Source organism: Metopolophium dirhodum, chromosome 7 (assembly GCF_019925205.1).
Source record: "Metopolophium dirhodum isolate CAU chromosome 7, ASM1992520v1, whole genome shotgun sequence".
Taxonomy (NCBI): Eukaryota; Metazoa; Arthropoda; class Insecta; order Hemiptera; family Aphididae; genus Metopolophium; species Metopolophium dirhodum.
The window spans coordinates 28,779,873-28,833,449 of NC_083566.1; the positions used below are offsets into that span (position 1 = coordinate 28,779,873).

Genomic DNA, 53,577 nt, shown 5'->3' on the forward strand with positions numbered 1-53,577 from the left:
GTGGAGCCTTGTTTTAAATTTTCAATCCTTATAGCTATAAAAGTTGAACATTTTATACATTTTTAACTACAAAATAATTTTTACGTTTTTTTACCCAACAAATAAAATTTTATTGATATTTATAGAAAAAAAAACTAAAAAAATTGAAAACTGACAATGTCCGTAAACAGCTCAAAAAGAGTCAAAATATTTGGAAAATGTTATGGTGTATAGAAAATGCTAATATAATCATTCAGTCAAAATTGCATGTACCTACGGTAATTTGTTTTAGAGTTGCACCAAAAACCAAAATCGATTTTCTCGAAAATAGATTTTGCAATTTCCCGTTTTCCCTTAATTTTTCTTTTGTTTTTCACGTTGCTTTTGAAAACTACCGGGAAATTTTTACTTTTGACCCCCTCTAAGTACCAACTAGATTCACTTTCCTATCAGAAAAGTTACTGTTGAAGAAAAACCAAGCACTCTTATTGTCCTAAAAGGTGATGACAGACACAAAAAAAAAAATAAAAAAAAAAACACACATCATTGTAAAATCAATACATTCATCGCATCGCTCTTAATCTAAAATAGAATTGCATAAGTAAAGGTTTATGTTAAATTGATGTCTGACGAACAAAATATTTTTATTAAAACTGAAAAAAGCAATTTATTTTATATACTATGAATATTTTTATTAATACACATTTGTATAAATATATGGGTATACTGTAATATAGAATAATATTATCATAGTGATTTGTTTAATTGTATAGATATTTATTTATGTATATTATATTATAAATGTATTATAGACGTCCATCGATGATGTTCGTTGTATAGTTCAATAAAAATAATGTTGGGGGACGGAGAGCGGACCGAGCGGACTAAGGCGTCAGTTGCGACGCGCACCGTCGCCGGTTCGAACCTCAGTCTCAGCCGGCACTTCTCTTCGGGCAGTCATGGTGTTTGGAGAGATAGGCCGCCATTCCTCCACCCGGGCATGGCAGATACCTATATACAAGGCTGGGCAAGTTAATGATTTTTTTTAACTCAATTAAGTTAAGTTAATATGCACCAATAACAAAAAGTTAAAAGTTAAAAGTTAGTTTAACTATAGGTTATCTCAGTTAAGTTAATACACACTTTTTGTTAACATTTTATTAAGTTAAAAAAAAGTTAATTTGTTTATTCAACGCTAGCGTACTTAATTTTTTTCCAACCCAAAAATAAATTATAGGATATAGTGTTAATACTTCATATAGTATTTCCATATAAGTTAGATTCGAATGATATACATTTTTAACTTTAAGCAATTTACGATACATATTTTTTGACATGAAAACGAAATAGACTGAAATAGTGAAATAATATTAAATTAAAAACAAAATAAATTAACTTAAGGTAAGTCTTAAGACTTCTTAAAATGAAAAATTAACTCGTTCATTTCACGTTAATTAAGAAAGAAATGTAGTATAAGTTAACAGTTAGTGAAAAGCCAAATATAACTAGTAAAGTTAAAATAAAATTAACTTTTTAACTTAACTTTAACTTTTTAACTCGTTAATGCCCAGCCTTGCTTATAGGTACCCATTTGAAAATTCTGCCAAACTGAAATACACGTGTTTACAAAACCTACAGTAAGTTAAAAACCCCCTTAGTTAAAAACCCCCTTAGTTAAAAACCACCCAATGGCCTAAGTTGCCGCCGGTTAATTAATAAAAAAAAATAAAAATAATGTTACTATTGTAACATAATGTTGAAATAAATATAATTAGACTGTTATTTAGCACAATACTGCTGTGCTAAGCAAAAACAGGGTATAGGTAACTCCATTTTTTGTAAAAATGATTTATTTGTTCCTCTAAGTAAAATGAATTGTTTTACACCGATTTTTTATGTAAAAATAGCGTATTTCCTATTAAAACCCATCTTAAAATGAAATTTTAAATAAAAAAATATGTGGTAAGTCCAATATATTTAAAGTTTTGTAAGCGAAAACAAGGTAAATCAAAATACTAAGCAAAAACTCGGTATATCACATGAAAAATAATGGAGTTACCGTATTTTGGCTATGTTCATACGTTGGAAAAAAGGGTATTAACGTGACGTAGGTATAGGCCAAGACAAGGTATGTCCAGAAAAGACTAAGCGATAATCCGGTAAGTTCATTATTATTATGGAGTTATAATTTTTTCGCTTAGTACTCCTATATTGATTGTATGGTAAGTCCGTTTTATCCTTAAAAAAACTCAAAAAAGTTGAAATAAAAATGTTCAACCAATTCTGGACGTAAAATTAGAGCACAACTTAAGTTTTGATCAATTTATTGTATAAACGCTATTTTTAGGCTTGATTTACTGTTAAAAACGTTATTTGCTGTTTCTCAACAATCATGTTGAGTGGAGATACACTTTTTTCGGTTAGAACGGCAGAATACTGGTTTATCAAACATGAAAATTACAAAGCACAAAAAATGGTACATGAAAAGGTGATTTTAAGCGCAATTATTGCTTAACTCCCGTCCGGGTAACTAAACGTTTTCGTAAAATATCCACCAAAATATAACTTTGTATCGACCTACGATTAACCTACGATTATAAACCGTTGTTTTTCCTGCAACCTACCCAACAACATACGTATTATGAATTATACTTTCTAGCTAAATAATTTCGTTCTATGACGGACCAATATCGAACAATCAATTGACCCGGGTACCGCTGCTTAATCTTTTACATTTAATGCTCGATTTATTTGTTTACCAAGGAATCATATTGTATATCGTTCAGAGTGCAATACGAACTTTCGGCCAGTGAGACAAAAACGTTTCAGTTGCATACTTGCATCACCCAGGTGTTTTATATATTATATTAGCTGTGAGACAATTGTTTTAAATATTTTTGAAATAACATTTTACAAGTTCTTCATACATTAACAGATATGGCTTGGAATAATTGTCTTCGTGGAGAAAACCAACTATGATGTTACAAATATATCGACCGCCGAGGTCCGTGGTTGTCGGTAAACGGTCACTTGTATGTATGGTGTATAATATATCTAATATAATATGTCTATGTACGGTCCATTGTTTATAATGCATAACGCAAACACTTTGTACGGTCGCGGTCGGGTAAAAAGGTAAATTGTAGAACGCGGACACTTTGTACTATTATGTACATAGAGTATATAATATATTATAATATTAACAAGTCTGAAGTCATGACTAGACTATATGTTATTAAATTACAATATTATTTGGTAAATCTAAGTATCTTATACATTAAAAATAATAGGGAATCGTATGGGTTATTAGTTATTACTTATTACCTATCGTTAATAGTTTTTATTTGTCATTTTGGCATATTTATTTATCTTGTACACATTTTTAATTTACTTTTTAACATAATTTTTGATAATATAATACAATTATAATTTATAATCATATTTGATTATATGATAATTTAGATAATTTCAAGATTTTTAGGTCATCAAGTGCCGGGCCCTAAATTAATTTATAAATATTATAATATTATAGCACCACGAAATATTTGTCTGTTATCTAACCAGTTAGTTAAAAAACATTGATTATTTTACATTATTTATCATTATTTTTACTATCATAAAATTAGTGTAGAAACGTAATTTTTGCGAATTTTAGACTGGTCAGTACTCTACAGCAAATTTAGATTTTTTTAGATGGACTACTTCATATTTAGAAGGGCTTAGCCAAATATTACGATTATAGTTCTTATAAATTAATAATTATAATAGTAATTACCTAATTACCATGATATCAAATATATATGTATAGATATATCAGCTTATAAGTTAAAACTCTTTGTAATAGATTTTATGTTGTAGGTTTGTAGCTTTGGCTCTTTCGTAGGTTTTAAATCAAATTTTGATTAGTTATAATTCATATCAGTATTTTCGTTGATGTAATAAAGTCACCCAGTAACCTGCGATTAGTGTGAGTGTGTGTGTGTATACTATACATTTATAGTTTATACGTATTATATTGGTATAATAATCGAAAATAAGTGGTAAGTAAACTGCTCTCAAATCTTGTATACATATGTGATATAATATGAATGACAAAGTCGTTGTCCTCGCTCTTCTCTTCGTCATCATTATCTCTAAAAAACCTGTGATTCTGTCCGGGAGGTGGTTATTCGTGTAGAAGTTATTACTTATTACATGCTCATGTCTATACGGCTATAATACTGCAAGCTATACCGCACGTGATGTATATGGCTATTGGTATATATAATATAAGTGACACTAAGTATAATTATTTTTAAGTATTATTTACCGCATGCTACATATGTTTAATTATTTAATTATTGTACATTTATTTGTACATCTATAAATTAAAATATACGTTTCTGCCCCAGTGGCGTCATTTCAAGGCAGTATAGTCCACCGACTATAAAAAAATTCGGCCCGGGTAAAATATTTGACCGGCCATTTACATTTGTCCTGGATATATTTAGTGATTTTTTAAATTTTAAATTTAATTATAAATTATAATAAATAACAGTCCGCTGTCCACTTCCAACTGGTATTTACGAGATCATAATAGATAGATGGGTAGATTCTCCCTACTAATTTAAAAAGTAGCCCGACGGTCCAGTTATATTGTGACTTGTGGAATCAGACTATAGGGATTTGTTTGACCTTCATATTAGGTATTACGAATTCATTTTTTTTTTAAACGTTTAACTATTAGGAGGAGCATATAGATACCCCCTGACAATTATTAATCACAGGCGAAAAAGTTCGATTAACGCCGGTTTAAATTCCCTCCTCCCTTTTGAAAACATCGGAAAAACACAACCATATTGTGCTTAGTTATGACTTATGTATTGTTATCCTATATACCTAGCGGCTAGCAGTTATATGCTATTGATCTTGTAGCAATAGCTCCCGACTTATATAGTTTATAATTTAAATATAGTACTACAGTAGCCAGGTAAATAGATATAGTTTATTTAATATAATATCTTATCAATGGTAATAGGTATATTACATAGCAGTCGCAGTGGCGTATACAATGGGGAACGTGGGGGTCAGATCCCCTCCCATTAGCTTTGGATTGGATAATCTTCCATATTGTGTTTGAAGTGAATTCTGAATCAATTCAAATTAAATTCATTGTTCCTTAGTGTTAAATATTTTACTGCCGAAGTAAAAAGTTTTGAAAGGGTGGGGGATTTTACAATTTTCCCCTCCCATTTAGCTATGTCGTTTTCTATTTTTGATTACCTCCCCCCCTTTTAGAAATCATGTCTACTCCACTATACCTACTACAATTACTATAGACTATAGTGTGTACTAAATACTAATTATAAGCATTACCTACAATTACGCGGTTATGCCTTAAGAGTAAAGACCTATCTATGTAAACATACAAATTACAAATATAATAATATAATAAATGGTCGAAAATAATGAATAACGTTGGTAAAAACAAACAAAAATCCATTCATTTCGGTGCCGCGCCGGTGATACGCTATAATGCTATATTACTATATTAAAAGTACTATTATAATACTGATACGCATTTTGATTACAGTCAACGAGATGGCGCTGTCGCGGTCACCACCGCCGTGGTCCATCTTATTCTATGACCGCGACTGAGCGCGTCTCTGATATTATACACAGAACGGTTGTCGGCCACCATCACCGTCCGCCGATCGCCCCGTCCCCGCAGTCTCGCGTAGTCAGTCGCAGTATTAGGGTCTCGTTGGAGCTTTTGTTGTCGTTTTCCGTTCTGTCGCCGGTTTTCCTCGGTTTTCGTTTCGACCTGGCTTGTTATATGCGTTTTTCGCGCACCCCCTCGACGCACAGCCAATCGATAAAACGCAGTTTTGTGTCCCCGACGATGTGAAACGACCTCAAGACGGAACTCTGTGAGGTCCAACAAAGAAAAAATTCGTTTCGGTATGTACAAAAAAAAAAAAGATTTACTATAATATATCTTATCTGACATCCACTGATTGTGCCTGTGTGACGTGGTAATGTCGGGTCGTTAGCAAGTTGTTTTTGTTAATTTTTTCGATTCAAGTAGTTACTGGACGGGGTTCAAATAATATTTTATGTAGTATAAGTACATGGAATTTTTTAACACCATTGGACGCTTTTTTTTTAAAAAAAAAGATATTAACTTTACCAAGCATTTACTTTTTTTTTTAACTCAAAAATGTTGGCAATTTTAACGATTTTATATTGTTGTTGAAACACAAGCATTACCTATCAACTTTTGATTTTTCACATTCATGTTTTTATAATATTTTTGAAAGATTTAGATAAATGGTTAGGAATAAAAAGTTATTACTTTAATAGGTATTATCGTATTGATTATCATACGAGCATCAATACGATAATACCTGTTAAAGTAATAACTTTTTATTTCTAACCATTTATTTAAACTAGGTACAGAACAGAAGTAAAGTATTGAGGTATCCCAAAAAGTTTGTCTGGTATTTCTGTGTTCATATGAGGTACTATTTGTTTGTTTATTGACATTTATACTACCTAATATACTACCATTTTAAAATTGGTATATTATAAAATGTATACTATAGCCAGTATAGGTTTCCAAATTGACTGTTTTTGCCAACAATTAATGGTTGTTTAAAATAAAGTGAATAGGTATAAGACATTATAAGTGTTGATTGTTAAAAGAATCATACTATATAATATATCTATATAGTTTATGTTTGAAATGGTTTTTTTTTGTTATCAAATAATTGAATTGCAATGCTCTGTACTCAACGCTATGTCTGTAGTCCATCTAAAGTCTTGTAGAGTGATGAAGGACTAGATGGCATTATAATGTGCATTATTACACATTATTAGTGAGGTCTAATCATATTATTGTCCATCAATGTTATTAGGATTAGTTGAACAGTTGTCTCCATATCATGACTATATACTCTGTTAATCATGATCGCCGATCGGTATCAAACATTTTGTTGTAAATACTCTAAGAACTTCATGTCTTTTAACAATATCTTATGTATTATTATAATATATTCATCTAAAAAGTATATACATAACTTTGAATGCCTAAAATGTCCCAAATATAATAAAATGTATTACCTAATGCTAATATAAATTTAATAAAAATATGTGTTGACCGTGGTTGTTTTATTTATAGTTTATTCCATGCCTGTATCATCACAAAAAACTCAATTATTCAAATATCTTTTTGTATTTTAACTGAGTTAACTGTCTTACCTACCTATTCAAAAATTATTCCATTCAAAAATCAACCATAATGTTTCAATGAGGAGTGTTTGATACAAATTCTTAATTTCTTATGTTCTTCTATTTAATTATCTGTTTCATTCTATTTAGTAGGTGTACAGTGTAATGTGTATTATAGCTAAGATGAATATTATGAAAATATTATAAGAAATAATAAACATTAATATTAGGTACTTATACATCTGATAGGTGGGGGGTGTCTACTGTCTAGGTACCTCTGATTGTAGCTGATATGATTTTACCCATGTTGATAATGTCAAATTGTTAACTTTATTTTTATTAATTTATTATATTAAGTAGAAATTTATAATAATATACTTTGTTCCATCTAAGAGTAAATCACTCGGCTGACCAAAACATGTTTTTTCCGCGCATTCCCACCACAATCCAAGCATTAGTGAGAGTTTTAACACATGCACCCGACGACCAAAGACGGCCAGCGATGACTGTCCGCCAATCGCAGAACGCATAGCCATCGCATGGGGGGTCAGGCACTGTTCAGCGGCTCAGTCTGCATGCGCGAAAGCGGTTCACTCTTAGATCGAACAGAGTATAGTACTTGGTACCTTATAACTTTACCTAGCTGATACAAATCCGGACAAACGCCCCTTTCCCCCCTCTATTTCGGTAAACTATTTGAAATCATTACATACTGTAATAATAACAGTTCTAAAATTATAGTTGCATAATAAATTACACTAAATAATACCTAACTTTTTTATAACTAACTGTAATACAATTTTTAAAAATAAGTAATTTATAGTTTTTACATTTTTATTAATATGAAACTAGGCAAGTAGGTATGCAAGACATTTTTTAGAAACTTGATATATTTTTTTTTCCTTGTGTAAATGAGTAAATATTTAAGGTTATATATATATTGCTATATTGCTTAATAAAATAATTATATTATTATCATTATGAATTAAATTATCTAAGTACTTAAACAAATATGTATTTATACATTTTTTATAGATTATATAGGAAGGTCTAGATACCTAATTGAATTATAATAGTAATTACTTGGTTACTTGGTCAAGTACCAAGTGTTATGGATTTATTCAATGTGTAATTTATTGTTATAAGTATGTATTCAATGATTTAAATTGCTATAATCATTGATTTGTTCAACTATAGTAGCTATTGACTATTATGTATACAAATTAATTTTAATAATTATAATAGTAGGTATATTCTTTTAAGTGTAATTTATGTAATATAAATTACTTGTGTACTTGTGTAGCTGTGTAGTTACTTATTAATTACTAATATCAGACACGAAAAGAAGAAAATTACTAACAAATATTTATGTGCATGTGTAGGTAACTAAGAACTTTTAATGTTTAAATACTGGATTAGTGGAATAAAAAGTAGGTAGGTACTTAAAATAATATTAAGACTGTAAAACAAATTGAGATTTATTAAGTTCAATAAAATATATTGGTAAATAACTAATAAATAAATGTTACATTAGCATCTCTATTATAAGTACATTTATATTTTATAATGTATGCAGTATGCACTATCTGTATGATATTGGTTTGGTAATTTACTAATAGGTCTACAGATTTGTTTAAACTGTTAAAATATATTTTGCAAACATAATGTAATACCTATTTTTTAATTTTTTTTTGTTAGAGGAAATTTTATTTGTTAGTCAATGTTTTATAAAAAGATAATGATAAATTAGATTCATTGTAAAATATTTTGTTAATATTATATTTTATGCTCTTATGATTATATGATAATATACAATTATGTTGGGTTGCATAAACATTCACTAAACATTAAATGAACTAATAGTGAGATAGTTTTGGAGCTAATGTCCCTTAAATAGGTATGATTGGTGGTCCATTAAATTTCTGTAACTCATTAAGTTAATTCATTTTTATCCGACGAGGCATTAATATTGAATTCACATACCCAGTATAACTTATAATAAATGTATTTTAGTCATTTTTAAGGAATTTAATAATTTTAAAAGGTTAGTAATTACTTGGTTTATTTTTCTTTTAAGTTTTGAGATATTAAAACTATAGATGGGGGGTAGGGGAAATAAACATCGATTAAATACAAATAAATTTCATACTAACTATTCTCATTTTCCGCCAAGATTCGACCCAGTTTTGGTTTTGTAGATGGATAAAAACAAGTCCCGACTATTTTTTTTTATATAATTTATGTCTCCATGTACTAATGTTTGCGGCATTCCCAGTATTATCCATTAGAACTGGTTAACGTTATTAACAATCGTTTTTATTGAAACATAATGCACAATGATTGGTTTGCCTTAGCTATGTGTTTGACCGGTTCAAATGATATGGCCTTGACCTCCTAGGTCATGGAGCTAAGACAAGTAGTTTTTGTGGCATGACCGATTTTGTTTTTACATTTTCATTACTTTTAATCGTACACACAATATACGTCTTCCTATACTAGGTATAAATAGCAACCTTGATAGAATGTGTTCCTGATATTAGATATATTGTGACAATTATTACGTATTAATATGTATGTGGTATTTAAAATAAAAATTTATTTTTGAAAAATCTGTGTATAAATGTAGAATGTTGATTTTTTTTGTAAAAAATCATATTAACATAGGTACTTACCCGAGTTACGAAAATTATTTATTGTAAATTATATGTTATTTATATTATAACTAGGTATACCTGTTAGGTATATTAGATATAATATAATTTTGGTTTTGTGTTATTATGGAAGATCTTATCTAATATTGTATTCCAGAAATCAGATATTCAGTTTTTATTTTTTTAACGTTTTACCAACATTTAATACTGGCTATTAAAAGGACGCTACATGGAATTGGTTGTCTCCGTCTTACAAGTGAATAACATAGAAAATGTACGCTCAGTAGATCACGTTTAACTCAGTTAGTTTAAAAATTAGATTGAATCGACCTATTATGAAACAAGATGGTAATAACATTATCTGTGTTTGTATGTAAGTTTTTACAATTATTCAGTTTCTTAGTGAGTTATGAGCATTTTTAATTTACGCTATATTATATACGCATAACTTACTAAAAAATTGAACTATCGTAAAAAAACCATCATACAAACACAGATAATGTACTTATCATCAAGTTTCATACTGGTCGATTCACTCTAATTTTTAAGCTTACTGAGCTAAACGCGCTCTCCTGAGCGTAAATTTTCTATGTTACGCACTTCTAAGACGAAGGCAACAAATGGCCGTGTAGCGTCCCTTTAAGTGTTAGTCACATTTATTTCAGTACCTAAATAGTTATCACGATTCCTGCCTCATGGTTGGATTTTGTTGATGTTATATAATCTATTGATTATATAACATAGCTTGACATTTCAGTTGTATCGTAGTCTTAAGTCTTAATAATATTATATTCGTTAATATATTCAAACACTTTAATGATTTATTATATTCATGAGGAACATGAGAATTTTTTATAAATGTATGTCTTATTTTAATCGTTATAGTATATTATCTAGCACCTAAACCAACCATTCGCTGTGAACTAGTTGTTCGTAAAAATATGTTCTTGTTTTGATACCAGAACGCATAGGTGGACCGTGAATACCACCGGAGGAGGTTTCTGGGTGCTTCTTCCCCAGGGCCCCAGGAATGTCAATACCCCCACACTCAAACGTAATTCGTGGACCATGTAAATAATAATTGTGGTGCGATCCACATTGTCTTGGATAATTCAGCCCCCCTAAAAAAAAAAATTCAATCAAATGTTTGCGCTTATAATATGAGTGAGTAAAGCGAGATGAACAGAAAAATACGAGGCAAAATATACCTGAGCTCTGTATCCTATTTAGCCTTTAAAATATTATAATAACTAATATTGCACTAGTGTGTTCTAAACTTGTAAAAAAAGTGTTGCATCTTAATATGAAAAATAAGTATTAATTTATTATATACCTAACATTATAAATTATGGGTACTGTGTACATAATAATTTGTTTTTAGTTATGCCCAATATCTATATTCTTAAATTACTTATTATTAATTTAAATTTAACTTACATGTACGTGTTTATTAAATTTATTTTAACTAAAATATTTAAACAATTACTAATTAGGTATTTACCTACTTCTTAGTTTTTAGTATTCCTATTAGAATAATAATTTTAGTTATTTAATTTAAATTTGATAAAAGTACATTACTAGTTTGTAATTGGTATTTTGTAGGCTTATACCATATTATTATAATTATGTAAATATTAGTAAATTTAATGTTAGCATAGACATGCAAATTTTAATACATCATACATAATAATTCAGTACCTATAGCTAATTCAATTTTAAGCCCGTTTATAAGTCATAAATTAAATTTGTTCTAGACTTTGAAGAATAATATACGTTTAATATAGGTACTAATATATTCGTCCAATATTAATTATTATTCCATTCAAGTATGTTTGTTCCTAAATTCCTAATACCTATATGTTTTCTAAATATACAGGTATATAAAATCTGAAATAGCTCTTGGTCAATGATCATTTTATGGTGAAAAATAATGAAACTAAACCTAAATCTGTGTCTCGAAACTTTAAAATTAAACTCATATCTGAGAATATAAAACTGTTTTGTTGTCGACTATAATATTATATATGATATGCTGTTAACAGTTCTGGCACCCACCTATGTCATTATAATATTTTATCACGTCTTAACGTTTGGTAATTTATAGAACTCAAATAAATTTTAATGTAGATGAGACGTTATTTTTACGTCTTATTTTTATTACATAACATTTAATGAATGTTAAAATATCAACGTTAAACCACGTGTACAAAATAATTTAAATAAATAATAAATAATAAATATTTAGCAACAATGGAATAATGTTTTGTCGTTTTGACTATATAGTTTATAGTTAAATTGGTTAGGTTAGTTACAATTTAATCTTTTAATGAAAATACAAATTCTTAATCATTTGTTCGAAATACAATTATTAGATATAAAAAATATTATAGTAATTATCATTATAAAAAATAAATACAATACAAAAGCGTAGGTAGGTAATAACTTCATAATTTTGGATTAATATTCTAATTTGTGATAAGCAATTTTTAAGAAATTATTTGTTCTTATTTTGTATAATATAATATTGCCTATGTATCTAATTAATAGGTTAGGTTAGTTATTTTAAGGTCGTTTTAATGTTTAGTATCAATGGACATTTTAATTAATTTTAAATAATAATTATATTGGATGCTATAATAATGCATTTAAATTAATTTTTCAATACCAGGCATGTACAATAACATGCCATGGGAGGGGTACGTATTATCATATCATTTTTAATTGTTATAATATTTTCATGGGTCTCATTAATTTTGATCTCTAGTTAAAGGTCTAAAGTTATATTTAATTAATGGTAATGTATTAAACTCAATGTTTAATATTGGTAATTAAACACTTGAATTTTAGTTCGGCTTTCTTATAAAATTATTAGTTATTACTTATCAGCTTATAACCGTTTTCCGTTATACGGTGGTGCAATTAATATTAAAATGTATATGAATGAGTGATGACCGGAGGGGTAGTTGAAGTGTCCGTGGTTTTATTGGGACAATGTTCGTAATGTAGATGACATAACATAAACATGATGTTACAATTTGAAATAGAGTGGGTAGATTTTATAACTGTTGGCCTCTAGCATCTCAAATCCCACATAATTGTATAATTTATCATTTTTCTTGTCTCGATCCTTTAATAATGCATTTTATTAAAATAAACCAGCACTCGTTGGTGTCCTATTTAGTATTTACTATCAATATAGGTACAATATTTTGAAACATTTATAAACACGTTAATAAAATGTTATTTTTTTATATTATTATATTGATAAATTAAGTATTCAATACCAACCGTTTTTTTGACGAAAACATATCTATTTTTTGTCAATCGTAACGATAAAACTAGTAATGTGATTAGTAATCTTAAAACATATTTATATTAGTTAAGTTTACTTGAAATCGACCTTACTTTTTCAAATGTCGAATTTTATCCTCCACTAAATCTTAAGTTTAATTGAAAAAAAGGATAAGACGTAGCCTCTGCTGTACCTACCTATGGATCGTTTCGAGTTTACCTCGTCATTGAGTTGGCTACTGTAACGGATGTGTTAAATTTGTATTCAATAATAAATCATTTCATAGGATTTAAAGCAGTAAATTCTATTTAAATTATTCTAATTTTACATCTGACATGTATAAATATCTCAGAAAAGCCATAATATTTTGAAAATGTAATCATGCGTGTAAACTTTTGTTCAAAGTATACACAGCTATTCTTTCTCAAATTATAACAAAAAAACAAAATAGATTTTTTCAAATCTGGCGTTGTTAAATATTCCCTTTTTTACTACTGCTACTAAAGGGATGGGGGTGAGACGGTGACAGACAAAAACCGCACATTATTGTAAAATCAATACATTCATCGATCTGCTTAATACTTAAAAAAGTTTGTATAGTTGTAAGGTTTTTTTAAAAAAAAAGTAAAAAATAGGATGAATTCAAGACCACGAGTAAACGTCATAACGAATTAAATTATATTTTTAGAAGCTGCTTGTCGCTTACAAAGCTAGGTAGTACATTTCAGTGCTAACAAATTGACAATTGACAAAATGTACAAGCTTTACTGCTTTTTGTTAAGATATTTATTGGTGACTATGCAGATTGGTAAAGCATACAACAGCCGCTATTTTTACGACTCTACAACGTGCACTTGGGGCACTGGAAAGAATCAGAGAAACCTAGACCTGGGGGTGGGTAGTACCTTGGGCCCCACTATTTTTGGAATGCCTATCATTAACTATGGAAATTGAGCAGTCCCAATTTCCGGGCCCAATTTTCTCTTTTAGTCAAGCCTGCACATACTTTTAATCACTTACGACGCACACATTCACACGACAGTATACGTCACCCACTTAAAATATTCCCTATATGAATTCACTAAAGATGGTATCGAATCACCTTAAAATAATTATCTATACATTAACACACACTAATGGGAATTTATTAACTTACTTCCACTTCTTGGTTAAATAATATATTGTCATATTCTAATCTTATAAGTTATAATATAACACTACGAAAGTACGAAGGGTACACAGAACACTAGTGTCATAGAAATGAGTCACTATGCAGTAAACAAATTAAACTAGATAATTTTTTTTCAAATAGGTGTACACATTATTTATTGTTTAGTAGGCATTCGTTAGTTTAGTTGGTGATTCATTTATTATTAATTATTCATATTAACATAAAATGTTATAAGAAGCAATACATTTTATTTTATTTTTAATTGTCTTGAAGCAGCAGTATGTTTGAATATTTTTCATAAAATTAATCAACGTGCTCTTATTATGTTGATAATAAGACCTATGACCAATGAGTATAAGGTAAAATAATTTGATTATTTAAAGCTATAAGACACCTTATCGGATAAAACTACAGTTAAGTCATAATAGCATTTATCACGCATTCGAATAGAACATTATTTAATGCTTTAGCGTGGGGCATTTTTTCATAGCCATATTCTATACAACGTATTCGAAATGTTTAGTCGTTCGTAAGGTATTTTATTTTTACTTTTTATTATGCCTGTTGGTTTTCTACACCTACTAATTGTTAATAGTTTGTTTAATAAAAAATAACTTAAATTTTTCACGGTTTGACGGAATAATTCCACTGAATATTTTTGTCATCGGTGAATTCGATGGAATGTTCAATAATTTAAATATTTTCTCGTAATTTAGTTTGCATTATATTTTTTTACTGAAAACTGATTGTGATGCAGTGTTGTGATGGTTTTCAGCTGCTTCGTCGGCCGTGCTATGTCATACGCGTTAGCCCCGTAATACCACGTGTTCAATAAACATATTTTATTGCATACACATGTGCAGGACTTATTGGAATTTTGGCCCTCTCCACAGAAGAAACGTAGTGGAAACTTAATATATAGTAGGTAGTCGAATCTTCTAAATACTTCAAGTGTACATCAGTTTACTATAAATCATTGAATATAATATATTATACCTACGTAGATAGCGTTGTGTATCACGCATTCACGCGGCATATTGTTATATTATATCAGCTGCTACGCTAACCGAAAATATCGTCACGTAGTCACATTATGTCCGTAGTAAATTTAATTCGACATTGTTACCAAATGACAAGTACTGTTGTTGTTGTTGTGTGTGTTTTCGAACGTACAGGGTATGCCAAATTGCCAAACAAATATTCGAATATACAAGAAACTTCCTTTTTGCCAAGCCTATTTATGTTTTTTTCTCCTACGCATGTACACTTTTTATTTCATCGCTAGATATAAAAAAAGACAACAAAAACATATTGTGTATATTTTCGTTAATACAAAGGAAAAAATACGATCAGCAATATATATTTAAAAAAACCCCATCAATATTTTCAATATATACTATATTTGTAAAGTAGACATATCCGCTGAGGTCTAAGGCCCGTTTCACATGGACGCGTATCATACGCGACGTATCGTACGCGCGCGTTTTCATTTTACATTGATTAAGTTCATACGCGCCAAACCGGCGAGGGAAACGCGCCATCGTCGGAGTGACGCGTATGAATTTGACCAATGTAAATTAAAACGCGCGCGTACGATACGTCGCGTATGATACGCGTCCATGTGAAACGGGCCTAAGTGGTGTAAATATGTAATTTACTCTAAAATAATAGTCTATAATGGAATATCATTTTGTTTTATTTAATGATATAGGTTTGGTTAAAAACATTTTTCATGTAAAATATTTGGAATTCGTATCACTAATCAATGTTTTCACTCGGGTGCCCATACACGTACTACGTACCCATGGCGTTATAAATAACCGTTCCCGTATAAACTGCGAGTAGTTCAAGAACTGACGAAAAAAAAATCGGGTATTGATTTTTATTTTATTGTATTAGAAACAAATATAAATGTTGGACAAATATAAATTACATTCTGTTTACTACCCTTAGATTTTGGCAATAGCTTGTGTAAGAGAAAGTAAAACATAAATTATGCTTTTATATTATATTGTGGATTGCGTTGTAATCACATCAACATAAAAAAGACAATAGGCATGTTATAAAAGAAGAGAGAGACGGACTGAGAAAAATGTATCCAGGTAGAGTAGAAATAGTCGTGAGTAAAAAACCGGTTCATTTTGCCGGGTCATACTTGTGTCAAGGGTACAGACACAGAAATTATAGTGTTATTGTACCATATCCTGTTCCGTTTTTTTCGATTTATCATTATACTTACTTTCTTTTTTATTTTCTTACAAGAATTTTTGTTTAATTGTATTTTCATGTCCCATCCGATTCCTCGATATTTTAAGTACCTATGTAATATGTATAAATGTGATTAATTAATCTATTAATTCTTCTAGATTCAATTTGTGTTGTTTATATGCTAATGCTTTGCGATTTATCCACCAATCATTATGTTTCATACAAGCACTACGCGTTGTATACTGTTAGGTCACACGTCGTCATAAATGGTTTGCCCTTTGGCCTAAATTAGATATACTTATGGAAATGTAAAGTATTAACGTATTATATTAGAAAAAAAATAGTTCACGATTTGAAATTTTGCTTCACTGGGCCATGTGGTTATTGGACCACATCCTACACAAGTACACGAATTCAGTGATAAAACAATAGGGCATGATAATAATAATAATAATTAATAGGTTTTATTTATCTTTATAAATAATTGAATAACGTTGTTTATTAATTATTAGATAGATAATAATATTGTTTATTAATATTTTAATTTGCATTTCATGTACCGTAGCATATTATTAATATTTAGGTAATTATATATAAGTACGTTTTATTTTCAGAATTCAAATGCACCACAAATACTTATATTATATTATTTAATGTTATTAGAATCGTTTAAGGTTGAGCTGATCTTACTGTGTAGAATAAACGTATTTATTATCTTCACTTTCAAAACAGTTAATTATGTTTATGTTGTCAATGAATACATGTAATAGTGTGCACTATACACTATACAATGGCGGGTTGATAAAATGGAATGCATATAATAATATGTAATAGTATTCCTATACAAATTATATTTCTTTAAAAATATATAATAATATATACTATAAAGATTGGTTACAGGTGGTTGTGTATAATTTTATAACTAAGCTGATATTTTCCAATTTTTTACCTTTAATATTGATGTTTATTTTAATTTAATTTTATTACTTTTGTTGACATGACGACATTTTATAGTGAATACTCTAAACTCTAAAGTAATATCATTGACATTTTATAAAATTTATCTTATATGAATTGAATCGTTTAGTTTATATTTGTACTTTATACTGCTTCTAATTAGTAGTTAATTCGCGTCTGTAAATTGAGATTTCGTTTTGATTGTTTTTGTTGGTTAGAGTCGAGGTTAGAGTCGAATAACACAGGATCATTAAATTGTAAGTGATACTCAGGATATAATTTATTATGTCTTTACACGAATCTGCGTACTATGAGCGGTGACTTCACTATATAGTTCACTATTTCCATACCATGATTTTCTGTTTTTTTCTAACACACGCGCGACATAGGATTTAAGACGGATCCTTTGCCAAACATATCAATTGATCTAATGAAGTGATAAGAATTCTGAAAACAGATTTGAATTCGTCATCAAGTCTACTTAAAATTAACTCACAATTTTGAATTTTTTGATTTTAGCTTCTCCAAAAATTGAAATACAAAAATGTTTAAATACCTACTCTTTTTTAATATGATGTTTTCTGGAATATGGGGGATAATATCAAAAATGTGGCAAAGTCGATTTCAAGTAGACTTGACGACGAATTCAAATCTGTTTTCAGAATTCTTATCGCTTCAATAGATCAATTGGAATGTTTGGCAAAAAACACGTCTAAAATACTATGTCGCGCGTGTGTTAGACAAAAACAGAAAATCACGGTATCGAATCCCCTTAAGAACATTATGGAATAATTATTTTTGTTATTGTCGTAAGTTTTATTAAATTGCTGTAATTTCTTATCATTTTTGTACGGTACAATGTATCTTTTGATTTTAACGGAAAATAAAAGGAGTCGGAGTTTTGGTAGATGATAATAATATATCACATAGTATAAGATCATTAATGGCAAATTGACCTATGTTTATTATTTATATCAAGTACAAGTATATCCAAATTTTAAAACTATAATATTTTCATTCTATTTTAATTTTTAATTTTATACTATATCACAATAAATTGTTTTCTTCGTGTGTGTCGGATGCCGGATAAACAAATATTATCGAAGTATTATAGAATTAAATTACACGTTATACATTACACCGAGACTACGACTAGGTAAATATTGCCATGACTCATTCTCCACAATATTTATTGTTATTTACAGAGTTATTTATGTATCATAATTTTTAAGTATAGGTCACTAAATTAATTGTTATTCAAAGAAGCTGAACAAAAACATTCGTAATACAAAATAATATAGGTAACAACTAACAAGCCTATTATATCAGAGTACATAATAACGTTATTTAAATTATTTGACCATAAACATAAGATTTTTTATTATGTCAAGGGTATGTCTGTAGGTAATGAATTATTTAATGGTATATTAAAAAAATAATTACTATCAATTATACCCATGGTAGTCTTATAGAACATACCTACATATCTGTGACATCACATAATATATATTATTTTCCCAGTTAACTATGCAATGAACATATAGTTTAGAATTAAATAAAAGTTAACGTTTTCCCACAGAAAAGTTTAGGGAAATTATTGTTTTTAATTGGTGTAGGCACTAAACAAAACACAAAACAATACTTTTAATATGGTACTGTAGTTTCTGATTTTCCTTGTACACATTATACACGCGTTTTTCGTGTCTTTCTCCAAAACAATATTACACCTGTATATTATGAAATTTGATTCATTTTAATTTATGCCTTATACTCGATTTTCCATATTTTTTATTGTATTGAAAAAGTTGTCTGTTAAAGTGTTAATTAATATAAACACGAATTTTATGATGAGGTAACTTTCCTAAAATACTGAATGTGCTGAAGGTCACATATTTTTTTTCCTCCATTTTCTTTTATATATAACATTTTGAAAGTGGTTTCATCTCGCATACTTAAAACGTCCACAAAGCTTAGGCCATCGTTTTTTTAAACTTGTACCTACTTAAATCAGGAGTTCTCAGCATTTAATATACCGATCTCGATATCCTCGTCACGCGTTTGCCCAGCAAAAAAGCACGTACTCCGAAAATATATACTATACTATATTATAATATATATTATACTGAATCTCTCTCCGATTCTCAAATACTTTATTATTGTATATTATCTTGATGTGCTTGCGGGAATTACTGCCGCCGCTAGTGCCTGCAGGTCTTGTAGTGCGTGACTCATCTGCCGCAAAGCGCTTTTACTACGTCTTCGCGTTTCCTGTTTAGCGCCCACGCGATTAGTCCGCATCGGACGACCAGTTCCTCCTCTCAGATATACGCCGTGTCTTATACCATTGTCTCTTATGTAGGTACTAGGTACGTTTATCGTTAATATGCATGTGACGACTACGTTGACAAAACAAAACAGTCATTAATCAGACCGAAAGACTAAAAAAACACCTTATTTTCGTCTCCGCTCTCCAGACACGCGTATGGACGTACCTATGGTATTCTTAATAATTCTTATATTATATTATTATTATTATAGGTACTTTCACTTGTCCGGGCGCGCACTTCTTATTTTAAAACGCTGGATGGTAATAATAGCAATCGTCGGTTGTCGTATACTCGTATGTATAATAATATAATATAAGACTATGCATAACGTAACGCATAATTAAATATAAGTTATAACGTGTGTTTGTTTATTATGCATTCAACGCGCGCCGCGTATATTATTTCATTAGTTCATAGGTACCTACGGAATAATTTTCGATCATCGGGCCCTCTGGTGAGGCTCTCGTTGTTATCTAACTCGTTTAAATAATAATAATAAAAATAATGTATACGTAGGTACTCTATATACTACACAGAGATAACATAATATAATAATGTATACATTATAGTCCTAGACTTGGCATAACCCGTTCGCCGCCGCCATCACACGACGAGTTTGTCCCGTTACAGAGCTGCTGGCCCCCGCGCATATATGATGTATATGTACATTATCGTTGCGAATAGCGCGTAATATTATTATACATATATGGTATACGTATATAATAATAATATAATATAACTAATATATACGCGCGGTGTACGCGGCCTCCGCCTCCTGCTCGCGTTAGTCGAAGAGCTCTATCCTCCTCGAGAATATATATAGTTCCTGCCATTGTGCTCTTGGTCGTGAGGTTCAACAACCAGGTACCAATAAATGTATACGGGTGTATACCGTATGTTTTATATATGGTACCTAGGCACCTAGCCATACCTATGCGTATGATAATAATAATGATGTGATGTTCGTGCAGTGGTATTGTGTGCCGTCGGGAGGTTCGCGCCGTCGTCGTATGTATTCAAAAATATTATATTATGTGGTCCGTTCTGTTTCTTCGGATGTTTTAATTAGGCGTATATTTTAGTACGCTTCTTAGAAGTATATAAAAACATACGTCAACGTCTGAATTTCTGACGCACTATAAAATTACTTATTAGTTATTAGTATATAAACAGGGTGATTATTTTATCTCTAATAAAGCAATAACACTAAGGACATAATTTATAGGGACATTTTTTGTTTCAAACGTTTAATGAGGGAGGTCCTTGTGTCGTATATTTTAATATTATAGTCATTATCGTTGACATTATAATACATTATCTATTAGTTGAATTGTTAATATGTTTCAACTCTAACGACACAGTGTAAGTGTGTAACATACTATTTTACATACTTTCATACTATTTAGTATTTGTATGTATGATTATCGGTGTCCTTAAAGTGTATGAAAGTAATTTTAAATATCTCAAACATCCCAACATTTTTAGTCTATGATAAAAAATTCACCCTGTATAGTTATTAAATCACAAAGTGCGTTCGTCATTTATATGTATAGAGGTCCTCTAGTTGGTCATCACTGGCCGGTATATAGGTATAGTATAATACGTGAACGAATGTCGTCATTCATTATTATTATTATTCAAGTTAAATATTATCATCTTGTGTTTCAATGTGAATTCAGTTCTCGATAACATGTCCATGACTATATATTCCGTGTACAACCGTGTAGCTCTTATATTATTTTAATATTATATACTTAACTTATTATGATCATACAATAATAATAATAATTGTGGCGTAGTGGTTGCATTCAGTCACGAAACGGGTTCTGAGTGCAAGCACCAGCTGGTCTCAGTAGTTCCCGGATGGGTGACCAGCCGGGTTTTTAGTGACAAATTCTCGCCACACATGTGTTCCAATCCAACCATATACCCCCCCCCCCCCCTATAAACAACTAATGGACATAGTAGCTGGGTTAAAAGATCATAAATAAAAAAAAAATGATGATAATAATAATTTGCGGTAATCGGAGGAGTGCAGTGTTTGTTTTTACTAATACAATAATAAATAATTATATATTTTTACAGGAACTTTGTGTCGACACTGCTGCTGTTACGGCTCGCGGGAGGACCTCCAATAGCACTCTGTACAACCATGTCGGCGGGATACCGATCGGGAAACATGCCTGGTGAAGTCTTGTTTCAGTGGTTCTCTTGCTGTGTAAACCAACGTACCCAACAAGTAATTACGTTTTACATATTAGGCTGATCAAAAATTAAGTAGGTGCTAACATGAGAGTTTATGAAGATTGAAGAATATATAATATTATAATAATTATGTTTTAAAATTATTATTTTCTATATTATATGTACTGAACAGTGTTCTATAGCTATTTTTAAAGAAAACCATTACTGTTTTAGTGGTTTTAGTTAGATGCAGTTCTCATCAACGTTAAATTATTAATTGTATTCATTACTTCTTATTACTTATTAATATAGGTATAACTATATACGATACCAATAGATAGTATTATAGAATATATTATCCTATACTTTTTTTCAAAATATCTAACCGAAAAAAATACTCACCAAATTATTGTTAGACATACAATATAATTTGTATTTATAATTTCAGAATTCATATACACGCTATTATGGGAACAAACTAACAACTATAAATTTTACAGTAATAAAGAAATTTCTCTTCACGGCATTTTACTGAAATGTAATTAAAATTCTTCCATTAAAAAATAAAAATCACGATAAAAGGTTATGCAAATATATGTGTTATACAAAAAATTCATCCAATATCCTTCGTAATACCGAATATAAAAGAAAATTTTAAAACTAATATCACTGTTATAATATATTAAATATAGTGTTGTTAATAAACCGGTTTCCCCGCTCGTTTATTGAATGTTCTTTACGTAATTTATTTGTGTACCTTATTTCTACTAAGCAAGTTGTTTAAAATGTTAAAACTTATAAGTTATACATTTATAATACATGCAATTTTATATTTATATCTAATTAAAAACGGTTAGCTTAAACATATTTGTTAATTTATTAGAATATAATATGTTACCTAACTTTCATTTTATTTAATTTCAATCGTTTGGTCAATTCAATAATTATTATTGATAAATATAATTTAATGCATAATGTGCCGCGTACACGTGTGTCGGCTGATGTACAAAACGAATGAGTAGGTTAGGTTAGTATTGTATATTATAATATAGTATACTAGTATTATAATATATACTAAATTTTGTAAATTACCTAATGCTAAGACTTTTAACAAAAAGCTATATTAACTTGTTTTGTTAAATATATTATTGGTAATCAACAAATTAAATACGTTTTCTACAACTTAATTTAAGTAAGTCTTATTTTTGTTCGTTTGCTATAATATTTTTACATTTATTAGTACAAAAGCAAATATTGTAATTATCGGAACTACAAACCATATTGTCACCCCATTACTATAAATCCAATGCATCATCCCTACAAACACACCTAAAACATTGCAGTAATGACTGGAACTAGTAGTCTTAGATTCCGGGTTATTTTTGAGATCAATAGTAAAAAAAAAAAACATACGTTTTCGTGTATCATTTTATTTCTTTGTTTTGATACTAGTTTTGTGTGTGTCAATAGGGCAAACGCCACGTGAGTCGAGTACGCATTGACCGATCTATGATTGGAGCACCCACAAATTTTCGACATACCGGTCACATAGGTTCGTCTGATGTCGAAATGGGATCGTCCAGATTGCATGCCATTCACGGACAGATGCAGTCCAAAGGCGGTTATGAAGCTACGATTGAAGTGATTATTTTTAATTTGTTTATTGTCATTGCATTTAAGATTTTTGTAATAGAAGTATTACGGTGGGAACAACTGCAAAGCTTATTATTTAGTTAATTAGGTTTCTTTGCGAGTTCACAGAATTTCGTTGTAGACTATAATTATTATTTATCGATTCACGATTTCGAATTCGCCGAAGTGAATTTTAATTGTAAAAATATCGAATTGTGTATATCGATACTTTTTTGATGAGACAAAACAACGACTATAAAAAAACAAACAAGGCAACATAACTAAACCATAGTTTGTAGATTATTATTTTGAAATATTATTTATACACCCACTTAGACATAGATTAAAATATAATCGAACGCATTTTTTACTTTCTGATAATTTTCATATATCCTTATATTATAATTTTAAATTTGATAATCATTAAAATTCTATTCGTAGAATATATTGAAATGTATGTATTTAATTGAATATAATTGACAACGGAATATTTCAGTGCAGGTTCTCTACAAACAGTAAAATATTCTAGTTTTAAAAATTATCTCGCAGCCCGCAGGATCGTTTTGTAAAATGTTGACAATATTGATTTAACTTTTGCCGAAGATATAGCACATTTGTGCCTGATCTAAAGCGAATATCACGACTCATCGTCTCAGACAACATTTATAAAATATTTTTTTTTTCAGGCTAATTGAACTCGCCAGAAATCAATCGATATGAGAACTGTGATCGAAAAACTCTTCGTGAACCGAACACAATAATGGGACTGTTATTCCATATTTTTCTTACTACAGCCGCCAGTGTGTGGAAGAGATCCTTCGTCATAGTTATAGACTAGTGTTTATACATTCTTTATTATTATAATAAATAACTATTATTTTTTACTTTATTTTTAAAATTTTATTTAATTCGTCAAGTATAGTCATGGCCGCCTTTTAGTTCGCGACCGACAAACTTGATAGATGTCTTATACTAGTCTGGTTTTATTTATATAAATGTTTTTACTTATTTTTTTTTTTATTTGTTTAAAATAAGTTTCGAAATTAGTCGTGATGTCTTAGTAATCTCTCTTTAGTCTTTACTCTTTACACACGCCATTTTTTATGTTACAATATTATGTTCAATGTTGTTGCCATTGTGTAATAATAATAATAATAATATGATGATGAGAATCAAAACGATTATATGATAATTTGTACAGTTTAAAACGCCATACTCAAGAGTACAGCATTACCTCGAAAACCCCGATAAACCTATCAGAATCTTTAATATAATTTATAACTACAAGTATATTATATTCCGTGTACAAGAAGAAAATACATTCTGCTATTTTTAATATTACATACTATACAATTTTTAAATTTTGTGTACCGTTCGTGTTGCCTAAAAGTATGTAAAATCGATACTTTGTGTTTAACTCCTTTCAGTTTAAGCTAGTTTTAAGATCTGTCTGATCAGATATATTGCATTTAAATTACCGTATATGTATAATATATGTACTAGTTTTAGTAAAAATGTAAAATGTTGAAAATGTAAACACGGACACTGCCTATAATATATTGTGAGCTCAAAGTGTGTATGTTCTGCTGTCCATTTTTATATATTTCAAGTACGTTTATAATATGTTTATATTTTAAAACGAAACTGCTAAAGCGTTTCTTAGAATATAACATAACAATATGTAACGCACAATAAACTATGAAATTTTTATGTTTGCATTATATATATTATTATGTAGTTAAAATTAACAATACTACCTATAATATTCTTTTTTGTAAACGAATTTAACGTTGGGGGGGTTTTTCAAATGTTTGGAAATGTAAGAAATAATAGAAGAAATATATAGGTATACTCTTTAATAGTGTTTTCACATTTACAATATCCTAGAAATATTATCTAGTTATATATATTATCTAGCATAATGAGTGTTCTCACGGGGGGGGGGGGGTATATTTTTTAGTGCCAATTCCCCCCCTCCCCCACACCCCACAGTGAAAAATCCTGAGAACGCCACTGTATTCTAGTGTTCAGATTTCGCACAAAACTGACTATGTCTTAATAAGACGCTGTTCGGTGAATTCGTTCAGTAAACGATAAAGGATACTTACGAATTAAAATAATTGAGTAAGTAGGTAACACATGAAAAATCGTAGAATACATTTATTTACAAAAGTTATAGACACAAACCGCAAACATGAAAGTTAATTTTACCAACATAAATAATGTCGTTTATAATAGTTTAGTTACGCGTTGTGTACTCGTGTTATTATAGGTAATCAATACGTAGTTCGTTGATGTTCGTTACAAATATTTAATTTTGTAGTAAAATTCTCAACCTAAACATTAAAATCCAGGGCTTAAAAAAATACTGTTGACTGTTAAACGTAATAATCAATTGAAATTTTAACGTTATAGATAATTTAAACGTTATTCAATTTATGTGTTTAAACGTTATACAAATTTAAAAGTCTAAAAAAATTGTCTATTTAGCGTTATGAGAAATTAAAACGTTATGAAGAATTTAGTGTTTTGCGTTTAAACACTTCAAAACGTTATAAGTTGAAGACCTAAAATTCTTTAAAAAATACACACAAAATAATCGCCAAGCTAATGGAAACTGAATTAATAAAATGTAACTTTTAACAAGAAAAATGCAAATATATGTTTAAAAAAGTACAAAAATATATAAAATGCACCAAAAATTCTAAAAAATTACAGTAAAGCAATTTATTCCTTAAAAAAGCAAAATAAAAATTTTACCATTAAATTATATATTCCATGAATCAAATTTCTGTAAAGACGAGCCTCGAATGTAAGCATTAGAAAAAAGATGCAAATGCATCAAATTCCGGGCCCGAGTTATAAGTATAACATTATATAACGTTCTAAGTTCTTCTATTTCGCGTATCTAGGATTTTTTAAAGAGTGTCAGCAATATTTATATATTATATTACTATTTATAAATTAAAATATAGTTAAGGTAAAAAAAATTATTTAATAATAACAATTGACCAACTAAGACATTTATATATCATATATACCTAGGTACATGTATGAAAAATATAACATAAATTATATTTGTATACTTAATTACAATATATTAAAAAAATTTAATTATAACACGTGATAAAGGGTGGTGTCATATCCTCTAAACTCCTATTGTCCCTTATATAAAAATTTAAATTTGAATTTGTCCGTATAAATAGCTCAAAACGAATTATTTTAAAATTTTATGGTGTATAGAAAATGAAAATATAAACATTCGGTTAAATTTTCATGTATCCACAATTATTATTTGTGTTTAAATTACAAAATCAATACATTTATCGCTCCGCTCAGAACCTAAAATGTGTGCAAGGATGAAAAACATGGATAGGTAGCTCTAACTTGATTTTTCTTAGAGATTTTTACGTTATTTTTCAATTTTCTAACTATATTGTTTTAATATTGATCTTATTATAACTTATTATTATTTTAAATTTAATCCTGATAATAATATTTTCTGCATACGGCATATTATAGGTGATTTAGTTGCACGTACGTCACTTGAACAGTTGAGCCTTGAGGTGACCGTGACTATATAATATAATATCTATAGCTGCTTTCTACTTTAGAGATTTTAACACGCCCAAAAACCACAGGAAAAAAGCGATGACACATTAGATCCAATCATCCGTAGGTTGGATTAAGTAAAAACGAAAACCTTGGTATAACTTCGAAACTTTGGAACTATATAGGTATTTCAATATTTTACACAGGCAACGCGTGGCGGAATTGCTATTATTATTATATTATACAAAATATAATAATATGTATATGTATAAGTATAACGATTTCAATTTTGAGTTTCTATTATTATATTTTGTGTTTTGAGAAGTATCGTTTTTTATATAAGTTCACTTAAATGATCATTGGTGAATGGTGACCAGTAGGGTGGAGTACAGCCTAATCACTTCTATAATAAGAGAGGAGGGAAGGTATAAAAAATATAAATATTTAGAATTTAAATACCTAAATTTTTTACACATTTGAACCACAATTAATATCGTTTAAAAATGTATATTGTTTATTTGTATTCTTTTTCAGTTTTTAACTACCTACCTATCGTTAATCGTTACTAAACATTTTGAAAAGAAGTTCCAGAAATCTCTTTTTATTTATTTTGTGACCTGCATAGACGTGTCTAGGATTCATTCGCAGGTATAGCAAAGAAAATTTTTTTTAAAAATAAAAAGGTGGTTAAGTGGATGTCACTCTGCTGTACAATAGATGACAAGTGGATCTCTGTATAATGGATTTAAATTTAAATTCAATGATATAATATACCATTGTATACGAAAAACGATTTTTAGCGGTGACGGTTTGTCAGTGTGGATATTTTATATTAGATTTATATTGTTATTACTTATTATTAATACAGTAGCCGGTAAATTGAATTAATATTATAAAATTACAACAAAATAACTAAAATGGTTATTCTTGGTTATTTGATAATATTATGTAATTTGGTCCAAAATTGATCATAAAATAACTATAAAAAAAACTACGTTTTTATATATTTGATATTTTTTGGTAACAGACTAACCTACTTACGCGGAACATTGTTTTAAATTTTCAATCCTTAGCTGCAAAAGTTGAACATTTTGTAAATTTTTAACTATAAAACCATTTTTAAATTATAATTTTGTTAAATGTTGTCAACAATCTAACTTTAAATGCTTATAAAAAATATAGAAATTTTGCCTGTGTAGGTATTTTTACTATTTTTCAACTACATTGTAACAATACATCTGGAGCCTTGTATTAAATTTTATTACTTTTTTACCCAACAAATAAGATTTTATTAACAGTTAAACAAATAAAAAAAATTTAAAACTAAAAATGTCCATAAACACCTCAAAAATATTAAAAATATATTAAAAATTGTATAGTGTATAAGTATAGAAAATGCTAATATATAAACAGCCGGTGAAAGTTTCATGTAACTAGGGTAATTTGTTTTAGAGTTACACCAAAAACCAAAATTTGCGTACAAATTCCCGGTTTTCCTTAATTTTTTTTTTTTATTTTTTAAAATTTTAAAAAGCATATCATTGCTCCGCTCAGAATCTAAAACAAATATTGTTGATCCTTTATTTTGTTGATATTACATTTTAGTACAAATACAATTTTCTGTACATACTGCATAGGTTGGCTTATTAAATACTCAAATTCATCGAATAGTTATCATATTTGATTCTTAGCACAGATAAATAAAAATGTGATTCTTATTAATTACTTTTATCAGACAGCCGAGATATTGCAAATTATCTGTGATAAAAATGTAATAATATAATGGAGGGCAGCTAGCTAATAATATAATATGACCATAAAGGAGGGCAGCTAATTTCGCAGGTCTAGCCATGGTCAGGTTGGCCATACCCGTAAACACACCCATGGCGGCCTGCTATACTAAATTATCAGCTTAGATACAAATTCTAAATACATATAAATAAATAATAATATAATAATAAATACAAAAATTGATAATTAATTATATTATCACATTTGAAAATTAAGAATTCTTAATATTGGTTAATTTAATAGCTATATTATACATATAGTAGGTTATTGTAGTAAAAATAATTATAATAATTTTGTAGTTGATAATTGTCAATTGATATAGTATCAAATGATTTAAGAATCTAAATAAAGCTGTTGAATATGTACTTACACTTTGTCCAGCTAGAGAACACGCAGCGTCCCAACGAAAATCGGTAGTTCTGTGCATGTCCCACAATACACCCAGTCATAGTGGAACCCGTCCTGATGGCTGGGTGTCGCATGGGGATGCACAGAATTGATGTGTTCTCTCACTGGACAAAGTATATAAGTTAATATTAAGTAGTGGATCCTAAAGAGTAAAGAGTGTTTAAATCACAAACTACTACATAATATAATAGTTTGTGGTTTAAATACTACAAACAGTTATTAATTACAAAAGAACCCTTATTTTTTTTAACATAACAAATCAAAAAAATACTTATATAAAATTCCAAAGTAAAAAGTATGAATTGATTAATATAAAATTTTTTAAAAATAAATCTTAAATTACTTTAAAAAATAATTCTTAATTACAAAATATTTTCTTTTGTTCCTTTAGTAAAATAATAATAATACAATTTAAAATTACTTAAATAAAAATTTAAACTCATCAATAACACTGAATATCAACCATATTTTTTAAAGCTTTATTAACAGCATCCAACATTTTTTCAACCCTGTTTCTATCTTCTATTACACCATCTTCTTCTACAAGTACTTCATCAAATGAACGGTTTAAAACATATGGAGTAAAAACGAATTCATCCAAATGATGTTCAAAATCGTCCAAAATTAATTTCACCATTTTGTGATGAATACGCTTGGGTACAAAGTCTCGTATGATCTCCCTTATGAAATCAAAATAGCACTGCGTTAAGATACGGTGGATTTTCACTTGCTTCGATGTTTCAACAGTGTTATCTAAATCATTTAAACCAGATAACATTTGTTTAAATTGTTGTATTTTTAAGTTTTCCTCGTCCTCTTTATCTTCCTCTGAACCCACTTTGTTTTTTATCGAATCGCCTTTGGGATTGCTCATATATGATGTAATAAATGACTCTTGCATTTCGGTAGATGATTTCACCAATTGAAATAAAAAATTTGGATTGGTTGTGTTTAAACAAGTTTGGTATGTCTCAATGTAAGACTTTATAAATTCTTTTATGTTTGTTAATTTGTCATCCAACATTTTGTGAAGGACATTTCTTACCTGAAATCAAATATAAATAATTATTTTAAACAAAATTGGTATTATAGTTATATGATTAACCTTTTTTTCTGTTTATGTTGTAGTTAAATATTAAGTAAGTTTAAATAATTTCTAATTTCTACTGTATGTATATGATATTTTTATAAGTACCTATTTATTTATATATTTATTTGTGTGCCTATGTTCAAAATTTAATTCTAATTATCATTGATATTGAAAACAAAATTATACATTTTTATCTAATTTTTAATTTATTCCAATATATTTTGAATTGGAAAAAAAGTATTACAAACGTATAAGTTTATTATGTTTGTTTTTTTTTTTACTTTTAACTAGAAATCCACACTTTTAATAAAACAAAAATTTTAACAAAAAATAAAAATGGTTGTACCTAGGTACATTTAAAATGTTAGTAACAGTAGGTATGTTAAGAATGAAAAGGCCACTCTTCTACAACTATATTTTCGTTCAGGCCCTTAACCAGATTTTTTTAAACAATTTATGTTTAACTTATAATGTTACTTGTAATTATGCTTACATCAGAATTTATCCGGGGAAATCTTTTTAATGTTTCCAAAATATTTTCGTCTATGCAATCAAAAATCTTCAACATTTCTACACGTACAAAGTCCACACTAGACATTGATGGACCTATGAGATTATTTAATTGTCTGCAGATCATGTTTTCTAATGCTTTTTCATTCACAAAAGAACTACTAGTTATTCCAGCAGTATTTAATAAAATTATTCCAATTTGTTCGTCAGTTAAATCGTATAATGGATCAATATTGTTAATTTTTTCCAAATATTCTGCATTTATAATTTGTGCGATTCTCGCACCACCCATAACTTTTTTGTCCGAAACATCTCTTCTATTTCCGATTATTGTATCACAATATGATTTGCATGTGTCTTTTAATAAACCTAATATAAAAGACACCTTACTGTCGGGTGTTTGCAATGTTTTTAACTCGTTTTCAAGTCTTGTCTTAGTGTCTTGCAGGTTTTTATGCAATATTGGATAGGTTTTTTTGATATGTTTAATTAGAATATCTTGTAAAGTTTTAGCCAAAACTTTGTTACCATGCTTTTTATAGATATCAGGATAATTTGATCTCAAAAAATCTTTTTCACTTTTTAATGTTTCTTTCATTGATTTATTGTCATTTATATCCTTCTGACTTCTATTAACAACTCCAATAATACCAAGTTTTACCGGAATTTTATGACCACAAAGTAGATCTGTTGTATCTTGTATTGTGCCTTTATCAATAAGATCTAACTTGGTGACAACAGCAATTGTCCTTTCCCCTTCCGGATCCATTTTTCTAGCTATTTTTAAACTTTCTGATGTAGATGGGTCCGTATTTGCAGTGACAACAGCTAAAATTATAGAATTTGGCTGTTGCACATATTTTAAAATAAGTTCTTGGATTTGCTCATCAATATCTTCAGGTTGATCGCCAACAGGTACTTTTGTAATCCCAGGCAAGTCAACAAAAGTTAGATCATATAAAAGAGTAAAAACTTTTAAGACAATGGGCTCATGTGTGATACCTTTGTTGGCACCAGCCAGAGAATCGGTCCGATTTTCTATTTCGTATCTAACTTCATCAAAATTGTGATAAATGGTACCAGGTTTATGAAGAAAACTTGCCCAGCCTTTAATATTATCATTTTTTGTTATTTTCAACATTGCATCTCGGTCTTCTCTTGAGTACCTAATCATTTGAAGGATTAATGGTGCACGAGTTACGATGCCGGTACCTCGAGGTAAGAAAGATCTACCGACCAAACTCTCGAGGACTGAACTCTTTCCGGAACTTTGGGATCCGACGACAACAATTTGGGGTAAATCGATTTTATGCTCACCAATCACAGCGAACACGTCTTGTAACTTGTTTATAGTTTGTATTAACGAATCCATTGTACAATTTTGATGAAGTTATCAAAACCTAAAAAATAAAAAATAAAAAAAAATTATGCTTAAAATGATTGTTATTATAGGTAAAATTATTTAATTTACAAATGTATCAATGATGAATTAGTTGTGAAATTATTACAAACAATATAGATATTAGATTATCTTTTATGTACAACCTTATTATTATGTCTTGTTTGATTTTAGTATATTTTAGTAAGTCGAGTTTCAAATAGATATAGTTTAGAAATAATTCTAGAAACTATAATTTTTGTTTCTATCATAATTTAATTTTTTAATGTGAATTGATAAATTAAAAACAAAATAATCAAACTAAAAATCATTAAATCCTATATATAATCAAAAATATATATATGACTGAATATGACTATATAGTAATTACCTAGGTATCAATTACATGGTCTTATGGTGCCCACCTACAGTATATTATAGACAAGCCTAGATTAAGATAATTTTGGGTCCGATGCTAAATAATAATAATATATCAAATCCATATACAGTTAACTGTTGTAAGTTGTAACAGTAAGACCTGACAGATGAAATAACTTTTGTGCTAATCAATATTATTAAATTTTTTTGTTGTAGGTATATAATTAAGGCATTTGAGTTACACGTTTCATATAAAAAAAAATTTTAAATCTGATTATAAGAACAATTTTGTTAGTAATATTATTCATTTAAGTCAAGTAGATTATTTTTTAGAATTTTTTAAATATCATTTTTTTTTTTTAGTAAATCATTTAAAAAGTAATAAGTATAATAAGGATTGAATAGTTACAGGGGCTGGAGTCCTACAAAACCAAAGTGTAAAATAACACGTGGGGGGGGGGGGGACAAAGCCCCCCACACCCCACTTATAAGATTCACTGTAATTTAGTTGTTACAAAAAGTCCACTAAAACCAAAATTTAATATAAACCATAATTTTTTTAGGTCATCTTCGTTCTTAACAGTAGGTACTTGATTTTAGATTCTGAGTGGAACGATGAATGTATTGACTTTACAATGATGTGTATTTTTTTTTTATTTTTGTGTCTGTGTACACGATAAGTAGTCGAAATAATGATTGGATTTTCAACTTCAGTATCTTATTTGATGGGAAAGTGAATATCGTTGGTGCATTGGGAAGGTTAAAATTTCCAATAGTTTTCAAAAGCGCCGGGAAAAACAACATACAAATTAAGGAAAAACGGGAATTTTTACGCAAAATCAATTTTGGTTTTTGGTGTAACTCTAAAACAAATGAACGTATACACATGAAATTTTCATTGGTTATTTATAACATTTTCAAAATATTTTGATTTGTTTTGAACTAATTAGGAACATTTTCAGTTTCCAATTTTATTAGTCTTTTTTTCTAAGGATGTCAATAAAACCTTATTTGTTGGGTAAAAAAGTTTGAAAATTTTATACAAGGCTCCTACTATATTGTTACAATGACATTTGAAAAATATTAAAAATCCTTAGTCACAGTTTTTTTTTATAAGCATTTAAAGTTCAAAAAGGTGGATAAGTGGATGTCGCTCTGCTGTACAGAGCTGTTTACGGACATTGTCAGTTTTCAATAATTTTAGTTTTTTTTCTATAAATATCAATACAATTTTATTTATTGGTTAAAAAAGCTTGACATTTTGATAGAAGGCTCCTAGTATATTGTTTCAAAGGCAGATGAAATAAAATTAAAAATCCATAGTCAAAATTTTTTTTTATAAGCATTTAAAGTTCAAATATTGACAAAATACGTAAAATCGACGAAAATTTGCAAATTATTTAGTTAGATATTCATAAAAAATTTTCTTTTTAAATCTAATATTTGAAAATGTAATACAAGATTCCTCATAAGTTTGTCTACCTTTATCAAAAAAAAAAAAATGTCTACAATAAAGTCAAATTAAATTTTGATGAGCGTTTGAAATTCATATTTGTATAACATATGATATTCATTCGATTTCTCATGTAACGATTTTCTTTTTTTGTTTTAATTAAAAAACGAATGACTGTAGGTACTTGAAAATTTCACTGAATGTTTATATTAGCATTTTTAATCCACCATACAATTTTAAAAATAATTTGACTCTTTTTGAGCTATTTACGGACATAGTCAGTTTTAAATTTTTTTAGTTTTTTTTTCTATAAATATCAACAAAATTTTATTTGTTGGGTAAAAAAGCGTGAAAATTTAATATAAGGCTCCTGATATATCGTTCTAATAGCAGTTGAAAAATATTAAAAATACATAGGCACAATTTTTTTTTATAAGCATTTAAAGTTCAAATTTTGACAACATTTATCAAATTTATAATTTATTAATTATTTTGTAGTTAAAAATGTATAAAATGTTAAACATTTTTTATGGCTAAGGATTGAAAATTTAAAACAAGGCTCCACGTAAATAGGTTATATATAAATTACTTTATTCACAATAATATCATCAAATATAATTGGTAATATCATAGGCTGACTGACCGTTTTCGCTCAGAATCGTTTTTCTTATACAATGATATTATATCATTGAATTAAAATTTAACACCATCCATTACAGCGACCCACTTGTAACCTACTGTACAGCAGAGCGACATCCACTTATCCACCTTTTTTAATTTGAATATACTGAACATTTTGATAATTGTATACAATAGAATCTAACGTATTTACGTATACCGTATACGTACTCAAAAATAAAAATAACGGCTGTGACCGTCTGTAATAGTACCTACCTACTTTGCAGTCTGCACAGAGAGTGTCACAGACGCACAGTAAATTGAGAACTGATGATTGGAAAATCAAATGATTATATAATAGCAGTATTCAACCACTGTACGAAAGGGCGATACAACTAATATAGGTAATACGAATACGGGACATGGGCACCAGCTATTTAAAGGTAATAAAATAATATATTAATATTATATTATATAATAGGGGCGTTATATAGGTAAGCTTGAAGCTAAAATGCAATAAGCAGAGAAGCTATTACTCTATTACTTTAAACACATAAACATATAAACACATTTCTTCCGCGAAAACTATGATCAATATTACGATAAATTCCTACACTGTACACAATTTAAATTATGTTAAATCATATTTTATAATATAATAATTTATTATTTTACACATTATTTTTTTTTCGTAACGATTTGTGTTTTAATTACAAGCTTAAGGAGGGGCTAAAAAGTAAAACCTCATAGGAGGGCTAAATAGAAGTATGGAGGGGCTAAGTCCCCTAAGCCCCCTAGTTACGCCGATGTACGTTAGCTGACAGAAGGCTGAAACTAATTTAACTTTTCTGAGACGTCTTATTTGAATCGCAGGCATTCCCCTCTAGCTGTTTTCGGTGTAGTAGGACTTTTCCTCCCATTTTTTTTTTAAAAAGTTTTCTTTTTAATAATATTATATTATTTATTATTGAATATGAAATTATTATTTTTTGCCTGTTATATAATATTGTCTAAATGCAGAGTAAATTTCTAAATATTTTCATAATTATTTTATGTATATTTGTGATCAACTGAACTACTTGAAACAAAAAAACTGCTAATTTTAAATAAATATAATAGGTACCTAGCTAAAAGATTGTCTAGATAAAATATAATTAATAATTAATAAAAATGGCTAAAAATTCCGACATAAAAATATAATTTTAAATAAATATAATAAATACCTAGCTCAAAGATTTTCTAAATAAAAAATAATTAATAGGTAATTGTGTATTTAGACAATATTAGATAAAAGGAAAAAAATAATAATTTTATATTTAATAATAAATAACATAATTTTATTAAACAGTAAACTTAAAAAAAAAATAGCGGGGTGGAATGTCATCAAAAAATTAATTGGGGTGGGGTGGGGGGGGAATGCTCTACACCGAAAACAGCCGGGGACATTTATGCGCACCACATGTACTTGTTTCTTTACTTATAATTTATATGCAATACCGACCATTCAAAAAATTAACCATTACAATAATTTACATAGAACGATAGCAAATTAGGATCCATTCACTATTAGTTTAATTATTTTGTACGTATTATATATTTTCAATTTTGTATGTATTTGTTATCTTGTATTGATTTAGGTATATCCCATGTAGTAATAAAAATAATTATTATGTGACTGTAAATATTTTTATTTTAATTTTAGGTTATTGCCTACCATAGTGTCCAACTGTCCAACCACCCCACCCCGCCAAAAAAATGACCACCATGACGTTTAGGTGTCATAAAACCCCGTTCACCACGCCACTTAGAATACTGCAGTACCTATAATACTAGTATGAGAAATAGCTACTTCTACCATAATTTTAAAATCCATAACAACAACTGTCAACAATAGCAAACATTCTTCACATTATTTTCTACGAATTTCAGTTTATAATTTACAAGTTGCACATTAAATTCAGTTATTATAGACCACTTTTTTTTTTTTTTCCCTGTTTGAACCGACAGCAGAGGAGGATCTGTGTGAACACTACTACTCCTATACTATAGACCACTTTAAATTATTAAATTTAAAAAAAGTGTATAATTGTATCTTACAATAAATATATAAATATATGCATGTACCCGAATAATTTACTTATTGGAAATTAAAAAGTTCTATAAATCTATTTTTATTTGAAAACATTAAATGAAAGTAATTAAGAACTAAAACTTTTAATAACAGTAATATAATGAATAATTAATGAAATTATTGTTCTTATCGGATGTTTTATTAACCCGTTAAGGGGATTCGATACCGTAATTTTCTGTTTTTGTCAAGCACACGCGCAACATAGGATTTTATACGGTTCTTTGCCAAACATATCAATTGATCTAATGAAGCGATAAGATTCTAAAAACAGATTTGAATTTGTCGTCAAGTCTACTAAAAATCGTCTTTCCCGTGTTTTTGATTTTTTGGTTTTAACTTCTCCGAAAGTTGAAATATAACAATTTTTAAATTGACAATATCAAAAATGTGGAAAAGTCGATTTCAAGTAAGTAAAACGGCCCTGTCTTAGTATTTTTCAACAGTTTAAAAACAAAACGGTCCTGTATCAGTCCAGTTTAATTATTTTAATGATAGTCCTCCAATCCAGTCTAGGTCATAGTTAAAGTTCACTGATCCCAGTCCGGTTCATAAAAACTAACCTAACCATGCAGAGCTCTAAGGTTTAGCGCCTTAAGAACGTTATGAAGCCTCCCGGAAGTTGTGAAAAGTTTTAGTCTCTCTACAACACTTATATAAAACTCATTATAAACATAAAAATATCCCGACAGATTTGACCAAATATCCGCCTATGCATCTCATGGGCTATTATTTATATTAAAATATTAAATTGAGTAAAATATCAAAATTTTAAACTTATCATAACTTACTTCAAGCCTATATAGCTTATATTCGTACCTTAAAAATTGATAATAGGTAAATTCACTCTAATATTAAAGCTAACAAGTAACAACACAAAATTGGTTCTGCTGAACCCCGAGAAAGTTCAATATAATAACAATATAATACAATTAAGGAAAAATATTTTCCCACTTCTTATGTTCTGACAAATTATTTTCCAACAAAATTTTATAAAAAAATAGGTACTTGTTAATTTTTATCAGTAATACAAAAATAAATAAAAAATTAAAAAATATTACCTTTCTTGGAAATAATCATATAGGTAGAAACCAATTTTAAAACTTTAATCATACACAATTCAACATTAATTTTGTTATTAGTTCTAATTTATCCACGTAAATTAAGCAAGTAGTCGTCAGACTTCATTATTTTAATACAATGTCTGCTCAATAAGCGAAAGTTATCAATATTCGTTTTTAGTATAACTGGCGGATGACTAGGTACATACGTCAAAAAAAAAATGCAAAAAAAGGTGACCGGTAGAGCAACAAAACACTTCAATATTTAGTAAAATATCGATATATTCAGTATAAATATTTTAATGCAATTATTGTCTAAAATACACCTTATTTTTTTGACTTTAAATTCGTAAATTATATTATTACATTTAAAAAATCATAAATAATAACTAAAAACACCATTTGTAAAAATAAAAACTAGATAGATTGTCTTTTGAAGTATTTTTTTTGAAATTAAAACATAAATGTTCACTCGTAAATCCATAATAATACAAATCAAAATTCGTAGGGAAGGTGTCCGGGGTGGTAGAATGTAAATATATTTATTAAAATGGGAATGCTATTTAATGTTCCTATCCAAGTCCCAAATTATAATAATATTGCAAAAAATATTTTATTCATAATTTGTATTTTCTAGAATCATTTAAAAATATTATGTTGTACTTATACATTTTACATATCTATGTTATAAATATTTTAGGTACAGCCGTATAGGTACTCACTACTCACCAGTCACCAAGAACTATTCAGTAGCAGTATAGCAGAATGATGATGTCCGTTTAGAAGTTGACTAGCCCTCCGGTCTAGTATGTATCCTGTGGCAGCTTGGCCGTGACGTACCGACACAATACTGACAATACTACGAGAGGTGACTGCGGACCATAAACGGCATAAACGAGTATAGATGGTAATTGGTAAACTGGTAACTGGTAGTATAGGTATTAGGTACTATGGTGCAGAACTGCGGGCTGCACTCTGAAGAATGGAGAATTAAAAAATATGTGAAAATAATTGAAATGGGTAAAATACTAAGATGGCTGCGCTACAGGTTGCAATGTGATAATAATTAAGAATAATATTATAATTTATAATGATTTGTAGTGACTGTCCACTGTCCGAACCAATTAATGCATTATGCACGATTCCCTCCCCTCTCCAAATGTGACGATGGTCGTCGAAAGCGTTATCTGTCATTGTGCAAAACGATAATTTCTCAAAATATCGACAAATAGGGATTTTGCCATTAGGTTCGCGTAATTTTAATATTTTGGTATGGGGAAAAAATCACATATTCGTTTGTACGGTGTCGTGTACGTGTATGTCTCGTCCCGGTTATGACTTGTAATTAATATTATTTTACATGTACCGATACGGCGATACCTAATCATATTAGTAGGTAAATTCCAATATTCCAATATTAAAATATTAATACATATAAATACAACTGCCTATTGCCTAGTGCCCTAGTTAAAGCAAACGAGATAATGGATAGTTAATTTTACAGTTACAAAAAAACCTATGCAGTATGCACTATCATAAATCGGTCTTATAATCTGTAATTGTTAAGCTATATTAATTTGTAAATTTGTTCTAAAAGCATTACGTTTTATTGCCCAATGTCCAAATAAATACTATTAACTGTTAATATTTTAATAAAAAAAAAAAAAAAATACAATACAATACAATAAATTTACCTGTACGGCTATAATATATTACGTCTATATCAATTGATATATTAATAGTCATAACCATAAAAATCTATACACTTAATTGTTTTTTACTTTTTATTTTATTTTTGTGACTGGCAAAAATTGGTGTCAAACTTTTTGTAAATTGATTATATAAAATGAAATTATTTACTATTTATTTACCATCAGTGGGAATCAACAGCATTTCACTTTTTAGATGGAGGAAGCAAACATTGAAGCAGTGGCGTCATTTGGGGGGGGGGGGGGTGACAAGGTGGGCATTTGCCCCTGTCTGGTTTTAAAAGCAGCCTATGGGCCGGTGTCCAGTTGTTGCCGTTTTACCATTATTATATTTTATTAGCGCAAAAACGTGCCAGTAATAATGTTATAATAATATTTTTAGTCAAACATTTGCTGTCTGGGTAGTGGGTATTTTATAATATTTTCAGAAAATATTATAGTATGTACTAAGAAATTATTGTCACAATGATACATTTTTACTAATTGATAGTTGGAATATATTTAGACGTATGCGGGGACGTACACATTGTATGTATGGGTATGTATTTATGTATGTTTGTTTGTGTGAGTGTGTTTGGTGAAGGAAAATGAACAGTTAGTATCATAATCTCGTATAGTTTAATTTCTAAAATCTAAAATGATTACAAATTCTAAAAACAACAACCCATTGACGCTCTTATTATTTATCATTGATCGCGGACTTCATAACTTGCGACAGTCGTGTATGATTCAACTATTCTGCGTATTGTGTTAATTTAGTTGAGTACCTAAATTAAAATTAATTTTTTTCGTGACGCATGTTTACATTAATCTTTTAATTTGGGGCAAAATATGATCTAAAAAAAATAGATGGGTGGTTAGGTGGTGCGATTAAAAATATAAAATTACCGCAAACTGCTCGAAAAGCATGGAAAATAATTTCTAACATGTTAATAAACAGACAAAACTTGAGCCGGTAAGCAAGCAATAAAAAAAAAATATATTATAATTTAAGATAATATTAATTTGTAAATATATCATATACTTAAATAAGATATATATATATACTTAAATACTTATAATGAATCAGGTAAAATTGATTTATAGATAATGCAGTTAATAGATTTTCAAAAATAAAAAAAAGAAGATATCTTAATAAACTACTAATATTTTTGCGGTTTTTTTTACCCATTCGGGCCGGTCTAAACCTTTGCCCCCCTCTATTGAAAACTGAAATGACGCCACTGCATTGAAGCCTGCAGGCATATTTTGAAAGAAGGGTTGAACCACGAATATATTTCATTGTACTAAATGGCATTATAATCTGTCATCTGTGATAAAACATAAAATTAAAATATAATATGTGTATATACAATTATTTTACTGTTGTGGCGGTGGGAGAGGGGGGGGGGGTGAAGCCTGAAGTACCAACTTGTAATAGTAATATATATTTAAATGATTATGCTGGTGTACTATTTTTTAAATGAGTTTAAAAATTATCTGTGATCTAAATCTGTTTGGTTCTTATTGCTCGGATCTTACACACTTCTAAATAGTCTAAAATAAATTGAATAAACTTGAATTTTTTTTAGTTTGTTTGATCACACAGTACCTACTCGATATATACATACGTAATACACCAATGGCGTATTTACAGGGGAGGGGTCGAGGGATCAGGATCCCCCCTCCACTATCCCATGACAATGTTAATTTTTTTTTTAGAGGATTATAAAAGCTATAGGAACTGCAATCACGACAATATTGTTACATACCTAGTGAAATAATTTAATAATTAATCACAATTTATAGCCCGATATAGCCATAAATTAAACTTAAAGGAAAAGTATGACGAAACAACTAATCAGGCAATTAACAGCACAAACATGGTATTTGCTAAGGGCAGTGTACAAAACGTATTGTTCATTGTGTTAATTAATAAAATAATTAAACTTAAGTGATTAAGTTACACGTACCATTGTACCAACATGGAATGACCGCAATAGTGAAACGGGCCGCATAGGATACCAAATGACAAATAGTAAATAGGCAGTAGGATACGCAGGATTTTAGTTCGGTTAGGGTTTTACCTGAGTAAATAATTTACATTATTTTTTTCTTGACAGTTTTTATACAACAAATTATAGTTAGTCTCATATTTAGTCTTCATTTACAGTATTTAACCTGATCATCTATAGCGCCTCTTCGGGCCGTAATAATCGATGAACGATGCACCATCGATTGTGGCCAAAAAAAAAAAAAACGAAACTATGATTATCGACGTCGTTGTTATTATTATTCAACAATTTATTTTATATCTATTAAAAATTACCAACAATTGATCTGTGTGTACTGAAATGGAAATAAATAAGATTTTTTTGTAGAAAAAATAAATGTTGGGGGGGGGGGTCAGAAACTCAGAACCCTAGAAGGCTAGAACCCTACCCTAGCGTACGCCACTGTAAAAAAATATTCAGTGAATACAAAATCTACTAACCTAATTTCGTAAACACAACTCGTACCACTCTGTAGGCGGTATTATTATAATATGTTCTATTTTAATTTATAAATATAAATTATCATCGTATAATGTATGTTTTTATTTCGGTCGATAGTAATAAAGTAATAAAGAGATTAACTTTATAACTAATAGATCAATAAAATAATTAAACTAAATAAATTTAAATAAGTATACTATAAGATAAACTAAATGGCATACAATATAATCACTATTGTAATTATTAAAACAAAATTAATATAATGATTAATAAATATAAATAATTGTCATTCACATTATAATATTTTACGGGATTAGCTCTATAATAGATCAATTAAATAATCAAAATAAATAATTTTAAATAAGTATACTATATGATAACCTAAATTCATAAAATAGAATCACTACGAAGTCACTGTAATGGATGGTGTTAAATTTGAATTCAATGATATAATATCATTGTATAAGAAAAACGATTCTGAGCGAAAACGGTCAGTCAGCCTATGATTTTACCAAGTATATTTGATGATATTATTGTGAATAAAGTAATTTATATATAACCTATTTACGTGGAGCCTTGTTTTAAATTTTCAATCCTTAGCCATAAAAGTTAAAAATTTATAAATTTTTAACCACAAAATAATTAATAAATTATAAATTTGATAAATGTTGTCAAAATTTGAACTTTAAATGCTTATTAAAAAAAATTGTGCCTATGTATTTTTAATATTTTTCAACTGCTATTAGAACGATATATCAGGAGCCTTATATTAAATTTTCACGCTTTTTTACCCAACAAATAAAAATTTATTGATATTTATAGAAAAAAAAACTAAAAAAATTGAAAACTGACAACGTCCGTAAACAGCTCAAAAAGAGTCAAATTATTTTCAACATTTTATGGTGTATAGAAAATGCTAATATAAACATTCAGTGAAATTTTCAAGTATCTACAGTCATTTGTTTTTTAATTACAATAAAATAAGAAAATTGTTACATGAGAAATCGAGTAAATATCAAATGTTGTAAAAATATAAATTTCAGACGCTCATAAAAATTTAATTTAAGTTTCTTCTAGACATTTTTTTTTTGATAAAGGTAGACAAACTTATGAGTAATCTTATATTACATTTTCAAATCTTAGATTTAAAAAGAAAAATTTTTATGAATTCTCATCAAAATAATTTGCTATTTTTCGTGATTTTTCCGTATTTTGTCAAAATTTGAACTTTAAATGCTTATAATTAAAAACTGTGACTAAGGATTTTTAATTTTTTTCATCTGCCTTTGAAACAATAACCTAGGAGCCTTCTATTAAATTTTCAAGCTTTTTTACTCAACAGATAAAATTTTATTGATATTTATAGAAAAAAAAAACTAAAAAAATTGAAAACTGACAATGGCCGTAAACAGCTCAAAAAGAGTCAAAATATTTTGTAAATTTTATGGTGTATAGAAAATGCTAATATAAACATTCAGTCAAAATTTCATGTCCCTACGGTCATTTGTTTTAGAGTTACACCAAAAACCAAAATCGATTTTCTCGAAAACAGATTTTGCGTAAAAATTCCCGTTTTTCCTTAATTTTTCTTTTGTTTTTCACGTCGCTTGTGAAAACTACTGGGAAATTTTTACTTTTGACCCCCCAAAGTACCAACTAGATTCACTTTCCTATCAGAAAAGTTACTATTGAAGAAAATCCAAGCACTTTTACTGTCCTAAAAGGTGATGACAGACACAAAAATAAAAAAAAAAATTAAAAAATTAAAAATTAAAAAATAAAAAAATAAAAAAAAAACACACATCATTGTAGAATCAATACATTCATCGCTTCGCTCAGAATCTAAAATGTCCGTAAACAGCTCAAAAAGAGTCAAAATTGTATGGTGTATAGAAAATGCTAATATAAACATTCAGTGAAATTTTCAAGTATCTACAGTCATTCGTTTTTTAATTACAATAAAATAAGAAAATTGTTACATGAGAAATCGAGTGCATATCAAATGTAAAAACAAATACAATTTTATTGACATCATAGAAAAAATATTTTAAAAATTGGAAACTGAAAACAGTCCGTAACCAGTTCAAAATGAATCAATATTTTTTGGAAATGTTATCATGTAAATAAAATGCTGATACAAATAACTAGTAAAAATGTCATGTATCAGAGTTGCACCAAAAACCAAAACCAACTTTGTGTAAAAATTCCCGGCTTTCTTTAATTTTTTTGTTTTTCTTGGCGCTTTTGAACATTAATGGGAATATATTTTTTGATCTCCCACCAACTAGATTCACTTTCCCATCATACAAGATACTTTTGAAGAAAATCTAAGCAGTTTTACTGCCCCAAACGGTGGTGACAGACACAAATAATAAAAAATAAAAAACACACATCATTGTAAAATCAATACATTCATCGCTCCGCTCAGAATCTAAAATTATATTTATACAGTAGGTTGAATTATTTTTTTGATACCTAAAAGTTTGATAATTGGTCGATTCACTCAAATATCAAACTAACAGCACACTATTGAAACTGCCGAACGAAAATTTGGTATGTGAAAAACACATGCGGGTGTGCCGTGCTCTTAATAAAATCAATATTTCTTACCTTTATGAAAATGGTGCAAAAATCAATTGTTGTCTTTATAGATAAAAAGAGAGTTGAAAATAACAAATATACAAAAAATGGAAATAATTTAAAACAGTATAAGTTGATAGTTTTGAAAATATTGAACAACTGTCAACTATTATATGAACTGAGTTTTGACTAAACACATTTTGTATTTCGTGATGGGTTCTTATAAAAAAATCTTATCCACAATTAACTATTGTTTGGTGATGTAGTACTGTTACTAAACCTTTAAAATTAATATAGATGATATTTGCTTTTCTTAAATCTAAATACTATAAGATAAACTATAATACCTACCTACTTAAATAGAATAGAATAATTAAAATAATTTTAATATAATAAATAAAAATTAATGTCATTCACATTAAGATATTTTACGTGATTAACTTTATAACTAATAGATCAATAAAATAATTAAACTAAATAAATTTAAATAAGTATACTATAAGATAAACTAAATGGCATACAATATAATCACTATTGTAATTATTAAAACAAAATTAATATAATGATTAATAAATATAAATAATTGTCATTCACATTATAATATTTTACGGGATTAGCTCTATAATAGATCAATTAAATAATCAAAATAAATAATTTTAAATAAGTATACTATATGATAACCTAAATTCATAAAATAGAATCACTACGAAGTCACTGTAATGGATGGTGTTAAATTTGAATTCAATGATATAATATCATTGTATAAGAAAAACGATTCTGAGCGAAAACGGTCAGTCAGCCTATGATTTTACCAAGTATATTTGATGATATTATTGTGAATAAAGTAATTTATATATAACCTATTTACGTGGAGCCTTGTTTTAAATTTTCAATCCTTAGCCATAAAAGTTAAAAATTTATAAAATTTATAAATGTTTAACCACAAAATAATTAATAAATTATAAATTTGATAAATGTTGTTAAAATTTGAACTTTAAATGCTTATAAAAAAAATTGTGTATATGTATTTTTAATATTTTTCAACTGCTATTAGAACGATATATCAGGAGCCTTATATTAAATTTTCACGCTTTTTTACCCAACAAATAAAAATTTATTGATATTTATAGAAAAAAAAACTAAAAAAATTGAAAACTGACAATGTCCGTAAACAGCTCAAAAAGAGTCAAAATATTTTCAAAATTTTATGGTGTATAGAAAATGCTAATATAAACATTCAGTGAAATTTTCAAGTATCTACAGTCATTCGTTTTTCAATTACAATAAAATAAGAAAATTGTTACATGAGAAATCGAGTGAATATCAAATATTGTAAAAATATAAAATTTGAACTTTAAATGCTTATAAATAAAACTATGACTAAGGATTTTTAATTTTTTTCATCTGCCTATGAAACAATAACCTAGGAGCCTTCTATTAAATTTTCAAGCTTTTTTACTCAACAGATAAAATTTTATTAATATTTATAGAAAAAAAAAACTAAAAAAATTGAAAACTGACAATGTCCGTAAACAGCTCAAAAGAGTCAAAATATTTTGTAAATTTTATGGTGTATAGAAAATGCTAATATAAACATTCAGTCAAAATTTCATGTCTCTACGGTCATTTGTTTTAGAGTTACACCAAAAACCAAAATCTATTTTCTCGAAAACAGATTTTGCGTAAAAATTCCTGTTTTTCCTTAATTTTTCTTTTGTTTTTCACGTCGCTTGTGAAAACTTCTGGGCCCCCAAACTACTTACTTTTGACCCCCCAAAGTACCAACTAGATTCACTTTCCTATCAGAAAAGTTACTATTGAAGAAAATCCAAGCATTTTTACTGTCCTAAAAGGTGATGACAGACACAAAAATAAAAAAAAATAAAAAAAAAACACACATCATTGTAAAATCAATACATTCATCGCTTCGCTCAGAATCTAAAATTAAAATAAATGTCACATATATTAAGATATATTTTTAGATTTTATAGGTTTTAAATCATTTTTGATTTAACTACAGTTCGTTCCGTCTACAATTTGGACTATTTTTCAGCACCTGTGGCGTTGGAATCAAGTCCCGTTACTGCAATAATTAATATTTTTCGCTGATTTTTATATCAGTCAATAGAATTTAATCTACTTAAATTTTTGATATACGTTTTAATAAGTTTTAAGCAATTTGGGACTTGACTACAGCTCGTCCCGTCTACAATTTGGACGATATTTCAGCACCTGTAGCGTTGGAATCCCATCCCGTTTCTGCAATAATTTATATTTTTTCCAAATTTTTTTACCAATTGATTGAGTTTGATATACTTCAATTTCGGTGTAAGTTTCATGAGTTTTAATTCATTTTAGAATTAACTACAGCTCGTCCCGTAAAATTATTTTCCTACTTACGCGCACCTGTGGCGTTGGAATCCGGTCCCGTTTCTGCAACAATGAATATTTTGCTAACGATTTTTAAATCATTCGATATCGATTAATCTAATTATAATTTTGAAATACGCTTTATAAGTCTTAAATGATTTGAGACTCAACTACAGCTCGTCCCGTCTACAACTTTGACTATATTTCACTATTTCAGTACCAGTGGTATGCGAATCCTGTCCCGTTTCTGCAATAATGAAAATGTTTTGATAATTTTCATGTTAAAAGGTAGGGTTTAATCTACTTTAACTTTGGTGTACATTTTATAAGTTTGAAATCATTTGGGGCCTAAGTGTATTTTACCAGATGAATGGACCATAGCTGGGCAAATATGTAATGTTTTTCAATAATATTTATTTTAGATTCTGAGCAGAGCGACGAATGTATTGATTTTACAATGTGTTTTTTTTTTGTGTCTGTCATCACCTTTTAGGACAGTAAAAATGCTTAGATTCTCTTCAACAGTATCTTTTCTGATAGGAAAGTGAATTTCGAGAAAATTGATATTCTAAACTCTAAAACAAATGACCGTAGGTATATGAAATTTTGACTGAATGTTTATATTAGCATTTTCTATACACCGTTACATTTTCCATATATTTTTGCTTATTTTGAGCTGTTTACGGACATTGTCAGTTTTCAATATTTTTAGTTTTTTTTCTATAAATATCAATACAATTTTATTTATTGGTTAAAAAAGCTTGACATTTTGATAGAAGGCTCCTAGTATATTGTTTCAAAGGCAGATGAAAAAAAATTAAAAATCCATAGTCACAATTTTTTTTTATAAGCATTTAAAGTTCAAATATTGACAAAATACGTAAAATCGACGAAAATTTGCAAATTATTTAGATATTCATAAAAAATTTTCTTTTTAAATCTTATATTTGAAAATGTAATACAAGATTCCTCATAAGTTTGTCTACCTTAATCAAAAAAAAAATGTTTACAAGAAAGTCAAATTAAATTTTGATGAGCGTTTGAAATTCATATTTGTATAACATATTATGATATTCATTCGATTTCTCATGTAACGATTTTCTTTTTTTGTTTTAATTAAAAAACAAATGACTGTAGATACTTGAAAATTTCACTGAATGTTTATATTAGCATTTTTAATCCACCATACAATTTTAAAAATAATTTGACTCTTTTTGAGCTGTTTACGGACATAGTCAGTTTTCAATTTTTTTAATTTTATTTTTCTATAAATATCAATAAAATTGTATTTGTTGGGTAAAAAGCGTAAAAATTTAATGCAAGGCTCCTGATATATTATTACAATATTAGTTGAAAAATATTAAAAATACATAGGCACAATTTTTTTTTATAAGCATTTAAAGTTCGAATTTCGACAAAATGTAATAATTATTTTGTAGTTATCACATAGGCTGACTGAATTGTTTTTCTTAAACAATGATATTATATCATTGAATTCAAATTTAACACCATCCATAACAGTGACCCACTTATAATCTACTGTACAGCAGAGCGACACCCACTTGCTCACCTTTTTTTTTTTTTACTAATTTTGGTACACAGGTTTATGGGTTAATATATTCTATGTATTTAATGTACGTTTTAAATAATATATTTAATAATATAACAGTAATACGTAATAATGTATTAAGTATGTTATGGGTACAAGGATAACAGTATTTTTTTAGCCCGGTTTGTTCAGGTCACACTGTTATCACCGTTTAGATTGGGAATCGGTCCTGTCCCGTCCCGGGTTTTATTTATTTTGGTAGGTTAGGTTACTTTGTTATTTTATTGTAATTTATTTATATCAACATTTTAAATCAGTTAATTTTAAAATTGTATAAAGTTTTTTTTACTATCAATATTGTTAATGTAAGCACATTAGTCTTAAAATACTGGAGATTTTGTTCAACAATGAATACTCCATTGTAAGTTTTAACTTCAAAGTTTAAGATATTCCTCAACATATTAAATAGGATTTTATATAATTGTTTTTAGACTATTCATTGGAAATTAACAAAATTCATTCATAAGTGTTCTAAAGACTAAAAAACAACATTTGGGACGGTTGGACAGATGGAACATGGACTAGAAAATTGAAAAGCAAGTAAAACTGTACGTTCGTACATAAATACAGATGAATTATGAATTAATAATTTAGCTGTTTATTTTGTAATCTCCCTGTGATGTATCTTGTAATTAATGATATAACAACTAAGTATTTATATTTTCATAACAACACAATGAAAATATAATAATAATAATAATAATAATAAATTTATATAATGTGTAAATCCTAGACAAATTTGTTATTGAAAAATAAAATAAATATATATATATTATATAATATTATCTATTGTTTATTAATTGAAGATTAGGCTTTCCTGTGATCTTGTTTATAAATTTATGATAAATTTCATCTTCTTCATTTTCGCAGAACTCTCTAATGTAGGTTATCAATTTTTCCTATAAAATACAATTTAGTAAGTATGATATAATTGGTTCAATTGCAACAAGGTATGAGTACAATGTTAATCAATAAATTTACTTCGATTTTGGGGTCAATGATCGTTTTGTTTTTTTTTGACAACTTCCAGAGATTGACTGCCAACGTGGCCATTTGGATTTCGTTTAAGTCTGCTCTAACAACAACGTGCAGGAGTAACTCAAACGCCAATTTCGCCTGTAAAACAAGTCACAATTACTATCAGTCAACACAATATTAATTATTTTTCTTAACGTACTTGGCTGTTTGGTTTATCTACCAGACTATACAACCGTTCAAGTATATTGTCCAACACCACGGTACAAATCGAGTCCACATCAGCCACAAACTGTGGTTCACGGCCGTATAGCACGTCGTTGGAGTCCACTGTTAATTCATCACAGGCATGAGCAACGAAAATTTGGATGATAAATTGAATGATAAATAAAAACATTGTAAACCTACATACACAGTTCCTACTTGATTTTTTTGGGATGTGAGTGGGATTAAGGGGTTAGATGAGAGGGACAAAACTTTTTGCCCTTTTGGCCATTTATTAACTTGTGTATATGTATTTTTAAGATTTTAAAGCCTCTGTAAGAATTTATGAGGAACCTCGTATAAAAATCTTCAAGCCTTACCTATTGTAATTGAAATATTTTAAGTAGGAACATGATAATTTTTAATTGTTAGGGATTTTGACGAATTTTGTCAAAATGTGAACTTCAAACAGTTTTAAACAAAAATCACGCTTATATATTTTCAAAATTTTAAAATTATTTTAAGAATAAAACTGTTAGCGAATTTTGTATTATATTTTCAATATTTTTGTTTGAACTTAAATTTTTTTATCAAGACATGGGTATTTGGGACGTCTCTAAAATCAATTATGTTTTTTCGGCCTTCTGCCCTAGATCCATACTTTTAAACAGCAATATTATAAAAGGTTTACATAGGTACTTGCCATTAGGTATTCTATAAGGATATGTATCCAAAGTTGCAGTTGCCAATATGTCCAACACGTACAAATAGAGCATGTGCGGTTGCATTGGGTCGGTCCATGAATATTGTCTGATTGCTCTGATCAGCAGTTTCACCTGGTGCAACACTTCGAGATCGGGACAGTCCTGGTGAACGGTGTTGCACATCATACATTATAATAAATACATAATTAATACATTAACATTTTAAGAGCCACAGTGCATGTTACCGGCACAACAAGCAAAATCGACAGCATTTGCTTTGTGTATGACACGAGTATGGGTTCAGTATTGATGACGAGCCCGTCCACTTCCAACGTTGCTGGGAAATCGCTGATCACTGTGGACGCTGCCTTAAGACATGCGTCCGCTGAAATTCAAATGAGACACCGAAGATGATTGATTTGTGCTTTAATATCGAAGCACTGCACCATATGGGCGCAATGAAGGCTGATAAAACTTTATGACTTTAAGTTTGATGATCTAAGTTTATAGAGATTAAGCTTATATATTATCTACAATTCAAAATCGATAAATTTCATAAAAAATAAAATTATAGAATTTGTCAAAAGTAATAGTAAGTATATTAATAAAGATTAAGATGATGTAGGTAGTATTGATGTAAAAACAAGAACAATTTTACTATGGAAAAAGTGTATTATTAATCTATTTTGCTAAGCTTTATTTATTTTTTGTTTGACAAATTCTATAAACATATATTTATTAAAATGTATTTATTTTAAATCGAAGATGTTATCCTTATAAATTTTTACGATCAATCAATCAAATAGTGTTTTTTCCAGCACATAGGCACAATTTGGATGGAGCGCCGCGGAAGTAATGCAAAAGCTGTTCCCGCAGGATCATTGGTACAAACAGTAAAAAAAAAGCGCAATTTGGATAAACTTTTTGTGTGTTAGATTAATATTGATCTACTCATCCCTTTATGACTGTTTGCATGTTATATACATATTATAGCAATATAAATCACTAGATATAATATTAATAATATTAACATCATTCAAGAAAAAATTACTAAAGGAGTTTTAGTAAAATCGTAGCTCCCTCCAAAATTGCGCCTATGGATACACATTATATATTATTAATGATCCATACCTTGTCCAAGACATCCATTCAACAGCGAAGTCTGTCCAGTTAAAATGTACAGTTGAAGTTTGATGAGTGGTGAAGTGATCGACGGAATGGTAATGTAACAGTAAGCGGAGCAAGCGCGGGCAAAAGAGTTCTTAACTTGGGCTTTTGAAACCAATACGGACAGGACCATAAGTTTGTTGACACACTAAATAGTCGTCAAAAAGCGCATTATACAAGTATTATTTATACTGTTTTAAGTCTTAAGCAAAAGCATGGCCTTATCCTAATAGACATGTGTGAAATACTAATACCGTATTTACAATAAAATAAAATAACATCATATTCTATTTTTTAAAATACCAACATTTTAATGACTCCATCCTTAGATTAGGTATATAATATCATTATGACAAGATATATTGGTATATTTGTCAATTTTAAAAATAACCACCATACACGGTAGTATTATGAATTTATATGAGGGGGCTAGTCTATAATGTTTTGGGTACACTACATATATTCTAAAAATGTAACTAAACAAAATTCTGAGGTAGCTAAAGCATCCTTAGCCCCCCCCCCCCCCCCATTCTACGCCTATGACAACCACTACTATACTAGCTCATCAACATTCTACTTTAAGCAATAAGAAAAAATAAAGTCTCTTCTACAATAAGAAGGTGTATCGAATATGGTGGGGAAGAAGTGCTAACTCACCTGTATGAGCGCGGATTGTACGTAGTCTAATCTAATAAAAGCTCCTCTGGCTTCCATATAAAAATTTAAATATTTCTCTAAATCATTGCCGTAATCGACACGGAATATAAAACAGGCTATCAGGCGGCTAATTTGACGAACTTCGTCTTCGACAGTCAAAGAACTGAAAACAATATAACGAAGGTGGTTTTAGAATATGATATGTTGGATATGTTTGTGTTTTATGTGAGTTGATCATGAACTACGTACTCGACGGAATCATGTAAAATCTTGCACATGTACATCAGACAGTCGTTGATCACGGGGTCGCTGGATGCGACATTCTCACCTCTTGTCCGATACGCTTCCAACACGATTTTGCATCTCGCCGATTTGTTCATGTCCGATCCAAACATGTCCAAGTATGGCAATAAATAGTTCTGGAAATACATAATAAAATTTTTTGATCTATTGACTTTACCTTACTTCAATATGGATGATGGGAAACTCACCATATGGAATGTATCGTCAAAATCTTCTATGTAATTCAGCAGGTGTTGCAAGATGTTGTGAAGCTGTGTGTGGAATCGTTCTATTCCGACGCGATTGCTTAGGTGTCTCGTTATATCATCCATGAAGACGCTTATTTCTTTATTCTTAAAGTAATAACCATAATTTATAATTAATTATATATATTTGACAAAATAGTACTTTGTACCTGTGCATAACAATGCTGACATTAATAATGTAAATGTTTAAAAACAAAATAACTGGCTTTTGATAATACAAACTCAAATTAATTAAAACTATCATTAAAAATTAAAAACAAACAATAATTACCTCATTTGGTACTCTTATAATAGTTAATAAGCAATAACTAATAACTTATTCTCTTTTGATCATTTTTCAAAATTGGAATAATGGAATCAGAATAATAGCCACAAATAACAATAACAAAAACAAATTAAAATTACAGTTAGCTTCTTGAGTCTTGAGTTTTAGTTTTTCAAAATAATTTGTTTATATTCTTAGAGTTTTATCAATTAAATATCTATAACAACTAACAATGTATGGATTGTGGCAGTGTTCGGAACAATCACTAAAAAAATGAATTCGCTCACGTTCACGTTCAGTGCTTAAAAAAGGAGCTCGTTCACGTTCATATTCATATT

At 28.6% G+C, this 53,577-nt stretch overlaps 3 protein-coding genes across 3 annotated transcripts in view; 1 reads left to right on the forward strand and 2 right to left on the reverse strand.

Annotated features, from left to right (window-relative positions):
* The first annotated feature begins 14,504 nt into the window (after positions 1 to 14,504).
* LOC132949236 (CDC42 small effector protein homolog) lies at positions 14,505 to 25,320 on the forward strand. The gene is made up of 4 exons (XM_061020013.1): positions 14,505 to 14,661; positions 21,880 to 22,033; positions 23,449 to 23,619; positions 24,297 to 25,320. The coding sequence occupies exons 1-4, from the start codon at positions 14,651 to 14,653 to the stop codon at positions 24,303 to 24,305; spliced, it is 345 nt and encodes a 114-aa protein (XP_060875996.1). The 5' UTR covers positions 14,505 to 14,650; the 3' UTR covers positions 24,306 to 25,320.
* Positions 25,321 to 29,098: 3,778 nt separating this feature from the next.
* On the reverse strand, positions 29,099 to 44,965 carry LOC132948662 (dynamin-1-like protein). Its single transcript, XM_061019237.1, has 3 exons — positions 44,771 to 44,965; positions 30,945 to 32,361; positions 29,099 to 30,406 (listed from the first exon to the last, which is right to left on the reverse strand). Exons 2-3 carry the CDS (start codon positions 32,331 to 32,333, stop codon positions 29,804 to 29,806), a joined length of 1,992 nt encoding a protein of 663 aa, XP_060875220.1. The 5' UTR covers positions 32,334 to 32,361; positions 44,771 to 44,965; the 3' UTR covers positions 29,099 to 29,803.
* A 4,246-nt stretch (positions 44,966 to 49,211) lies between these two features.
* LOC132949361 (VPS35 endosomal protein-sorting factor-like) overlaps positions 49,212 to 53,577 on the reverse strand; it is a 10,478-nt gene continuing 6,112 nt past the window's right edge. Inside the window, exons 11-19 of the mRNA XM_061020221.1 lie at positions 52,918 to 53,061; positions 52,676 to 52,845; positions 52,427 to 52,589; positions 51,734 to 51,917; positions 50,848 to 50,987; positions 50,602 to 50,764; positions 49,897 to 50,024; positions 49,701 to 49,835; positions 49,212 to 49,618 (exon numbers count right to left, since the gene is read on the reverse strand). Of these exons, the coding sequence (XP_060876204.1) occupies positions 49,502 to 49,618; positions 49,701 to 49,835; positions 49,897 to 50,024; positions 50,602 to 50,764; positions 50,848 to 50,987; positions 51,734 to 51,917; positions 52,427 to 52,589; positions 52,676 to 52,845; positions 52,918 to 53,061 (1,344 nt within the window). The 3' untranslated portion in view covers positions 49,212 to 49,501. The remainder of the gene's footprint in view (positions 49,619 to 49,700; positions 49,836 to 49,896; positions 50,025 to 50,601; positions 50,765 to 50,847; positions 50,988 to 51,733; positions 51,918 to 52,426; positions 52,590 to 52,675; positions 52,846 to 52,917; positions 53,062 to 53,577) is intronic.

What these genes read in the sequence shown, in the direction of transcription:
- LOC132948662 (XM_061019237.1), bottom strand. Translation starts at nt 32,333, where the DNA reads ATGGATTCGTTAATACAAACTATAAACAAGTTACAAGACGTGTTCGCT. An exon ending in TTCCCCGGATAAATTCTGAT is followed by an intron (nt 30,407 to 30,944) that starts GTAAGCATAATT and finishes ATTTGATTTCAG; the next exon opens with GTAAGAAATGTCCTTCACAA.
- LOC132949236 (XM_061020013.1), top strand. An exon ending in TAAACCAACGTACCCAACAA is followed by an intron (nt 22,034 to 23,448) that starts GTAATTACGTTT and finishes GTGTGTCAATAG; the next exon opens with GGCAAACGCCACGTGAGTCG.